This window comes from Lytechinus variegatus, chromosome 16 (assembly GCF_018143015.1).
Source record: "Lytechinus variegatus isolate NC3 chromosome 16, Lvar_3.0, whole genome shotgun sequence".
NCBI lineage: Eukaryota > Metazoa > Echinodermata > Echinoidea > Temnopleuroida > Toxopneustidae > Lytechinus > Lytechinus variegatus.
The window spans coordinates 20,666-92,754 of NC_054755.1; the positions used below are offsets into that span (position 1 = coordinate 20,666).

At 35.4% G+C, this 72,089-nt stretch overlaps 1 protein-coding gene across 2 annotated transcripts; it reads right to left on the minus strand.

Moving 5' to 3' along the window:
* Window positions 1–2,309: 2,309 nt before the first annotated feature.
* Window positions 2,310–27,560, minus strand: LOC121429585 (acetylcholinesterase-like). 2 transcript variants are annotated; one of them, XM_041626689.1, is made up of 4 exons: window positions 27,298–27,560; window positions 5,526–7,080; window positions 4,362–4,549; window positions 2,310–2,542 (listed from the first exon to the last, which is right to left on the minus strand). In XM_041626689.1, exons 2-4 carry the CDS (start codon window positions 7,046–7,048, stop codon window positions 2,412–2,414), a joined length of 1,842 nt encoding a protein of 613 aa, XP_041482623.1. In that variant the 5' UTR covers window positions 7,049–7,080; window positions 27,298–27,560; the 3' UTR covers window positions 2,310–2,411. The 2 variants fall into 2 exon arrangements, with proteins under 2 accessions (XP_041482623.1, XP_041482622.1); XM_041626688.1 differs by having other exon boundaries at window positions 27,269–27,560.
* Between the last annotated feature and the right edge of the window lie 44,529 nt (window positions 27,561–72,089).

The following is a 72,089-nucleotide window of genomic DNA, read 5'->3' on the forward strand; positions in this document are numbered from 1 at the left end:
GAATGAAATAACTTCTTCTTATAAAATTCACCTACACTCAAAGTATTCATCTGCTTTCACTTTAAAAAGAGAAGTCGTTTTCCTTTTATTCTTGACAAATAAAAAGCCATACATCTCAAACCGATCGGAAAGGCATTGTATTCGTGAACATCGATTTATATATAAATATAAATAAAATAGAAAAAAAAACACAAATAGAGCTAGCTGTATGCTGCCGCACAAACGACTTTGATGCTACAGGAAGAGTACTCCATGACTTAATTAACAATATATAGGGCCACACCAACACTAAGAATCAACATGTACGCACAAGAGAAAAAGTGTGCGGTCTTGGCATTTGGAGCATTTTAAAGGAATGTTCGGGGCTAGAAATACTTATATCTCAATAAATAGAGTAAAATGCACAAAACCTAATGCTAAAAATTTGATCAAAATAAGATAAAAAATAATGAAGTAATTGAATTTTGAAAATTTGCATTATTCCGGTGAAAGAGTTCTAAACATGTTTTTATGAATATTCCGTCGGCGGTCATTCGAACCGTCATATCAGTCAATTTTGGAGAAAAAAAATCGATTTTGAGATTTTTCCGAAAAGGAAGGTACAAGTCCTATTCTATTCATAACTAAATTTTTAGGCAGCAATTTATTCTATTTTCTGAGATTTGAGAGGATTTTCACGGCGATGCCATACAAATTTTTGCTAACATGCGCAAATCCCATTGGAAACGTGTACTGAACAGAGCGATACGACGTTTTGACTGACCGATATTTCAATGCGCGCGGTCAACCAGACCGTCGTATCGGCACTGGGCACTGCATTGACTTTGCGCGTGAAAAACGATATGACGTTTTGACTGATAACCCGCATTAAAATCGCGGTCAGTCAAAAAAGTCGTATCGCGTTTTCGCTATGGCGTTTTTGTACGGGGGAAATCTAAACCGCTCAAACCGGAATTACAAGCATGTAGCTCTTTTACGATATTTTCTCTGACCCTTGGTTTTGTGTAAAGATAAGGATAGCATTGTCAAACAATTGTCTTAGTCTTTCCAACCATCTATTTTTCTAGCAATGAATATGTTAAGTGAGAAAATTTTAGTAAACTTTGCAATCGATTTTCTCTGGAAATGGGTTTGCACCGTCGTATCACACATACGACGGTTCGGATGACCGCCGACGATTCATTAGGTGGACTAATGATGTCATATCCCCGCTTAATCTTTTGTATTTTAGAGTATGTAACTATATTTATTCAAAAAAATTACCAAGAACTAAAACAATTGGATTGACAACTGATTAAGTGAATTAGTATTTCATTGCTGCAACTTATTTCATCATAATGAAGACACATCATTTACATATGCATGAAAAATGACACAATTATGATTTCGTGTAATAACATAATAAAAAGGAAAGTGGGGATATGATATCATCAGCTCACCCAATGAATAACCATGACAATGTGGATATAAGCGTTCTCACAAAATATTGATAAACTTTGAAATACAATTACTTCTTTACTTGTTATCCGATTTTGAAGAAATCTTCAGCATTTTGCTTTGTGAATTTCACTTTTTTAGATATGAATATTTTTAGCCTGGGCCAACCCTTTATAAGTGATTCCAGTGGCCTCAATGGACCGTTGTTGCTCTATCCAGCTATTTGACATCGATAACCGTGAAAACAATCCTGATCGATTTTGAGCCAAGATAGTTTCCACCAGGAGTTAATTGTTTTGGTCACGTGATCAACCAATGCCTTGTGTATCGTATGGGTTCCAAGTAGATTATCCTTCTTTATTTATCACGGTCATCCGTTGGGTACACCTTCATTTAAATTCTGAGTTTTATCTCGCTTTTATAGCTATCACATTGGACGATTTACTGTTTAGCGTAATTTTGATAGATTTGAAATGATATATATCAGGTGCCCGTTGCATAAAGCTGTTCGTAAATTAAGAGTGACTTTAAGAAAGACTGATATCCTTCCTTGTGGTAAATAATATTCACCATTAACGCTTATTGGTGATTATTTAGCGCGTAAAAAAGGATCATCAGTCGTTCTTAAAGTTGCTCTTAACTTACGAACAACTTTATGAAACACCCACCAGGGGCGGCACCAGGATATTCTGATAGGTAGGCAAGATGACGTCATAGCAAGGTGACGTCGTAATTGTTTTCCTTGAAATGTAGGGATATTATAGAAATAAACTGCCAAGACCTATTCTCTTACACCCTTTCTTCTTTCTTTAAATTTCTTCCTCATTTTAAATTCTCCTTTCTTGTCTCTTTTTCTTTTCTTTCGTTTTGCATTACTTTTAAAATCTAGGGGGGTGGTCGCCCCTGTCCCCTGTGGCACCGCCCTTGGATAGTGTTCAGGTGATTTTACAGTGTCTCTGATTTAAGATCTCCGTTCATCGCCCATCGCACTGTTCGTTCTTGTTATTGATGTAGCGTGCAAATTCGGCCTTCCAATTAACCATGTGTTTTGTGTACCATTTCGTGAACTCTTCCTTCCACTTTATTTCTGTCTCTCGAATATCTCCTATAGAAAAGCGGAGGAAAACGAACAAAAAAATACCATTAAAGAATTTCTCAGAATTAAACAGTGGTTATAATAAAGTTCATAAAAAACTTAAATAAATAATTAACGAATTAATATGTGTAATGGATTTATGGACAAACGATAAAAAGAAATGCATGGAATGATGTACATTTAATTTGGTCGCTAACATGCCTGAGAAAGTTATTGTTTATGTTGACCAGTTACAAGCAAAAACTTTTTGTTTGGAAAATGTTGGATAAGGTTAGGATGATATTGGCGAAGGAAGACGAACGTATCAAAAGCCTACATTAATGCATTATTAAACGAAATTCATCTAAACTACATGCTACAAGGCTTATTCATGATAGTAGAGAATCAATTTCACATCCGAAAGTTAAATGAAATTATTATCCCTGTGAAACTATACACCCGAAAGTAAATGAAATCATTAGATCAGTGTCCATTGAGTCATCGATTACATTTATGAGCTTAGTTATCATAATGTATCATGCCCATGATCCAGACTCACGATAACTGTCTTTATGGATATGTCATTAATAACAACGTTTCCCAAATAAGTCAAAATCAACCTCAAAGTAAAACTCAGTCAAAAAGAACAGTACCGGTGGATCTAAGATTTTTGTGTGTTGAGGGTGCAAAAGATAAATCATTAGTTCATACTGGCAGAATAATTTGGGACCTCGCGGCCACCTTCTCCACCCCCCCCCCCCCACACACACACACACGTTATTGCATTTACGATAAATAAAAGGGAAAAGCCGAAAAATCAGGGGGAAGATTGTAGTACAATTTTGCGTCATATGGGCCACATATCCACTGGGCAGTCGCATAATGAGCCGAAAATTCTGAGGGGATTAGAAATGACAGATGGAACAAAACTCTTAAAAGATGCAAGCGAACGAAGAGAGCGAGCTGAAATATTGACTTTCTTAAAACTAAAACTCACATTTTTGGATAGCTTTTGGATCAAATTCAGAAAAAAAATGATATATCAATCTTTCCCTTTTCTTTTCCTTTTTGTTGTCGTGAAGGTTGCAGGGGGCAATTACCCCCAAAGCCTCCCACCCCCTATCTGTAAGCCATTACCTCTGTGCATGCAGTCCCTGCCCTGATTCTGCCCTATAAAGACAGTCTTTATGCGTGGTACCCGGGACTTTTAACATAATAAGTTTTGTGTGTATACCGATGTCAATTCTTTCTCCAGTATACACTGCCCTTTATTGGGGGATTTTTTGTGGAGGGGGGTGTAAATGAATTTGCAAGACATGGAAACGGTACAATCATATACTGTATGATTGTGCGCTACTTAGCCTTATCTTCAATGTAAACTGAAATATACACTCGAGAAAACAGCGTGATTTCTAACCACGTTATACTTTTAGTGCATGCTTTGAAACTGAAAGCAATCTTTATAACATTCGGAAAGCAGAGAATAATTTTGAAAAAGACAGATAGTACTCCTCGGCCTCTTGGCAAAGAACTCTTCTCAAAAAGGAAAATATCACCAAATCACTTTCACATTAAGCATTATTGGTGCCTATATCAATCTTAGTTGGGCCAAAATGACATTTATTCTTAAGTCAATAATATGACAATTCATGTAAATATGCTACCTTTAAACGCATTTCAAATTAAGCAGGGTAATCATTTCCCTTTCTATTTATACCATGGATATTGGTTGAAGTTGGGTTGGAATTAGCTATACGACTGGGGGTAAGGGGCGGTAGATTAAGATGTAAGATTATGGGAGGGGGGCAGGAATGGATGTGAAAAGCTGGAAGAAACAGAATATATTTACCTGTTTGCGTTTCTAACGTTGGTAAATAATCTCTCCAGAAAGCACATTTGTCAGCCCTTGGTCCTCTGCCTAGGGAAGGATTGTTATTCGCAAGATCTTCAGTCAGTTCTAAATATCTCTGTTTATTTGTATTATACATAGGCCATTCGTTAGAATCTGGATCACTCTCTGTCATCTTGTTGGGATTTCTATAAGAAGAAAGAGGTGTAAAGAAGTAAGATTTATAGTAACATTTCGACGAAAATTTTACTCCATAAGAATGCAGAACAAAAGGGAGGAGGAGGAAACGTCAAATTATGCAAATTATTTTCTCGGTCGTGGTTTTAATCTGAGGTTAATATGAATAACTATTTCTTCCCAAGCGAAAAAAAGCATCATGTTATATTACCAGCTCTAAAATCATATCCAGAACAAAACTTAATCTGCATAATATAGAATTGTGTTAAAAAATTAGTGAACCCCAGCACAAATTGCACTCATTCATAATGAGTGTTGAATGTCGACAACGACACTGCATTGTTCGGCAAACCAACAGAACCAAACTTTATTGAATGTAATATTTTACCACCTGACTTAAGACCACCGCACGCCTTACGACCCGAACGGTCGCCGACTGGCTTGCGACTGGGTGAGGGGAGATGTGATGTCACAGCGCTTGTCAGCTTCAGAGTCGCAGACCGGTCAGAGACAAGTCGCAAGGAAAATCGGAAGGATTTGATATGTTGAATCCTTATGACTGGATCGCAAGCTCAATCCAACCTCTAGCCAATCAGACAGCAGAGGTGCATAACGCATATTATGATAAACAACGCGCATACGCAGCAGTAAGCACAATTTCTCAGATGCTATGCCAAAAAGCAAAAAGCGCATGCGTGAGTCGCAGATCGGATCGCAAGGCGTGTGGTTTCGAGGCTTATGACTGCCTTGCGATTCATCTCCCCTCATTCAGTCGCAAACCAGTCGCCGACCAGTCGGGTCCTAAGGAGTGCGGTGGCCTTAAAACATGGCAGAACTTTAACACTTTATAACAAAAATACGTTCATTTTCTGGTGCACAGGGATTCACCAGTTTTGAGCACCATTGTATATTTAAAAACAAAATCATACGAACTCCATGTAACTACATGATGCAGACGGAATAATAGCCTTACGGCAAAATACCTACCCAGTTTTCGCGAAGTTGGCCCAGTAGGTCATGATTTTCCGACTAAGTGTCACCTCGATATCAGTATAATTTCGCTGTGCCACTAGAGGCATTCCGAAGACATAGAGAATCTCATCACCGTGAAGAACACCCATCCATTCCGGCCAAGGGTGTGTAGAGTCTCTTTCTAAGAATCTATAGTAATATACCTTATTGCCAGCAGAGGCATAGGCGTAGGCCAGGTCATATGTGGAGCATGTAAAGAGATAATCACCGGCAGCGAAGTCCACACCATCTCGTAGCTTTACGGGATCGTTTGGAGCTAACCAATCAGTGTATTGGAATGCAGTGGCATCAAGACCAAAACTATTAACCCTTGGAAAGACGTACTGCAGAGCATCATAATACTCGTCTCTATTCAGTAAGCTTTCGTGATCTTTGTCGAATCCTGGTACTTCGTATATTAGGAAGAAATTTGCTTCGTTCAAATTGCTCCCCAACAGGATTTCTCCGGGCTTAAAAGAGTGCCTTTCTAGCGATGTCCTTGGTGTTTCTGTTATAAATGTGCCATCTACGACCGGTGGGAATTGAAACTCGCAGAAACCGTTTGTGACTGCATACTGCTTTGCGAGAATTTGTGTGACTTCCCTCGTTCTTATACAGTCTATCATTAAAGGGATGGTTAACTCGGTGCCGTTACTATATTCACTGCATTCTAATTCTTTTGCTAAGAGCTTGCCTCTCCTTAGACCTTCATCATTGGTGACCGTTGCCCAGGGTGCTGTGGCTGCAGAACTTTGCATGATCGCCCGTTGGAACAGAGTGCGACTTACTGGCGATAGCATATGCAGAGCTACGCTGGCAGCACCAGCGCTCTCACCAAAGATTGTTACTTGATTAGGATCTCCTCCAAACTGGTGGATGTTATCCTGAACCCATTGCATGGCCACTTTTTGATCCATCAACCCTTGGTTTCCGGGTGAACTCTCATGGTCCATTGCTAAGAATCCTAAAGCTCCAAGGCGGTAGTTCATGGACACCACCACCACGTTTTGCTCGGCAGCTAGATATTGACCATCGTACAATTCTAGCGAAGAGACTCCAGACAGGAAGCTACCACCATAAATCCAAATCATGACAGTGGCTGCCTGTGGCCTTGGGTAAGGAGTCCAAACATTCAAATTCAAGCAGTCCTCATGTAATCTTACCGGTGAGTTCCACATCTCTGATCCCTGGAAACCAGGGAAAGTCATGTCGGGGATATGATCACACCCGTAGCCATAGTATGTGGCATTAAATGTGTGATTAAAAGCTCGTTTCGGTACTGGAGGTCTAAATCTTAGCTCACGCAATGGGGGTTCAGCATAAGGAATCCCCAAGAAGGCGTCCACCTGTCTATTTGGAGCACCACGAGCAACGACTGTGAGTCTCTTCCCGAGAACCTTGCCAATATTCGTTGTAACCTTGAGATCACTGGGGATGTCTGTTGCCGATGCTAGCCCGATCACTAGTAATATGAAAATGAAAACCGCGTCAGGAATCATGATGGTGTGATGGAATTGTGCGATGCATATACCTGCAGAAGGAAGAGAAAAGAGACATATAAAGAACATGATAGTTTGTTTTCTCTATAAGGTCATACATATGCATTATAAAAGCAGTATCACAGTAGATAGTTCTATTGTGTGAAAACAGAAAAATCAAACAAACAAATCAATAAAATTTTGATAGAAATCAAACAAATAATAAGAAAGTTATGATAATTTGAAGGTTGAGATCCCTAATGATGTGTATACTAAACTAAGTAGGTATCTTCACATTGGAAACGCGATCATGTGCATGATGTGTGATTTCCAACTTCATTCCTTTCCTACATTAGGGGAGACCGGGGTTAGTTGGAATATGGGTTACGTTGAAACATTGTAATTTTCTTTAACGCCTGTAAAATAAATTTATGCAATACTGCCCTCAATCTATTGCAATAATTATTCAACCCTGTTGTATAATTAATAGCAATAAATTGAGGACAGTATTGCATGAATTTATTTTACAGGCTTTAAAGAAAATTACAATGTTTCAACTAACCCCATGTTCCAACTAGACCCGGTCTTCCCTACATTACTTAAATTCGTCAAACGGTCCTAACCAGGCCACTTTCCTAGTTTCAGGTCAGTAAGTTACAAATCTGAACAAGCACTTCGCGCACGTATTGTTTACTTACGGCCAAAGTAAATCAAGGTACTGTTAGATAATTCGTTTATCTGACTTTGAAACGGGAAAATAAAAAAGAAATACTGAGTGAAAATGATTTTATTTTCGATTTCTTTTAACAAAAAAACAGTAGTTTCCTTTCATTGTCAAGACTGCGCTTCTTTTATCCTTGTCCCTTCCTGCTCTATCTACCGTTTCTTTTATCTCCTTTTCGCAGTGCCATGAGCAATTAATCAATGTGGATTTGGCGCTTTAGAAGTACTCTATATTGTTATTATTAAAAACGGTCATTTTTCAACATTCTGATTCAACATGAAATATGTGAAAACAGGAACAGATAAACGGTTCAATTTCTGTTTTACTGTTTTTACATATCTTAACTTTTAATTTTTCCTTTAAAAAACACAAAATCGATTTGAAATTTTCGCTTCCTTTTTCTGTTTCGCATTCACGAAGCAGAAAATTGAATCGAAACTTTGTTTCCTTTTTCTCTTCTACATTCACGATACAGAAAATTTAGCGCGCCTTCTCGTTTCCCTTTTCCGTTTAAAATAGAAAAACACGAATTGTCTGATCGCACAGTGGGCCGGAGCGAAACAAAAGTGCGCCAAAAGTCATTTCGGTCATTTTTATACCTCGCAGTCATCGCAGTGCACTGCGTGGGCTGTACATTGCCGTTCATTTTTGCACGGCGAGGACGATTCCCCTTCTATTTCATTAAAAATTACATGAATTCCGGCCATAATGCAAACAAAAAAGGTTGATAACACATATAAGGGCTACCCGTCAATCTTCCAGAGATAAAAGTTACTTGTAGAATAATTTCAGCCCCAAACCCTCCTCATAGTAAAACAAATATTCGTGGTGTTACATACTCTGCGTTTTACCCAAGTCTACACCGCTTGATAAAGCACCGTCAATATTTTTCAGATTTTTAAGTATGTTTTTTTAATCTAATAATAATTTTGATGCCATAAAATTATTTTCAGGATCTCATCCACACATTAAGGCATGTGAGAAGCACAAACCAACATTCACTCTGGTCAATCTTAAAGTAACATAACACAAAGTTTATATACTGCACATTGTTTAGCGTAATTTGTCTTTTAACACATAGGTTTTAAGTAGCCAATCAAAATTTGGTATCAAAGTGACGTCATATCGGCTTTAAATTATGTTCAGTCGATTCTCCGCACAAAATTACCCTTAATCATCATGTTCATGATGTTCAAGTAAATAATTTAACACAGTATATAATTTTGGCACACTGTCATCTCATTCTGGCCCACTGCGCGCCGTCAAGGTACGAATATATTTCCTTATCCTTTGGCCAAACGGAATATTGAACACTGCTGGAGCTTTTGCAAGAAGGGCGAAGCCAGAACAAAACACCAATGGGTGGTCGGCTTTGTCAAACCTTGATGTTAACAATCATTATAAACTATCCAACTTTTTTACTTTATTCAATTGAAATAAAACATTCATTTTCTTCAATTTCTTCACATATTTTTCTTGTAAACATAAGTTCATACATCAATCAATTTGTGGCGGGACACACCTATAGATATAAATACAATACAATAAACAATACAAAGGAAAGGGCAGAGAAAAGAAGAAATGGAAAAGGAACAAGAGAGGGAGACATGAGCGGGAGGCGGGCATGAATCACTAAATACAATAGAATGCTCAACAAAATATCAGTGGGGGAGCAAAATATAAATGCTGCAACAACACTTGTTCATGGTTCATGTTATCATTTTTAAAGTCAAGAGGAAAAGTAAGATTGGAAATATTTATATACAAAACGACAGAATTTTTTTTTTTCATTTCATACTTAAAGCTGGTTGTCGATAGATAATTTCGTTCCATATTTTGGGGTTAGTATAACGAATGTTGTATTGGAAGATTATATCTCTATGTTTGAGAATGAATATTTGATTATTTGAGCGGGTATCCAAATGATGTATGTTGGAAACATGTGTAAAATAGTCACGAAATTTTTGTGGAATTTGAGAATTTAAACCCCTGTAGAGAAAATGACATTGTAAAAGTTTGTTGATGTCTTCTAATTTCAACAATTTTAGTGAATGAAACAACTTTGTTGTATTTCCTAGTGGTGTCTTGTCGTCTGAAGAAATAATACGTACAATTTTTTTTTGAAGGGAACATATTTTTTTAAGATGGGTTTAATATGTGTTAGCCAAGACCAATTTAAAGTAATAACAATACGGCAAAATTAAAGAGCAATACAGTTTTATGCAAGTAAAAACTTAGGCAATATATTATTTCAATATATTTTTTTCAACTTTGTTCTCAATTTCATTTATGCGATGTATTCATGTTAAATTACTGTCAATGATAACGCCAAGAAACCTCGTATTTTCAACCCTTGGAATAATTTGGTAGTTAAGCTACACCACTACATAATTAAAATCAATACGTCTTTTCGAGTCACGGAATATAATGTAATTGCATTTGTTATGGTTAATGGTAAGCTTGTTTGTGCAAAACCATTTATAAACATTAAATAGTTCAGTATTTACAGTTTCCCATAAGTGATAAAGATTTTTATCAGAATAAACAATATTGGTATCAACGGCGTACATAACAAAGGAAATGAGGTTTGACGAACGATTAATGTCATAGCAAATAAAATAAACAAAAGTGGGCCAAGTAATGACCCTTGTGGTACTCCACATTTAATTGTCCTAAGTTCAGACTGAACGGAGTGATAAATGGTGCATTGTTTACGATATGAAAGGTAACTAAAAAAAAGGTTGAGGGCAGCTCCACGAATACAATAGTCATTTAGTTTTGATAAAAGTATATTATGATTACTTATGTCAAACGCCTTTGACAGGTCAATAAATATCCCTATTTTTACACAGTAGATAGTTCTATTGTGTGAAAAACAGAAAAATCAAACAAACAAATCAACAAAATTTTGATAGAAATTAAACAAATAATAAGAAAGTTATGATAATTTGAAGGTTGAGATCCCTTATGTGTAATCTGAACTATATAGGTATATTCTCATTGGAAATGCAACCATGTGCATGATGTGTGATTTCCAACTTCAATCCTTTCCTACAGTACATTACTTAAAATCGTCAAACGGTCCTAACCATGGCTGTTTTCCTCGTTTCAGGTCAGTTTGTTACAAATTTGAACAAGCACTTCACGCACGAATTGTTTAAAAAAAAATTGCCTAAAAAAAATCAAGGTACTGTTAGATAATTCGTTTTTCCGATTTCGAAACTAGAAAATAAAGAAATACTGAGTGAAATGATTTTATTTTCGATTTTTTTTTAACAAAAAAACAGTAGCTTCCTTTCATTGTCAAGGCTGCGCTTCTTTTATCCTTGTCCCTTCCTGCTCTTTGTACCGTATCTATTATCTCCTTTTCGCAGTGCCTTGAGCAATTAATCAATAAGGATTTGGCGCTTTAAAAGTACTCTATAATTGTTATTATTAAAAACGGTCATTTTTCAACATTCTGATTCAACATGAAATATGTGAAAACAGGAACAGAGAAACGGTTCAATTTCTGTTTTACTGTTTTTACATATCTTAACTTTTAATTTTTCCTTTAAAAAACACAAAATCGATTTGAAATTTTCGCTTCCTTTTTCTGTTTCGCATTCACGAAGCAGAAAATTGAATCGAAACTTGTGTTTCTTTTTTCTGTTTTACGTTCACGATACAGAAAATTTAGCGCGCCTTCTCGTTTCCCTTTTCCGTTTAAAATAAAAAAAACACGAATTGTCTGATCGCACAGTGGGCCGGAGCGAAACAAAAGTGCGCCAAAAGTCATTTCGGTCATTTTTATACCTCGCAGTCATCGCAGTGCACTGCGTGGGCTGTACATTGCCGTTCATTTTTGCACGGCGAGGACGATTCCCCTTCTATTTCAATAAAAATTTACATGAATTCCGGCCATAATGCAAACAAAAAAGGTTGATAACACATATAAGGGCTACCCGTCACTCTTCCAGAGATAAAAGTTACTTGTAGAATAATTTCAGCCCCAAACCCTCCTCATAGTAAAACAAATATTCGTGGTGTTACATACTCTGCGTTTTACCCAAGTCTACACCGCTTGATAAAGCACCGTCAATATTTTTCAGATTTTTAAGTATGTTTTTTTAATTTAATAATAATTTTGATGCCATAAAATTATTTTCAGGATCTCATCCACACATTAAGGCATGTGAGAAGCACAAACCAACATTCACTCTGGTCAATCTTAAAGTAACATAACACAAAGTTTATATACTGCACATTGTTTAGCGTAATTTGTCTTTTCACACATAGGTTTTAAGTAGCCAATCAAAATTTGGTATCAAAGTGACGTCATATCGGCTTTAAATTATGTTCAGTCGATTCTCCGCACAAAATTACCCTTAATCATCATGTTCATGATGTTCAAGTAAATAATTTAACACAGTATATAATTTTGGCACACTGTCATCTCATTCTGGCCCACTGCGCGCCGTCAAGGTACGAATATATTTCCTTATCCTTTGGCCAAACGGAATATTGAACACTGCTGGAGCTTTTGCAAGAAGGGCGAAGCCAGAACAAAACACCAATGGGTGGTCGGCTTTGTCAAACCTTGATGTTAACAATCATTATAAACTATCCAACTTTTTTTTTTACTTTAATTCAATTGAAATAAAACATTCATTTTCTTCAATTTCTTCACATATTTTTCTTGTAAACATAAGTTCATACATCAATCAATTTGTGGCGGGACACACCTATAGATATAAATACAATACAATAAACAATACAAAGGAAAGGGCAGAGAAAAGAAGAAAAGGACAGGGAACAAGAGAGGGAGACATGAGCGGGGAGGCGGGCATGAATCACTAAATACAATAGAATGCTCAACAAAATATCAGTGGGGGAGCAAAATATAATTGCTGCAACAACACTTGTTCATGGTTCATGTTATCATTTTTAAAGTCAAGAGGAAAATTAAGATGGGAAATATTTATATATAAAACGACAGAAGGTTTTTTTTTTCATTTTATACATAAAGCTGGTTGTCGATAGTGAATTTCTTATGTAATTCGGAATTTCGTTCCATATTTTTGGGTTAGTATAACGAATGTTGTATTGGAAGATTATTTCTCTATGATTGAGAATGAATATTTGATTATTTGAGCGGGTATCAAAATGATGTATGTTGGAAACATGTGTAAATCAATTACGAAATTTTTGTGGAATTTGAGAATTTAAACTCCTGTAGAGAAAATGACATTGTAAAAGTTTGTTGATGTCTTCTAATTTCAACAATTTTAGTGAATGAAACAACTTTGTTGTATTTCCTAGTGGTATCTTGTTGTCTGGAGAAATAATACGTACAATTTTTTTTTTTAAGGGAACATATTTTTTTAAGATGGGTTTGATATGTGTTAGCCAAGACCAATTTAAAGTAATAACAATATGGCAAAATTAAAGAACATAACAGTTTTATGCAAGTAAAAAACTTAGGCAATATATTATTTCAATATATTTTTTCCAACTTTGTTCTCAATTTCATTTATGCGATGTATCCATGTTAAATTACTGTCAATGATAACGCCAAGAAACCTCGTATTTTCAACCCTTGGAATAATTTGGTTGTTAAGCTACACCACTACATAATAAAGATCAATACGTCTTTTCGAGTTACGGACTATAATGTAATTGCATTTGTTATAGTTAATGGTAAGCTTGTTTGTGCAAAACCATTTACAAAAACATTTAATAGTTCAGTATTTACAGTTTCCCATAAGTGATAAAGATTTTTATCAGAATAAACAATATTGGTATCAACGGAGTACATAACAAAGGAAATGAGGTTTGACGAACGATAAATGTCATAGCAAATAAAATAAACAAAAGTGGGCCAAGTAATGACCCTTGTGGTACTCCACATTTAATTGTCCTAAGTTCAGACTGAACGGAGTAATAAATGGTGCCTTGTTTACGATATGAGAGGTAACTAGAAAAAAGGTTGAGGGCGCTCCACGAATACAATAGTCATTTAGTTTTGATAAAAGTATATTATGATTACTTATGTCAAACGGCTTTGACAGGTCAATAAATATCCACATTTTCACACAGTAGATAGTTCTATTGTGTGAAAAACAGAAAAATCAAACAAACAAATCAACAAAATTTTGATAGAAAGTAAACAAATAATAAGAAAGTTATGATAATTTGAAGGTTGAGATCCCTAATGTGTATCCTGAACTATATAGGTATCTTCTCATTGGAAATGCGACCATGTGCATGATGAGTGATTTCCAACTTCAATCCTTTCCTACAGTACATTACTTAAAATCGTCAAACGGTCCTAACCATGTCTCTTTTCCTCGTTTCAGGTCAGTATGTTACAAATTTGAACAAGCACTTCACGCACGTATTGTTTACTAACGGCCTAGGTAAATCAAGGTACTGTTAGATAATTCGTTTTTCCGATTTCGAAACGGGAGTAAAATGATTTTATTTTCGATTTTTTGAAAGAAAAAAGCAGTTTCCTTTTCATTGTCAAGACTGCTCTTCTTTAATCCTTGTCCCTTCCTGCTCTATGTAATTTGTCTATTTTCTCCTTTTCTCAGTGCCATGAGCAATTAATCAATGTGGATTTGGCGCTTTAGAAGTAATCTATATTATTATTATTAAAAATGGTCATTTTCCACCATTTTGATTTAACATGAAATATGTAAAAACAGGAACAGAAAAACGGTTCATTTTTCCTTTTTACTCTTTTTACATATCTTAACTTTTAATTTTTCCTTTAAAAAACACAAAATCGATTTGAAATTTTCGCTTCCTTTTTCTTTTTCGCATTCACGAAGCAGAAAAAAAGAATCGAAACTTTTGTTTCTTTTTCTGTTTTACGTTCACGATAAAGAAAATTTAGCGTGCTTTCTCGTTTCCCTTTTCCGTTTAAAATAAAAAAAAAACACGAATTGTCTGATCGCACAGTGGCCGGAGCGAAACAAAAGTGCGCCAAAAGTCATTTCGGTCATTTTTATACCTCGCAGTCATCGCAGTGCACTGAGTGGACTGTACATTGCCGTTCATTTTTGCACGGCGAGGACGATTCCCCTTCCATTTCATTAAAAATTACATGAATTCCGGCCATAATGCAAACAAAAAAGGTTGATAATGCATATAAGGGCTACCCGTCACTCTTCCAGAGACTCTTCCCGTAGAGCGTTGTGGCCCAGTGGATAAGTCTTCGGACTTTGAAGCAGAGGGTCGTGGGTTCGAATCCCAGCCATGGCGTAATTTCCTTCAGCAAGAAATTCGTCCACGTTGTGCTGCACTCGACCCAGGTGAGGTAAGTGGGTACCTGGCAGGAATTTGTTCCTTGAAATGCCACCGCGCTGTAAAAGGCGCGGGGCTAAAGCCAGGGTAATAATATCCAATGAAGTGCATAGGGACGCATTTGGCAGTGATATGCGCTATATAAGCACGTTGGTATTATTATTATTATTTGTAAAATAATTTCAGCCCCAAACCCTCCTCATAGTAAAACAAATATTCGTGGTGTTACATACTCTGCATTTTACCCAAGTCTACACCGCTTGATAAAGCACCGTCAATATTTTTCAGATTTTTAAGTATGTTTTTTTATTTAATAATAATTTTGATGCCATAAAATTATTTTCAGGATCTCATCCACACATTAAGGCATGTGAGAAGCACAAACCAACATTCACTCTGGTCAATCTTAAAGTAACATAACACAAAGTTTATATACTGCACATTGTTTAGCGTAATTTGTCTTTTCACACATAGGTTTTAAGTAGCCAATCAAAATTTGGTATCAAAGTGACGTCATATCGGCTTTAAATTATGTTCAGTCGATTCTCCGCACAAAATTACCCTTAATCATCATGTTCATGATGTTCAAGTAAATAATTTAACACAGTATATAATTTTGGCACACTGTCATCTCATTCTGGCCCACTGCGCGCCGTCAAGGTACGAATATAATTCCTTATCCTTTGGCCAAACGGAATATTGAACACTGCTGGAGCTTTTGCAAGAAGGGCGAAGCCAGAACAAAACACCAATGGGTGGTCGGCTTTGTCAAACCTTGATGTTAACAATCATTATAAACTATCCAACTTTTACTTTAATTCAATTGAAATAAAACATTCATTTTCTTCAATTTCTTCACATATTTTTCTTGTAAACATAAGTTCATACATCAATCAATTTGTGGCGGGACACACCTATAGATATAAATACAATACAATAAACAATACAAAGGAAAGGGCAGAGAAAAGAAGAAAAGGACAGGGAACAAGAGAGGGAGACATGAGCGGGGAGGCGGGCATGAATCACTAAATACAATAGAATGCTCAACAAAATATCAGTGGGGGAGCAAAATATAAATGCTGCAACAACACTTGTTCATGGTTCATGTTATCATTTTTAAAGTCAAGAGGAAAATTAAGATGGGAAATATTTATATATAAAACGACAGAAGCATTTTTTCATTTTATACTTAAAGCTGATTGTCTGTCACGGCCCTATATTTGGGTCCGAAATGAAAAGAGAGAGGTAGATTTGTGAACGGATACTCAGTACAACAAAACCCTGACACTTTGAGCAAATTTATAATTGCATTTAATTAATAAGTTCTTGTTCCAAAATCAGTTTACAACAGTGGAAAGGAGTTATCATTAATTACAAAAGTTTGGAAAACCTAATCGAACACTTGTGTGATCAAAATACATTTGAGAGTTTGAATAATATATCAATTGAAGAGGAAAAATATTCACGGACTAAATGAAACACCCACACCCATTGCAAGCGCACACACGCATTTATTCACACGTATCCTGATTATCAGTTCGCGGTAGGGTGGGGCCCCTGGTTTTGAAACACGGTTCCAACTGTTGCCGGTGATGGCGCTGTAGATATTTCTGCGACAATTCGGTGAACGGACGGTGTTGCGACGTCCCAAAACGACGACCTTGAGCTGTCCTTGATGATCAGCAATGGCTGCATAAACGTACCCGATAGGGTAGCCGACTCCAGTCCCGACGAAGGAACTCTATATTAATTAAAACAATAATCCAATATGTCTTTCGAGAAAAGGATCGTCGAAATGTATAGCTATATTTACCCAAACAAACATTCGCATTTATCCTCAAGCATACGTGCCAATCATGTCCGTTTGGATTACATTTCCTCATTTTACCTAACGCATTAAAGATCGAGGTAAACAAATCTTTATAAATAAATCATTTCAAAAGATTAAATTATCGTTTCATATGCTCTTTGAAACATTTCATAAGAACAATAAATTAACAATCAATGATGGAAATGATCTACAAAAGATGCTTCTATCACATTGGCTATTCATTTCTTCCGTTTTTCCATTTAGTAATTGAGTTTAATTTATAGCAATATTCAATAACTATTAATTTAAAATCATGCAGTACTATGTTTAGCATTCAAATGCTTTCATAAATCGTATTTTGCCTTACAGAGAGATAAATAAATACGATTATTGCTTACCACCACAGTGACTTCTCTACACGTCTCATAAAGTTCATTAAGAACTCGGTAAATAATTACTTAAGACTTCGAAAATAAGATTTATTTGGTGACTATAAACAACTCGAAGATACAACTCAGGAAACATAAAAATGGCGACTGGCAGGAATTAAATTTAAACGACTACATGTCTTCACTCAACGAAAGCAAAAACGTAATGCCTGCTACTAGCTTGTGCACAAACCAATACACCTTACATGACGTATCGGTTACACTTCATAATTCCGAAGGTTCTTTATTCCGAAGGTTCATAATTCCGAAACACGTAAATTGCCTATAACTCGATGTTCGTTAATCCAAAAACGAAAAAGGGTTCGTTAATCTGAACATTTGTGGCGTTATTCCGAAAACGAAATAAGGTTCGTTTTTCCGAAGGTTCGATAATCCGAAAACGAAAGAAGGTTCGTTGTTCCGAATGTTCGTTAATCCGAAAACGAAATAAGGTTCGTTGTTCCGAAAGTTTGATAATCCGAAAACGAAATAAGGTTCGTTGTTCCGAAGGTTCGTTAGACCGAAAACGAAATAAGGTTAGTTAATCATTTAGTTTTCGGACTAACGAACCTTCGGAATTATGAGCCTCCCTTCGTTTTCGGACTAACGAACCTTCAAAATTATGAACCTCATTTCGTTTTCGGACTAACGAACCTTCGGAATAACGAAGCTTCGGAATTACGAATGTATGCGGTTTCAATCAAGGGCGGCGGAACGTTTTTTCCTTTTTTTTGGGGGGGGGCAAAAAAGTGCACTTATAAATTATGCCAAAAAGGACATTTTGGTGCAAACGGATATGTTGACCATGATAATTATCATTTGTGTACAGAAGTTGTGGGTTTTGTAGTAATTAAGTTGAGCAAAGTTTTTTAATTGATTTCTGATTGACAAAATATAAATTTAGGTATCATTTTTGGCGAGAAAGCGTAGCGAGCAAGCGGTTTGGAAAAAAAATCAAATCTGAAGTTATAAAAATCGCTTTTTAGGCAATTATGGACTTAATTACTGTTAAAAGGGCATTATTGTGAGATGTTTCGAGCGAATCACGAGCTCAAACTTTTGGAAATTTCATGTAGGCCTAATAAGACATACTAATAATAACATTGGTATTATTTACCAAGGGAAGCCACCACAGTTCTGAAAAATGTTCTCCGAGCGGGCCCTACAATTATTATTACCCCAACTTTAGCTGGGCTGCCTATAGGCGCCCAAAGGAAGGCATTTAATATATTTCTTTATACTGGGTACCCATTCACCTTACCCGGGTTGAGTACAGCACAGTGTGGATAAATTTCTTGTTGAAGGAATTTACGCAATGGCTGGAATTCGAACCTACGACCCTCTCTTTCATAGTCAGAAGACCAATACACTTGGCCAAAACGCCCCACATATAAAGTTAACAGTCCGAGCATTTTTTGTAATCATGAAAAAACGGATGAACATTGTTAACACTAGGAAAACGATCAATAAAATTTTATTAACATTTATATTCTTTATCACCATTTTTATTAAGATCATCGTTTGCTAATATTATGATCATCATTAGTATTATTTTAATTTTTATTACCAGCAGAAGCTCTTATCAAAAATGACATCCCCTCCAATACAAATCCTATTATCTGGAGGTTACTCACAAACGACCAACACAATCCCCTGCAACCATTTGCTTCGGTAGCATTTGCTCAGATAAAATCGAAATTAAGCGTATGTTTGATATGGGGCCTATTCTTAAATCAATACATGCTTTGGCCACAATACACACATATATCATCGTTCGTTAGTTTATCATTGCATAATATCCTGTTATCTTGCAAGAACAGCACCGTTCTTGTTACCAAAATGAATTAATTTCATTTTCGGAAATACGAACCTTATCTAATTTTCGAATTAACGAACCTTATTTCGTTTTCGGACTACCAAAACTTCGGAATTACGAACCTCATTTCGTTTTCGGATTAACGAACCTTCAAAATTACGAACCTTCGGAATTACTAACCTCATTTCATTTTCGGAAATACGAACCTTATCTAATTTTCGGATTAACGAACCTTATTTCGTTTTCGGACTAACGATCCTTCAAAACTACGAACCTCATTTTGTTTTCGGATTAACGAACCTTCGGAATAACGAAGCGTCGGGATTACGAATGTATGCAGACGTATCAACTTGGGCGTGGCACATAAGTGTACGTACATACATTCGTACAGAAATTACGAGCCACGTACGCTCGGTGAATTAATTTCCATGATTACAATAGCGACGAGAGCTAAAAAGAAATCGGCGGCAATTCGCCACGAAGCTATTTCGCTATACATTTGAATTGGCCCGATCATTGACCAGTATTTTGTTTAAACGTAAATAGTAGGGAATCTTTTCCTCCGTTAAAGTTTGGGAGACAAAAGTAAAAAAATATATATTTAAAAAGTTGACAATTTAGGAACTCGACTTGTTTCTGTTTCTGTTGTGGTAACTCCCGTAGGAACTCAGCAGGACAGCATTTTTTGCTGGTAAACGCCAAGCTGGTATATAACCAATTACCTTGGAAACATTTTACGTCTAGGTTAATCAGCCATAGTGGCTAACATAATAGACGACAGATATCACTCTTGGGCCTTTTTATCAAAGTGGAAACAATGGCAGAGTTGGGATTCGAACTCACAACCTTGCGACTATGAGTCCAATGCTCAAACCACTGGACCACACGACTTGTGACATTGTCGATAGAGAATTTCTTATGTAATCCGGAATTTCATCCATATTTTGGGGACGAATGTTGTGTTGGAAGATTATTTCTCTATGTTTTGGAAGGCATATTTAATTATTTGAGCGGGTGTCAAAATGATGTATGTTGGAAACATGTGTAAATGAATCACGAAATTTAAGTGACCGATGTGGAAAAATAAGGATGACCACCCCCCCCCCCCCCCCTTCCCTCATTCCCATATTAGCGAAGGCTGGATCCGCCTCTGGGAGAAACGGAACTGATCAAAAAAGGTTCACTCTTTATAATACGAATCCCTCTCATAGAAAATCTTGGCTAGGGGCCTGTAAACCTAAGATTACCGAAATCACTCTACGGATATTTTTGCATTGACTGCAAAAGACAAGCAAGGATCGCATACGAATCGAATGGACGGATCCAGTTATTTTCTTGGATCTATTTTTGTCCTCAGAATTTGAATACATTCCGTCTCAATTTCAATTTACGATATTATGTTATTTTTTGTAATAATTATACATGTTTCAATATTTATTTTTAGAGAGAAAATTTAAGTATGAATTACATTTGACTTACAACAACATTATGTTAATCATTGAGTTTAATATGCAAAGTAATAACACTTGTTCATACTTTTTGTTTTGAAATGTGGAAATCAAGGTTCATTGTAACTTTACACTGTTGTGACTAAGGTATTAACTTACATTCTTTTTATGCTATCAATCTTTAAAAAAAAACATTGCAATATTGCAATATATACAAACGTTCTTTTGCAATAAAAGGGTAATAATAAATTCTCATAGGTTTCCAGTGATATTATATCATCCAAGATTGCTTGACATATTAATTGTCGAATTTGTAAACAATTCTAATTGATCATGGTGGATTATGAATTCATATTTATTTGATTAGCAATTAAGTGATTTCAGTATAATTATGTTACCATTGTGAAATTCAACTTGTGCAATACGTGATGCCTATTCTCTGGGTGCATGGATGGAATAGACTAAAATTCAAATGTTTAACAGTTCCCTTCAGATATCAAGGGACTAAATTTGTAAGAGAAGTACTTAGAGGTCCCTTTTGAAGAAATAGACAACCATCACCGAGAGGGGGCGCTAGATATTAAACACATCAATGAAGCATGATACGACTTGCGGTTGAAAAGGACTCATTTAAACTTTTGCAAGATTTTGCATGTGAGATATGTCCTCAGTCATAGTGACATAATTGAACCTACATTATACCTGTAGTCACGCCAAGGAAACCAACCCTAAACAGATGTAGTAAATGTGATTGGAATAAAGTAAACAGATCTGATTAGGCTGGAGTCGGTTTTCTTAATGTGTCCTTGACAATACATAATAAACCTTTAATTAAACAGGCTGATGTAATTTTGACATTAAACAATTAAAGGCAGGAAATAATGGTGCGCTTTAAGCTTCTTAAGTCTTCATAATTCATTTATTTCTTTAATAGAAACTTGCAATAAGAATAAATACTTAAACACGTCCTTTAATGAAATATTGACAAGCTTCATCCGCGCACTTCTGTATCCATTTCGGTGCCACTGATTCGATCAGGAGTGTAGACCAGTTGTTGCTTTCGGCAGAAAGAGGGTTAACCCGGTAGGTAATGCTTTAAGAAGCGGACTAAAGGACCAGAAAGTGGGTTTTGAGCAATGCAAATTGTACCTCTTGGTTTGATAATAGACTGGAGGCAGGATTAGATTCGGACACAATTGCGGTAGTTATAAGTTGTCCAACTGTCCGCGGATTCAAATATAAGATGAAGGGAAAATGGCGCGATTTCAGGCCGTCCGAAATTCTAAATTCTGATGTTGTACGGGGAACAATGAGCTCTAGATAATAATGTTTATAATGAGATATGAAGTAAACAGTGCCTCTAAATGCATTGCAAGGTGACATCTTGCCCAACGTGCCCAATACGGTGGCTGTGTATAAGGCACTGTAACATTACATATATTTTATTGCAGTAAGGAACAACCCAAATGACAATGAAATTTCTATGTCTAATCGATTAATAGATTTACGCAGTTTGAATCTGGGGCCGAAAAACATAACTGATTTCGTAAGATTTTCTTAACATTTATTTTCACCTTTTGAAGTTTTACTTCCTGTGTGCATCTGTGAATTCATCGTTCCATTATTCACTGGCCATACTTTTAACTGTTATCAAAACTCTAAGTTACGACACTTGGAGCGAAAATTCATTTAAACTGATAAATATTTTATACATGTATATTAATTTATGCTGTCTTGACATCAATTAACTTTCTAGAGGTACATCTGTCACAGCAGCAATGCCAAGTTCTGAATGCATGAAATGGTCTTTGCAGTGGCTGTCGTTTTTGTAGTCAATTTAATATGGTGCATCAGGTGAGGCGCATTTTGTCAAACAGCTGTTTAAGCGCACTATAAATCAATTTTTACACTAAAAAAATTGTGCTTTTATAGGTAGATCTTTGCATTCACTTTAATAGATGCAGAGTTGTAAATAATTTGATGAAAATGGTTTCATACAAGTATCATAATAAATTGACGACAATCTAAATGGTCAGTGAAAGGCGTGCAATCATGACAATAGGCCTCTCGGGTCATCAGTTATGATCTCGACATAATATGACTTCCTAATATACATGTTATACAATATACTTGTATTGTAGATCTACTGGAAGATCTTCTTAATAAAATCTGAAATGCGGGTTATGATATTTTCGTCTCATTTTAAAGTGTCCAAAGGCAGGTCAGGAAAACGAAGTTATTTTAGAAATAACTACGTAGTTTGTGTAGGTCCTTGCTATTACCTACCTGTGAAGTATGTGCTAGACAAAAAGGAAACCGGAATTCTTATATCTTTTTTATCTTCAAGTAAGACTGAGTTATGATATTCTATTTACATCATCATACCTTTTGATTATTATTCTATATTATGATACCTAATATGAGATAAACATTTCACGCGTTAATGACCAAGACGATTTTGAAATTTAAGGTCAAAATCAGGTTACGCAGAAAATTGGACAAGATAGGTTCGTGATACGACGACTATGCTTGTTCGATGATTCGCTCATTATCATTTCTTTTGTATTAAGATAAGTTTCTCGTACTGATCCCTGGAATGAGAGTGGATTCTCGCGTTTCTCATTTGCTTCCATATTTTCCAATCTGCTATGCGTGAACGATTTGATAAACTGTTGATCTCAAATTAAAGATGAGATTCGAATGTTTTTCCATTCTTACCATACGTATAAAATTTATGATAAAAGTTATAAAAACATATTTCATTATTGTGAAATCTATCACTGAAAACCGGTTTGATATTTTTTTGTGGGACGCACTGTATGTAAAAATGGAGCATGCTCTCTCGAATATCAGAGAGCTAAAATAAACTGAATGAATAAATGAATAAACGAATAAATGAATATTTATACACCCCTCTCTCACGACAAAGAGATTAATAATATTTGACACTGAAAAAATTGTGCCCCTTCCCATAACACCAACATCGGTAGCTTCTCTATTTGGTCCTTTAAAAAATAGATTGAACATTAACATGATACGGCTGAGATATAAACGTTACCATGATTTTAATACTTATTTTGTTTGAAAACAAAATTTGTGTATAAAGACTGTAAGGTCATTTCATGAAACTAGATGTTTATTGGAATATCCATATTAGGCCTAATCCATATGTAAGAACTAACGTCAGGATAGAAATTGTCCTAACACAATTATTAGTGAAAGAATATAACCCCGCAGGATCTCTTTTTTAAATAAAAACACCAATAAGAAGTTTACGGTTCTCACTAGGATACAATAGCTAAGATCGATTTTATTTTAAAGCTCCATGAATAATAGAAAGACGTACAGTAAGAATATTATTGAATGAAGTCTTCCACTTCGCATTTTCATTAACAGCATGTCATTGATTGGTTTCCTAATACTTAGGTATTGTGCGTTCGTACCCCCATTGTTCAAATCATAAATATAGAAGCACGACTGTGGGAAAATATCACTTTTTAAAAGATATTAGCGCTGTATATTGGTAGCCAGATCGATCATTACATTTTTGCCATTTTGAAATACGCGACAATGATTGGTGTCTAATTGGTTTGGTAGTGTATCTAAACCAATATGTCAAGAAATACATGAGAATGATTGGTGTCAAATCGTTTTGGTAGTGTGACTTAACCGATATGTCCTGAAATACATGAGAATGACTTTTGTCTAGTTGGTTTGGTACATAAGACTAAAACACAACCTGGTTGGTAAGTGGGCGGTGCTTAACGATCATACACCAGAAACCTGGATTATATGAATTAGTGATTGATCATAAAGCGCAGGTGTATAACTGATTGCATTTTTTATTTATTTTTTTTTCAATTTTTTCAATTTTGTTTTATTTCATTTTCATTCAAAACATGATAATACAAAGTAATATAAAGTAATACAAATCAAGTACTATTTTACAGAAGGGCATTCTTAATTCGTAAAACAAAAAAAAAACAGCATTATAGAGAATAAATGGAAATGAGGGGGATCCACTAAAAGGCAAAGCTTGTAAAGTTTGGATACCCCTTGGAAATGAGGGAAATATAGTCGATTTTTCTTATATGCGTATACATGTATATATTACAGGAGAGAAAAAGAGAAAGAAATTCATTTATTTCACTCGATAAATATAATATACATACAAGTAAAAATGAATACATAATGGCAAGAACAGAACAAAGTAACAAAAATGATAATACAGTAAATAGTGTACAGAGCAGGCTTCGAGTGTACACTGGCATTAAAGATCTGTTAGATCTTAGAAGTTCCAGCCCAGAAAAGAAAGAAAAAGAAGGGATACAAAATAGAACATACCAAGACAAAAGAATACAAGGGAAAAGAAACATTAACAAAGCTAAAATAAAGTGTTTGCCTTTCTAGGAAAATAATAGAAAAAGGGTAAAGGACTAGCATATGTGGAGGGTCACAGAAAATCGACAGGTGAAGTTAGAGAGAATAAGTGTAGGAGAAGGGCAAACACAAAAATTATAATAATGTTGCAATTACTTAGTTGTTATTGGATGTGAACGTTGTTAACAGAATTTCTTTATACTGACGTTGAAAACTACTAAGGGATAAATGAACAATGCAATTAATAGTATCATTATTACCATCTTTATTACTTATACTGCACTTTTCCCAGAAGGCTGAAAGCGCTTACAAGGAAATAATTAAAATGGAATTATATCATGTAAAAGTTACAAACGATTAATTAGTATAATTTCTACATATGTAATGCGACAATCGCACATCACTTGTCAAAAGCAATATAAACTCAAAAAAAGTTTGGAAATATGACTTTGATCGATAATCCCTCCGCGATTTTAGTAAATGTCAATGTGCAATAAATATTAATGAATAGAGCATTTTAATTTTCTTTAAGATTGATTATACCCTACATGATGTGATTATCGTTCACATGGAGGTGCAGTGCCTTGAAATGTGGGACAAGGTCAAAATTCAAAAGCTGCAAAATGACACAATATTGGAAGTCACTCTTCTTTTTTCCGTGGTGATGAGTGGGTCTCCCAGCGGTTTCTTTTGACTTTGATCGATAATTTCACCTTAGTTTTAGTAAATATCAATGTGTAATCAATATCAATAAACAGATCATTTTATTTTCTTTACAATTATACCCTACATGATGTGATTATGGTTCCAAATGGAGGTGCAGTGCCTTGAAATGAGGGGCAAGGTCAAAATTTAAAAGTTGCAAAATTACACAATATTGAATGTCACTGTTCTTTTTTCAGTGGTGATGAGTGAGTTTCTCAGTGGTTTCTTTTAATTATTCTCATGCACCTTAACATCAACATTAGCATGGAATCAAACACACCTCCGCACAAGCAAACATATGACAAGCAAATAAACATGTATTTCAAACCACGACTCAAACCATGTTGTCTCACAGAACCATCACTACAACAGCAGGGGCTTGATTTGAATGGATTTTCATCTGTATTGACACAGACAAAAGAATCATGTTCTGTACTGACCATTCATGACAATTTCTGCTCGTTTGGCAGCTTTTCAGTTCTGACCTCATCCTACACTTTCCAATCTTGCTCTATTTGTGATGGCATGATCATAACAAGCATGGTATCATTTTAAAGAGAATTAAATGATCTTATGAATGATATAAAATATGCATTGTGTAAAATTGGGGGTTGGAAAAATTAACGGCCAAAGTTAGATTTCTATACCCTTTTTTTTGCTCGTTTTGCAGCTTTTGAATTCAGACCTCATCCAACACTTTTGAATCCTACTCTTTTTGTGATGGCATGATCATAACAAGCATGGTATCATTTTAAAGACAAGTGATCTTTTGAATGATGTCAAACATCCATTCTGTAAAATTGGGAGTTGGGAGAAATTAATGCCAAAGTCAAATTTCCAAACTGTTTTGACAGGTTTATTAAGGCACTGGTAAATAATCATCTGTGCATCAAATTTTGTTATTTTATTATTTTTCTTCCTTAAATTAATTTTAGATTTAAAGGTATTTACAACTACTTGTCTTCCCCCCATTCCTACTTGTATCCTATCTCTCATATTTTGACATCTCTCTTCCATCCACTCTTCGATGGCATCATCACATAATAATACCTTTTGCTAGATAAGTGTGAATGTATGTACTATACATTTAAGGTACAGGTCCTCAGCGCAAGTGCTGCTTCATTCTGCATTTCACGTTATCTGAATAACCCATTCTATGAACTTATTATTTCCATGAAGAACAATTTTAATAGGGAAATAATGAAGAGCTATTCTTCATTACCATCTATTTCAACGTCGTGATTTCTAATTTCAGCTGAGGATCAACTTTGATCTAACTGGTTCTGTCAATTCTAAAAATATTATAGAGCAAACAAAAATCGAGAGCAAATATGGAACTCATTGACACAAAAACTCACCTCTAGTCATCAAGTATGCTTTACATTCGAGGATTACAATACCTCAGATTGTTTGACTTTATTCTATTGATTCTTGAGACTAGATCTAGACTATATTCAATGATACACACAATCCCTCATTATTGCACTCAGTCGACATGAAAGCACATAGACTCTGAAATAACACGAACACATAGTTTTAAATTTATGCGCACTTCTTTTTGGATGTTAAAGCGTGGCATATAAAGTCATATTTTAGTGAGAAGGCACAGCTTGATATGTTACCTCTTTTTAACCTCTTACCTCCTGTGGCACTGCGACGTCTGACTCACCCGAAACTGCGGGATAATGACAACTTCCAGAGGTAACCAAAGTTTACAGCAAGTAAGTATAGTGTTCCAGTAACATTCAATGAAGTAAACTCAACGAGTTTTTAAATGGTTAATAGTTAAAAGGCAATAATGAAGTTTATAAACACCCACTCTCCGTTCAGTCTTCACTGGATGTGAAGAGAGGCGCAGCACATAACGGTTTATTTAACCGTTCAGCGTGTTTAGAGTGAGGATTGTGAAACGCTCGATCGCACCGTTTGAGGATTAACATCGCTTTGTCAAACGATCGAAGTACCCGCTTCAAGGACTTTTCAAAGAGAAATGAATAGAAGGAGGAGCCTCTGGCTCCGCACAATCCATAAAGTGACACATACTTAGCACAAGGTATATAGGCGAAGGATTAGTTCTGGCCTTTCGGTTCCTATGGTCAAACGGTAAAGAGGATTGAATTTCAGAAAGAAGGAAAATACAGTTGGTCAAATAAAAGCCATGATTTCTCCTAATATCTCTCTTTACAAATCCAAAACACCATAATTTGTTGATATGATGATATCAGTTTGTTATTTGCATGGTTTTCATATCTGTTAAAATTTAAATGAAGCTCAACGTATTACCCAGGTCTTACATGTAATTATTCCATTATAACAAAAAACTATTCCTGTAATATATAGGGTTCCTATTTTCTTTTCGAAATAACTTACGGCAGCACACAATTTTACTGATAGCCACCGGTAAAACTGATAATGAAAAATTATGTATGACAACTATATTCTAGGCATTTTTTACAGTCTTAGCACACACCCACGCTGAAATAATTCTGATATCCTTTGTAATGTCGCAATTTGCTGTGGTAAACCTGACAAACACTATGCATTTTTCTTGTAATAGAGACAATGCAAAAGACTAGTTCGAAAAACTTCGAAAAACCCAAATGGCGAGAGGGCTAGATTCCGAATTTGAATGATGTCCTTTGCGTAACTTTAAGCAGTTTTCCCAAATTGACAAATAAAGCTCATAAACTCCCTAGAAATTATTGATCATGATTCATAATATCCTTTTCTTTGAATAACTTTCTAAACTATCATGACTATTGTTGGGTATGTTGCCTACTTTTGTCTGCAGCTATAAAGGTCTTCAAAACATCAAATGTGATGTATTCTTTACGAATTCAATAATTGACTTTTACGGGTGTGTCTCGTCTACCCATTTTGGTGTGATCCGGGGGGGGGGGGCCACTTACATTGACGAGTGGATACCATGCGCGACCAAAAAAAGCACGTAAAAAGGATGTCTTTTTCATGATAGGGCACGTTACGTACGTAACGTGATAAGGGTGTCAAAAACACAAAAATAATGAAATAATGAAAAAAGGGTATCTATTTCGCTAAGGAAATTACGTGCTTAGGGTCGAATTTGCGGGGATGATAAAACAAAATTAAAATGTTTCATGAAGGATGTGTTTTTTTGCCCCAACACTTCGTGTTTACAGTCCGATTTGCGCGAGGTGTAGAAGTTGGGGTCGTTACTAAACCAAATAGGGTAAAGCCGACGACCGAAGGACCCGTAACAACAAAACATTCCTGTACTTGTTTAAGGGTTCATTTCAGGAAATATTTGCCAAGAGTATCGTTTTGTTCCCAATACTTGTTAAGGGTAGGATTTCACATGCCAATACTTGTTAAGGGGTGCATTTTCAGAATATGGAAATTACGTGTTTAGGGTGCTTTTCGAGACCCCATGGTCGCGCATGGTATCCACTGGAAGTGGCCACCCCCCCCCCCCCCGCGGTGTGATATGCGTTCATATTACTATCTGTCATGATATCTGATGGGTAAGTAACACAATATACTGAACATAAATGAAATAGAAGTTATATTTTTCTGAACAAAAACATGCGAATGTGATCATCCTTCCGACGTTAACGGACCTTGATATTCTATCATTTTGACTTACCGACAAAACATTATCACAGATTAAGTTTTTTTCTTGTTTCCTTAAAAACAAAAAGGATTGGGCCTGAGGTGACGACAGCAATTTTCGTTTTGCAGAAATCTCGTTTCTTATTTTATCATACACGGCGGGTGAAATGAATAATGAATAAAAACGAAACAAAACCGATAGAACGATAGTATAGCTTCATTTACGCGTATTATTACTTTGTATTGTGTTGTGTATGGAAATGAAAAAAAGAATCTACATGCCTTGAATTGAATTGGCCAGTAACATCATTTTGGGACAAAATTACCACCAGTAACTGATGACTACAAGCAATAACAAGCAACGACCAAATTGTCGACTGCAAGCCAAAATGTTTGATAAGGGCTATTTTACCAGACGTTTTGACTCACTTACGATTTGCACAAGGTCCATTTGGCTTAATTCCGTACACACTGCTACAGTTGAAACGTATTTAGGAAATAATCACATAAAATACGAATAATCTTATGTGCATACCACGTCACAGTTGGCTGTTAAATCTAGGATGATCCTAAAAAATCTGATTATTTAAATGAAATGGGGAAAATTAATACGGTCTGATAGTATAAGAAATCATCTCCTTTATATTTCGTATGAGGACAGTCTGATCAAACATGTCAAAGGACCACGCATAAAAGAAAGCATCTTCATATCAAGGCCCTGAAGTCTAGTTCCCCAAATTTATGGAAAGAGTACAAAAAAGTGAGAAACAATGTAACGTGTTTGATTAAGAAAGCTTAACAGTTGTATGTACAAGACTTACTGATAGAGAAGTCTGGAGACCCAGGTGCATTATGGTCAATCCTAAAACAACTGTCCTCTAGTTCTGGACAACTTGCTATAAAATCGCTGATTAATGACAAGGAAGTCACTCAGCCTGAAATAGTAGCTGAAAAACTTAATGATTACTTTATTGGTAGTGTTTCGAAATTGCTGGGTGACGTGGAAGAAAGTGATTTTGTGCCCACGTATACAAATATAGTAACTGACAATTTATCATCAGAACTAAATTCTGATAATCAAAACGAAACTTTTGATATTCCTCTTATATCATACGATTTTGTGTCAAAAGAAATCGATGGCTCTTCTGTAAAAAAGGCCACGGGGCCTGATGAAATCTCGGTTAAAATTTTGAAAATGATGAAATGTTCCACATCTGTAATAGATAGTCTTATTTATGTCTTTAATCTTTCATTATCTAAAGGGTACTACCCGTAAGCCTGGTGTCTTGCCAAAATTCGTCCAATCCATATAAGGCTGGAGATCGATCATGTGTAGAAAACTATTGTCCAATAACCTTGTTATCAATTTTTTCCAAGATTTTGGAGAAGTGGGTACAAAAGCATTTGCAGGCACATTTATTAGATATACATTTTTTTTGTGATAAATAATTTGGCTTTAGACCAATGCATTCATGTGAAAGTGCTTTATTGTATATGGACGACGATTGGGCAACTGAAGTTGACAAGAGTAAGTTTTGTGGAATAGCTTTTATTGATATGCGAAAGGCTTTTGATTCTGTAAACTATGATGTTCTACTACAAAAACTGGTTGCGATAGGATGTTCTGATAATGCTATCGCATGGTTTAAATCTTATTTTTGTTTTAGGAAACAATACACAGAAATAGGAGGGATAAAATCGAGTATAAAATCAACCTCTTCTGGGGTCCCACAAGGCTCAGTTTTAGGGCCCTTACTATTTACAATTTATATTAATGATCTGGCTTCTTTTATCAAATCAGGGAAGATTGTTATGTTTGCTGATGATGCAACGTTGTATGTTAGTGGTAGTACCATAGAATCTGTAGAAAACCAGCTAAACTCCGCAATGAAAGAAGTATATGAGTGGAAATGTAAAAACAGATTGATATTAAATGATAAAAAAAACCAAAGTAATGCTTCTTGGTTCTCGACAGCGGTTATCAACCTTGCGGGCCAAAGCACTATCTGTAATAATCAATAACACTATTTTAGATTTTTTATCACAGCACAAATGTTTGGGCGTGATAATTGATGATACTTTGACATTCAAAAACCATGTTGATTCAATTGTAAAAGTAATGAAACAAAAGCTTGGGTTAATTAGAAGAAACAAACATATATTTAATGTGGAACAACTTAAACGATTATACATAGGGTTCGTTCTCCCTCATGCAATGTATTGTTCAAATGTGTGGTCGTATAGATCTGAATCTAATTATAATACTGTGCAAAAACTACATAAACGTGCAGCTTACATCGTTAGCGGTTATACATGGGAAACCCCATTAGAGCGTATTTTTCAAATTCTCTCCTGGTCTTCTTTAAAAGAATTGTACAGAAAATCTACATTATGTATGGTATACAAGTGTGTAAACATGGTAAATGGATTAGCTCCCCATTTATTAAGTACCAAATTTATTTTTAATGATGATGTATCAGTGCGTATAACACGAAGAACTAATAAATTAATGCTACGAGCCCCGAAATTCAAAACGCAGTATTACAAAAATACATTTATACCGGTAGGCATAAGTGAATGGAACTGTTTATCCCAAGACACTCGATCTGCTCAATCATTAGCAATATTCAAACGTCTTCTGAATTCTTGAAAATAATCCCACACCATTTATAACTTAATTGTATCTTATTTGTAAAATTTGTTTTCGCTTATGTCAATATGTAATCATAATGTTGAATTCATGTTACAAGCAAGTCTGCAGAGTGTAATGGGGTGTGTGTGTGTGTAGGTTTGGGTGCTTCTGTGTGTTTTGTGTGTTTCTGATGAGGATTGGGACTTTTAAAGGTTTATTTCTTGTATATTTTGCATATTATGTATTTTTTTATAATTTGTATGTATTTTGATTAACAGGGCCCAATTGCAAACCAGCTTTTTATCTTTGTTAATGTTTTTTTATCGTGTATAGCTGAATTGGTTACCCTGTATAAAGATGTGAAATAAATAAATAAAAATAAATAAAGGATGAATTCCTGGTGATACATGTTCATCTAGCAATTTGAACCCCATAACCATGATAATGCACCAAATGACCTTAATGGGCACCCATACAACTTCCACTGAATCGTGTACTACAACGGTACCTAGTGGGTGTTTCATAAAGCTGTTCATAAGTTAAGAGCCTTTTTAAGAACGACTGGTGATCACGCCTTGTGGTAAATGGTATATACCGAAATGTTCATAGGCGATGGCTTAGCGTGTATCTTAACCAAAATAGTTTATTGTCGGAACGTCAATCTGGATTCAAACCACTCCATTCCACAGCCACGTGCCTTACAGAAATTACTGACTACCTGTTTGAAAATATGAATCATGGTCAGATTATGGGAGCTATATCTTATGATCTAAAAAAAGTATTTGACGTAATTCCACACGAAATAATACTTGATAAACTAATTTTCTATATGAATAATAAGGGACGTGAATGGTTTAAATCGTACTTGGTCGGAATACAACAATGTGTTAATATAGATGATTATTGTAGTGAGCTTTCAACTGTGAAATCAGGGGTGCCCCAGGGGTCAATCCTTGGCCCCTTGATCTTTTGTCTATATATTAACGATATTAACAACTTAAGAATTCATAAAAATTCCAAAATTTCACTCTATGCAGATGATACCGTTATTTTTAACAATTCTCATAACTTTTCTGAAGTTCAATTGAATTTACAAAATGACTTTGATTTAATATGCAAGTGGTTTGATATTAATAAGATGTATATTCATCCACAGAAAACCATGGTCATGCCTTTTGGCACTAAAAGAAAGCTAGATAATCACCAATTCAAGATCAAATTGTACGATTACTACTTGCAATGTGTTGATAAAATTAAATATCTTGGTATTATACTTGACTCGCAACTGACCTGGTCTGACCATGTAAGATATATATGTAATAAAATATCACGTACAATTGGATGTATTCGCCGCATAAAGCAATTAATACCCCATAAAACTCTTGTATACTTATATTTTGCTTTAATTTTACCACATATTGATTATTGTTGCACTGCATGGGGAAGTTGTTCAAAAACAAATCTTTCCAAACTACAAAAATTACAAAATAGATATGCAAGATTAATATCAAATAAGGATTATAATACACCGCAGTGTACACTTCTTACAACCCTAAATTGGCAATCCGTTGAACAAAGACTAAAATATCTTTATGAAATATGTTTATTTCATAGATTATAACTTTTTATGTTAATTTTCACTTGTATTTATTTATATATATTATCATGTTTATGTTCTATATTATGTTTGTAAAGGCGGGGGGCTTCGTTGTAAAGCAGTTTTATAACTGAACCGAACTACCCTCCACCTTATTTTATCATTTGTTATAAATAAAACATGAATAAATAAATAAATAAATAAGAAAGGATCATCCGTCTTTCGTAAAGTCGCTCTTGATTTATGATCAACTTTATGAAACGGCCCTCAGTTGGTGATAAGGTTCGGTGTTGACCTTTTGGTCTTGGTGTTGAACTGACTGTAACACCGAACCTGAAATTAAACTGATACTGTGACGAATATCATTAGATTATGAGCTCTCAATAATGTTATTTTGAATATCATTAATGATTCGGATACGTTGTGGGAGCAGAGGGGGGGGGCTAGCATGGCTAGGGGAAGCAATTCTATACTGGGCTTCCAAAACCAGCACTTTATCACTGAGATTGAAATCCCAATGTGTCACTTGTTCTTCGGTTTGTAATAACATTGAAAGGAGTTGATTTACAGAATAATTATTATAGATAAAACGAATGCAAAATATATTTTGTATTGGTGCTGTTTGTAACTGAAGTAGTATCCATCATTTTAAATTTCTTGAGGGTATTCTGCAATGATTAAATGAATCGGCAAATTTTTCTCGGTACTTAAGCCCAACACCCATTTCCTTACACAAGCATTATCAACAATTCTTATCTCTTATTTTTATAATTATACAAATTTTCTTGCCAATATTATGATGATGCTAGTTCGATCATCGCATAGTATTGAGACTATATCGAGAGTATGAATAAATTCGAATCCTCTCCATGACTGCCGTGCACTCTGCACTTCAGTCTCCCAAATAAATTGCTAGAATATTAGGGTAATTGCACACATTAGCGTAATGAGCAAAAGATAGGGGGCGGACATGGCATATGACACAAAATTCATTTTAAAAAATGCGAAAGAACGTAGCGATTGAGTCAAATTATTGACTCTTTTCATTCAAAAGTATAATTTTTGACATATTTAGGCAATATACAGATGCAGATCACGCAAGTAATTTTAAATATTTCTTTTATGTAATTTCTTTGTTTTTTCTCCCTTTTCTCTCGGTCGTCAAATAATATTCATTACTTTTTTGGGGGGAGGGGTTTGCACCCCCAGTTTTTTTCATCTGTTTTATTGAATTCAAAATAGTGAAGTTCATATAGAAATAACATGGGGACGTTTAACCAATTCACGGGTTATTACCTGTTTACATTCGACATTAATGATGCAAAAAACTGAGATATCAAACAAATATTAGTATGCCAACGTGTTCTTAAAAATATATCAATATGTAGATTTAACAGTATACAAAAAATACTACAAATCCACTGAATCATGAAGTTAGATATTATGAAATTATAGAAAACAAAGCTGATTTTAAAAAAAGTAAAAAAAATGAGATGTCGTGAAATATATTGAGGATCTTAGTAAAAAATGTAAGGAACATTTAAATAATCGAAAAAATATAGTTAATAAAGCAGGATTTATTTGAAAATGTAATATCATTATCGTATAAATCACAGAACAATAGTTAAATCAAATTCACGACTAGAATTAGTGAGGCTTTCGTTACATGTTGAAGAATAATATAGCAAACTAAACCTAGATTGCAAATCACAATGCCGAGCCCCTTACAAAATAAAGCACAATATCACACACAGCAGTAGTACCATATGTTCTGCATTGCTGCTAAACTGGTGTAGAAGTCAAGTTTGTTTATACGTTTCAAATAAGAAATCAAAAATATAAGCATACATCCCAAAGTTGAAGTTTGCGTGCAGACGTGCAGAGGGTGTGTGAGGGCAGTTTGGGTGGGTGTGAGTCGATAAAAAATAGCTCCTCAAAGAGAAATTACTAATATTTCCTATGCTGATGTGTGTGTGTGGATGTTGGGCATGCAGGGACGGATTCCGGATAAAGTTTTACTTTTTTGAGAATCCCCCACAATTCACTAGCAAGCAATAAAATGAAGAAAAAAAATATGCCCATTTACAAAGCATAACATGAATAATAATAATAACAACAACAATAATAATTGAAATCTATATAGCGCATGATAGTCGAAATACTCTCAATGCGCTTTACAAAATATATTTAATTACAAAACTATATATCATGTATATTAAACCTTATTCAAATTATACAATGAACCTAAACTTTAAACCTAAAATACTTATCACAAATTAGAACAAATTAAATGAATACATGAAAGTTACAAACTAATGAAATCAAAACTTACAATATTTAACAACATAATACATTGAACATTATGAATATTATTTTGAAAATAAGTGAGTTTTCAGCATTGATTTAAATATGGGAAAGGATGGTGCAGTTCTTATATTTAACGGTAGCGAATTCTAGAGCACAGAGACAGATTAAGAAAGGGCTCTTTGACAACATGCATTTGTATTTGTGGAGGGAATAGTGAGAAGATGTTGTGATGAAGGTTACCTCTAGGTTTATATGGTTCAATGAGTTCTGATATGTACTGTGGGGAGAGGTAATTCTGGGCTTGAGGATGAGCATCTTATTAAACATTACCGACCTTTCGTTGGAAGAACGCGAACGCATATTTACGACGGTACTTGATTTTGGAAGAGACTTTTAGGCCCGTCGTCCTGAAAATCCATATTTCATTATTCGAAATAGACATGAAATGAAATACTCTAAAAATTTGCTTAGCCCTATTGATCGTAGGCCCGGCAGCCGCTGTGCAGCACTAGATCAACGAGGCTCTATCCCTAGGGTAGCAGCGACTCCCATCAACGTCTTTTTGGTCTGACACAGCCAGGGTTTGGAGCCCCGACCTTCTGCTTGTGAGACGTACGCTCTACCAACTGAGCCAACACAATGGCCCAAGTTCAAAAGATTCTAAAAACGACTCAAGTCAACCAGACCAAAAGTCCCCACCCAAAAGTAACGTGTATATTAATTTTCATTGAAAATGTACGCTTTAATTTGTTTTATGATGTTCTCTGATGTTTTTTTTTGACAAATGCACCACCCAATTTAAAAAATATCATTTTTTTTCGATTTTTCTAAATTACCTCCTATAGACTTGGGCCTTTTTTATATTTCTTTTTTTTTCAATTACTTGCTGAAATAACAAACACATGTGACATACATCATTAGAATAATAAGCATATAAAACTACGCATGAATATTTCTAGAAACAAAGAAGCCTGCCATCTTGCGCAGTTAGCATTATGTCCAGTGTAATATAAATACGAGGATTTAATAATCTGTCGTAAGAGAATATTAATCTTGCAACTGCAATTCTGTGAATATCATTTTTTACCTAATCAAATGTTACAAGGGAGGCGTTGACAAATTGCCAATATACCACCTTTATATACTTACAAAATGTCTTGTTTAATGCAAAAAAAGTTGAACAAAATCCCGCGATCCGTTAAACCCAAATTTATTTTGATCTACAAAGTGGTTTATTTGAAGTCAATCTACCTCATCGGTAAACAATTAAGCAAGGACAAATGACTAACTTGGGTTCTTTGGGACTAATCTGACACTATATTGAACCTTTACTTCTTTCTGGCGTGAATCAAACCGATAGGATTGTTATAATTTTGAAGACATTCATGATATTATGCGCAATATTATTCTAATAACAAGTAAACATTCCATGAAAAAAACATAGTTACCGTATACGAATACACATATTTCATCTTGAAATTATTGTTAATTGAACAGCTACCTAAAATATGAAATCGAGCAGAAATAGACTATTGTCATTCAAGCATTAAATCAAATCATAATAGAGCACCATACTCACGTTGTCGAAGTATTGTGCAGAGAGGAGAAAGGACGGGTTGACACTGAATTTGGCATGGGTGGCACTGAACAATAATATTGTAGCCTTAATCAATTATGAACACTTTGATATCTATTTTCATGAACCCTTTCTGCAATGTTTTGATCCGTTGATACCGAAATAAAGTGATCCCATTAATACAGGGACCATATTCAAGAAATCAACAGGTGGACATGGACATTATGTTAAGAAATGATTGCCAATGGTGAAGGACCAACTAGCTCTCTTCGTTTTTGTGTCTCTCTCAATCTTTCTCTCCATACTCACTTTGCTTCTCTACGCCATGACCCCCGATTTACACATATCTAAACTCTTCTCCCATCTATCTTTCTTCCTTCCTTATATTCTCTCTCTCCATACTCACTTTGCTCGTGTATCTCCTGTCCCCCGATTTATCCATATCTAAACTCCCCCCCCCCCCCTTTCTTGTTTTCTCTATCCAGACTCACTTCTACACCATAACCCCCGATTTACACATATCTAAACTCTTCACCCTCTCTCTCTCTCTTTCTTCCTTATGCTCTCTCTCTCCATACTCACTTTGCTCCTATATTGTCTGTCCCCCAATTTCCATATATCTATATTCTCCCCCTCTCTATTTCTTTCTTATTTTCTCTCTCGATTATTATTTGTGAAGATCACCTTTTTCATAACCGTGACATAATATAGAAGCCACTCCAAGGTCGCAAAATCAAAATGGAAATACATTCACCCATTGATGGACACAATTCCCTGTTTGCATGTCAAATAGAATTAGACTGAGATATTTTGCATTAAAGACTCATAAATGCACACTAGTATTGTACATATCCAGGTATACACTTACATGAAATGTCATAGTCCTTTGTAGCCGGATATAATGTATCAGCAAAACAATTATCCTAAGTAGTCCTTTTAGCCATACTAATTTGAAATCGATAATACTTGAATACATCATCTATCATTCATTTTCTTTCATAATTCTATTACAATGATTTGTTTTGTGAATAATTTCTACATGAGCTACTGGTATTTAGGTCTTAACCCTATCTAGGCGGGGGGGCCTCGGAGGCCCCCCCCCCCCTCAACGAATCGCGCGATATTTTCGCCGTGCGAATTTTTTGACCGCGCCGCTCGCTGACTTTTTACTTTCAAGTCTTGCGCAACTTGCGAAATCGGGTTCTCGCTTGAACCTCCCTTACATGATACGTCATTTTCATTTACCATTATTTTGCTCTCTACTGCCCTCTACAGGTGCCTTCGTGGGCTCAAGCAACGGACAATACACATGCTCAAAACTGCGGCTTGTTCACCCTTCAATACACAATAAGCGGACTTCCTTTGCCTCTTCTCTCATCATGCTCAAAGGTTCCCTGAACCGCCTTTCTGTATCGTGCTTTGTATGTTGTAAGTTCCCTTTCTTTTCGTTTCTGCTTCAGTACCTCTTCTCATTCATGCACGTGACTATTGTATATCTGTTCCTGACCGGGACTTGTATTTCAGATTTCACTCTTCCTGTTATAGACATTCTAATGTCAACTAAAAAAATTGTGTTTTCTGATTTTTCTTTAATATGGCAAATTCGGTAGATACACCATTCAATTCAGTTAACGATGATGACTTTCTTGACTTGTTTAGGCCATCCTTAGTAGAAAGTGAATCAGACATAAATCCTCATATTACTTCCTTTGAAAACCATGTTACAGACAAATTTAATTCTTCGTCACAAGAGTTGAATTATGATTTTGACACTGATAACCAATTTCAAAGTCCATATTCTGAATACATCACCCATAACCAATTTAATAAGGTTGTTAAGGATTATGATAACTCCTCTTTTTCTCTTATACACCTTAATATAAGGAGCATTAACAAACACTTTGATGAATTACGGTTACTTTTAAATAATCCCACCATGCAAACATTCTCAGTAGTAGGTTTAACCGAAACATGGCTTTCTCATGATACAAGCCTTCCATTAGCTCTCGATGGATATGATCTTTTAGTTAACAACAGACAAAATAGGGTGGGTGGGGGCGTTGCGTTATATGTTTCACAATCATATGATTATGTAGTTCGAGACGAGCTTAACAGCATGACTGATACAATTGAATCTCTTTTTATTGAAATTACTATCCCCAACAGCAAAAACATTATCATAGGTGTTATATACAGGCCTCCGAGTTCGAACATCAAATCATTTCTAGATCATCTCTCTGACTTGGTTAAAAATCCAATTTTTGATAGTAAAAATTGCTTTATAATGGGCGATTTTAATATTGATTTATTAAAACAAAATAATGTTACACAAGATTTTCTGGAAATATTTCTATCCGCTTCTTACTTACCTTTAATATCTAAACCAACACGCATAGTCAATGAATCCGCTTCTCTTATTGATAATATTTTCTGTAATGTTCTTCCCCCACCCGATTCCTTCATATTACTCTCTGATATCACAGATCACTTCCCTGTTTCGACTAATTTCTCTTTAAAAGACAGATTCAATAACAATAGCCGTCCACTAAAACGAAGAATAACACACGAAAATATAGCTCGTCTGGGTGCTAGTTTTGACGATGCTGATTGGTCATGTGTTTTTGATAGTAATGACGTTAACTTGTCCTTTGAAAATTTTATGAATATTTTTAATCTACACTTTGACACTTATATTCCGAAACTTAGAGATAAGCCATCTAACTATAAAAAATCACCGAAGCTTCCATGGATTTCTAAATCGCTCTTGCGTTCGATAAATAGAAAAAATAACTTATATTATAGATACAAAATGAAACGGTCTGAGCAATCCAAACTTAAATATACTTGTTATAAAAATACACTGACAAAGATTATACGTTTAGAAAAGAAAAGATATTTTACTAATCAGTTACAACTTTACAAGCGTGATATGCAAAATACATGGAAAATTTTAAAACAAGCAATGAATATATCAAATAATAAATCCAATATTACAAAAATTAGATCTGGCGATGTCATTTTTGAAGATTCTCTCCAAATTTGTAATATCCTGAATAATCACTTTTCTTCAATTGGGGAAAATCTTGCAAGTAATATTCCTCCCGCAGCAAAACACTTTTCTGAATTTTTAGGCCCACCAAATTCTAGTTCAATGTTTCTCGCTCCAACTTATAATCAGGAGATAATTAATATTGTTTCTGATTTCAGTTCTAAAAAAAGTACAGGACATGATGACATCAATAATTTTCTTCTTAAGGGGGTAATATCGTCAATTGCGGATCCCCTAACTCATATATTCAATCTGTCACTTCTTAACGGCATTGTTCCCGAGAGCATGAAAATAGCAAAAGTCATTCCTTTGCTTAAAAAGGGTGACAAATTAGATGTTAATAATTACCGCCCAATTTCTTTGTTATCTACATTGTCGAAAATACTAGAAAAGATTATTTATAAAAGAACTATTAATTTTCTCAAATCAAATAATATACTTTCAGATTCCCAATTTGGATTTAGGGAAAAGCATAGCACTACACATGCATTATTGAGTTTCATTGAAAAAGCGGCACATTCAATCGATAAATCTTCTCATTTAATTGGTTTGTTCCTGGACTTCTCCAAGGCCTTCGACACCATTAATCATGATATTTTACTAAACAAATTACATCATTATGGAGTGCGTGGGAAGGCCTTGGAGTGGTTCAGGAGCTATACCTCTTGAATAGGAAGCAATATGTCTTTTTAAACGGATGCAATTCTCAAATGAAAAAAAAAATAATTGTGGAGTTCCACAGGGTAGTCTTTTAGGCCCGATTTTGTTTATAGTTTATATTAATGATTTTTGTAGATCATCAGATGTTCTTTCTTTCATTCTCTTTGCGGACGACTCTAACTTATTTTTTTCACATAAAAATCCTCTTCACCTTGCTAATACAATCAACTCTGAACTAAAAAATGTCACCCAATGGATAAGAGCAAATAAATTGTCAATAAATTTACAAAAAACAAAATATATGTTGTTTAGCAACTCTATTAATACACTTCCTGTTGATATTATTTTGGATGGAACTCCCTTGGAAAAAGTATCCCATATTAAGTTTCTTGGAATAACAGTCGATAATAAGCTCTCATGGAAATTCCACATAGATAACATATGTAAAACTATTTCACGCAACATTGGTATAATTAACAAGCTTAAATTTTGTTTACCATTATCGTCCCTGCTTACATTATATTCATCCCTTATATTACCGTATTTAAATTATGGAATTTTAGCGTGGGGCAACACACATCAAACACTCTTAGACAAATTACTCCTATTACAAAAGAAGTCTCTTAGTGTCATATGTCACAAAGCATATTTGTCTCATACTGACCCATTATTTTTGGAACATAAAATATTGAAAATTAAAGACTTGTATTTGTTCAATCTCGGTCAGTTTATGTACAATTATAACAATAACAACCTCCCAAATGTATTTCATTCAATGTTTCCAAAAAATCAATCCATTCATAACTATCCAACAAGGCGATTGGGCGAATTCCATTTACCACTTCTAAGAACTTTGCTGGCTCAGAACACATTTATATATGAGGGACCGAAGTTATGGAACTCACTTCATAATGATATAAGAACTGCAATATCTTTGAACTCTTTTAAGACTAAATTCAAATTATCTCTATTAAAATCTTATAATGTATCCTCAAATTAAATCTTATTCATCATCTCTTTTAAGAGGTTAGTCATCATTTTTACTATAAAGACTATAATTAAAACATAAATCATCCCTTTTTTTTAATTGAAAAAAAAAATCTGACACAAGTCCTTCCCAATTGTGCTCGGTTTTTAACCTCATATATTATTTGTGTCTATCCTCTCATCTTTTTTCTCTTTCCTGTCCGCTTATCCGCCTTCCTACCGCTTATTTATTTACGGCATCAATCACATTTTTCGCGCATTTTATTCTTTCCAGGTCATTTTATATATTTTTTTCTCCTTTATACACATTGAATCCAGTTTGCTTGAGTCCACGATGGCATGTGTTCTACCTACGTTTAGCAGCACCCATCCATCTTCTCAGGGCATTCTCCCCTTTCTCTTTTCTTTTTTTTTTCTTTTTTTTGGGGGGGGTGGGAAGGGTGGATATATTTTTGGATATATTTTAGGACGGTTTGTTTTGTCCTATACAAACTATATTTTTTGATATCTTCGTATTTTATATTTTGTGAGTATTTCTCTCTCATTTATTTTTTTTCTCATTTGATTACATATGTCTGTATTTGTACTCTGTTAATGGTTTTGTTATCTATTTTTGAGGGGCCCACATTGTACAAGCATTGCTTTTTAGTGGGTCCCTCCATTTCCATCTTAATCTAATTTCTATTGAAAAATAGTATACTTATTTAAAACCTCCAATGTGTTGCCCAAATCGTGTAAGTTTTTTTCACAACATGTGTATTATTATTTTTGTTTCTTTGCAATGGATACAAATACTTATTTTTTATATATATGGTATACAATTTGTTTTTGTTTGATGGAAGTGAAATAAATAAAATTGAATTGAATTGAATTGAACTTTTGAGACCAATTTTGCGTCACCCGGGATCGTGGTTCCGAAATTACGCAACATTATGTAAGTGCATGTCAGACCGAAATTGCTCAAAAACGTGATTTCGTGTACAAAGTCAATGCAAATTGTGCTTTCAACCAAAATTCATAAATGTATGATTATTTTTAGTTTTTCTAGTCTAAATGTATTCATTTTATGCTTATGATCACAGAAGAGTCCCCAACAAATTTCATTGAAAAAACAATGAAAAACAAAAAGGTCAAAAAACATGGAAATACATAAGAAATTGCAAAAAACAATATAATACATAAGAAAATAATTTGATATCACAATTTTTTTCATGTACACTTGCTAAGGACACCACAAAGAGTTTCTATACCAAAAATTAGTACATTTAGAGCTTTATTCAGGGAGTTGGAGGGAAAAGTATGATTTTGCATACTAATTACGCATAAATTAGCATAATCACCGAATAGCGATTCGCATGAAATAAATTACTATACAATCTTGTAGATTATGCCCCAGGCATCCCGCATGCCAATTTTTGGCGCGATCGCGCTGTCGACGGCCGAGATCTTAGGGGGGCCTGGGAGGCCCCCCCCCCCCCGGCCATAGGAACTCCCAAAATACCCCGGCCTAGATAGAGTTAAAGACATTATAATTGCTCAAGTTATTACATTTATTGAATTTTCAGCCCATTATTGAATCATATGTTTAACTGAAATACTGTTAAAACCCTCCTTCATAATTTTGGAGTGTAAGGCATACATCACACAAAACACATCACAACTTCAAATTTTGCCCTTTTTAATTTAATTCCAATATGGACCCGTCATTTTATATAGCGCAGCTACTTAATGCATATACTTAACTGCACTTGGTACTTGGAATCATACATGTATTTTAACCCCAGCTGTAGCCCAGCCGATATGTAGGCATTCGAGGAATTTCTTCGTTTTCGGTCACGGTATCCATTCATCTCACCTGGATTGAGTGCAGAACAACGTGTGTAAATTTCTTGCTGAAGTTAAACACGCCATGGCTGAAAATCGAACCCACGTCCCTCAGAATGAAAGACGAGACTCGTAACCACTATACCACTATACAGAAAGCATTAAAGACGCACTCCTTCAACAATCGGGGATCGTTTAATGAAAGTTATCGGTTTTAAAAATTGCCATTATCCTAAAGTTACTAAAGTAACAATAAGACATTTAGTTTCTCAGCCACTCAAAATTGAGGGTAGTTATCATGTCTGATTGCTAGTGAGACAACAGATGTTGACGAAACGCCCTCTATTGACGGGACACTAACGGGCTCACATGAGTATTAGAGACCCCAATTCACTTATGTGTTTAGCTCATCAAAAATGAATCCCACAATAAATTTTGGTTTCATTAACTGACATTAATCACAATTAGCAGTACATTAAAACTTGATTGTTAATCGGGTACTTGTCAAGCTCAATCAAAAGTTAAATGGCATGAAATAAGACTAACCATATTTTTGGCCAGTTTATTGCGAGAAAAAAACGAACTGCATTGTGAGTAATAATAATTAAATGAAAAACAAATATGCAGTCTAGCCTCCCCAAAGGCCTTAAATATAAAAGAGTTTGAACACGACACTGTTTCTATCATTTATATTTTGATATACGAACATTTGTCTATTTTAATGAATTATTTTAATCAATAAAGTCATGTGACCTTTATTTACGCCTGTTCGACATGCTTTGCGCATGGATGAATTACTCTCATGTGCCCTAACGCTGAAATCTTGCCCAGAGCTAGTGATTCTTGATTTATTTAGAGTAACTTTTTGACCTTTCATGGTTTCCTTCGTACTATGAGACTTAGTATAATGTATGATACGTATGCGCCGCGGTCGATACCCCCATTTTCAATCTAAATTTCCGTTCCATGTCGCACCAATTAACGCCAAATAAATTTGCATTTTTCCCGTTCCAAAGGCCCTCAATTTCGCTTCTTCTGTTTTTTTCTTATTCCATTATCCGCTTATACTCAGCAGTGGCAAATTGACACTCCCGACCTTTCGTTGGAAGAACACGAACGCTTATTTACGATGGTACTTGATTTTGGAAGAAAATTTTGGGCCCGTCGTCATGGTCGTAAAATTCTTTCCTGCAATGCAAATTGTTTGACATGAGTTTTTTTTTACGTTTCATATCTGGAACGGAAACATTCAATTTGCGTTTCGTGTGCAAAATCTAGTTGCTACTATGGTAACACCGATATATCCGATTTAGGACGACTTTCCCAAGCCAGATTCGGGTTCCTTCTAGAGCTCGAGAGGCCGGTTATAACGGTGTCAAAAAACGATGTTTGAAATACTGAAAAAAGGGGATATATATCCAATACTTGTAGGGTTTCACAAGCCAAATACTTGTTAAGAGATGCATTTTCACAATCTGGAAAAAACTTGCTTCCCTTGTTTAGGGTATATTTCGAAACCCCATGGTCGTGCCTGGTATCCACTCATTAACGGAAGTGGTCCCCCGGAATTTGAATCTAATCCCCTATTTTGGGGGAAAGTAAAACATAATGCCCATTACATCGTGTGCTAGAGGCATATCGTTTGTGTAGAAGGAGTAAAAAAAAAAAGACACCCGCAAGTTCAAACGTATTGCATATGCTGTGTACATATCAACGCATGCGAAATGGTTTCGGCTGGACAGGTAATCTGACCCCAGGAACCAATTGCCAGTCATCCACCTATAACCACATTAAACGCAATATCGATTCGATGGACTGTAATGATCTATAAGCCTCAAGTCAGTAAGTTTTTCCTCACACAATAATTATGTACTCGATTTGTTTTAAAAATCACTTTCTTATCCGTGTCATATTCTATTTTAGGTCCTGCATTTCGAATATCTCCCGCCATCAGACGTAATGTACCAGCATGTTAGGTGCTGGTGTCGCGGGAAAGGATTTTGCACACGGAAAACAGATCTGTAGGGCCTGTAACCCCCTGTAACACAAAGCTTAGCATTGATTGTAGAGCAGTTTTCTACGTTTGATTCTATTGACTATAATGTACAATCAATCTTAAAAATCAAGTGTATGATTAAGCGTTAACTTTTGTGTTAGGGGACCCTAATATTAGCGCCCATGAGGATTGCAAAAGGTGGCAACTGATTGCGTTCAACGGACAGCCAAAGCTCTGCACAGCGATTAGGAGACCGCTGATTGATCCTTTGCGCACAAACCATTATGAGTAATTTTATGCACATACATGCTGCGCCCCGAATAATTAGGGCTGTTTCAGAGCATTTCATTTTTATTTTTGATCCTAGAGCTGTATCGGACACCCCCATTTTAAGACCAACTTTTATTCCAGAGCCCCCTATTTATGGGACATAGGAACCATGATATAAATCTGGTGCCCCCCCCCCGGTGGGCTCGGTGTAAAAATGGCAGAGGTAAAGATGGCAGAGGTAAAATTGGCAGAGGTAAAATTGGCAGAGGTAATAATGGCAGAGGTAAAAATGGCAGAGGTAAAAATGGCAGATGTAAAAATGGCAGAGGTAATAATGGGAGAGGTAAAAATGACAGCTCTAGGTAAAATATGGCAAGCCTTAAACCCCATACAATGAATTGTCAAAAAGCCCCCGCATGTACATAGATTAAATTAGAAGTGCATGTCACGGTTAAGCATTTCATCACACATGTCTTTATCGGCCTAACAATGCTATTTACGAATTCCTTGGAGGTATATCGTGAACGCTTTTTAAAAAGAAATCAAACGACAGATATTTTTTATTTCAATTTATCAGGAGCAAAGTAAAACTGCACTATTCTCATTCATCATTTTATAACATTCCTTTTTGTCTGGCTGTTTTTTTTATATCTAAAGTTTTGCCAGGTTTACCGATGCAAAAAGGGGGAAGAGTAGACTTAAGAGAGGTGGAGAGACAGAGAGGGTTAGGGGCGGGGAAAACATAACGGGGAAAGCTTAGACGTTGAAATTGTCACGAATGATCGTGGTTAAATATTATGTCCTTATTTGTAATGTCGTCTGTACTATTCTTTTTAAATATTTGAATTTCAATAAGCATGCGTTCCCAGGCTTGGCACTGAATATGTAACTGATTATGAAAATCAATAATAATCTTGTTTTGACTGGTAAACCAATTTAGGGTCGATCGAGGGCGACCGTCTGGTTCAGATTCTTTGCATAAAAGAAGACCCTGAACCTTTACCACTGCATCCAATATGATATAAACGCCTTGATGGTCATAACCCTTGGAAGCGGGAATGCTGTTGGGGATTTTGTACACCATAAGCAGACCCTCATGGTAATTAATTTGGTACATGTATGCTAAAATGTAGAGATTTGATAAGAATCTCTGTTATTTTTTTAAGACAAGAAAAAACATTGTTTATTATCTAATCGTTATTATTTTTGTTGTAATTCTTTTTCTGACCCAAAATAACTTTATTTAGTTGAAATATTTTTTGCGTCATTTTCCCCCTTAACCTAATCCCCTTTGATTTTGGAGTGAAAATTGTTTTCTCGGCTTTTCAACAAACCAGCTCCCCATATCTCTTTCATTTTTGCCTATGCCATCTTTACCTTTGCCATTTTCAACTCCGCCATTTTTTACACTGTTAGAAAATTTGTACTTTGAAAATTCCTGCAACATAGTCTGGAGAACACCTGTAATCTTACTGCACTGTGTAATCTGACATGCATTTGTGTAAAATTACAGAAAATTGGTATTTTGTGCCTGTACACTTACAAATTTATTGTAATAAAACTGTTTTCCCCTTTTTTTAAAACAAAAACATTTTTTATCTGTTTTGTAAAATTGTAGAAAAATGGTGGAAAATCTTCCTGTTATAATTTACAAAATTATTTTTTTTTTTCTGCAAAACCTGTTTTCTTTTTTTTTCTTCTTTAGAATCTACTGTTTTTTCTAATAGTGTACCTCTGCCATTTTTACCTCTGCCATTTTTACCTCTGCCATTACCTCTGCCATATTTACCTCTGCCATTTTTACCTCTGCCATTATTACCTCTGCCTTTTTTACCTCTGCCTTTTTTACCTGGCACCCCCCGGTGCGCCCCTAAAAGTGGGAATCTGGACACCTGCCTCCTTGCCCCTGACTCAATCTTGAAGATAGCTGTGTATTCATGAATTCATGCGGCTCTCTACTACCGCGCTATACGATATCAACCAGACACTACTTCAAATTCACGATGGCGTCAACTTCCAATGTTTACATAAATACTGAGCTGACTGACTTAGTTTGAGACACCAAGTACACCTTTTATTTTCGTTTTTGTAGTCAAGTTATTTTTTCTGGTAGAAAGGGTGTACGGGCAAAGGGCGGACGAATTGCCCCCGACCAACCGATAGAGTTTTGAACCCACAACCCTCCAGAGTTTGATTCTCTAACAAGACAAAAAAGAAAACATTCTTTTACACAAGGAACATTTCATTCACACCAAAAGGGGAAGATAAAAGTAGTCATACAGAGAAATATGACAAGGTTTAACGAAACTTTATCAAAGGATACCAGGATTCTTTGATGTCTTTCCAAAATTCTGATTTATTGACGCAACATTTTTACACAAGGAACATTTCATTCACACCAAAAGGGGAAGATAAAAGTAGTCATACAGAGAAATATGACAAGGTTTAACGAAACTTTATCAAAGGATACCAGGATTCTTTGATGTCTTTCCAAAATTCTGATTTATTGACGCAACATTAATAACTCTGCCTTATGTAATGTAGAAAGTATCAAAATTCTTGGAGTTATTATACAATGTGATTTGAAATGGAATTTACATGTCGATGACTTGGTTAAGAGGTGCAATAGAAAATTGTATATGTTAAGGAAACTGAAAAAGTTCAATTTACCTTTGAAGGATTTAGTGACAATATATATGGGTTATATACGACCAATTTTAGAGTATTGTGCTCCAGTTTTCCACAGCAGTCTTACAGCAAAACAAAATAATACTATTGAAAGAATACAACGGAGAGTATGTAAAATTATCTTAGGACATAATTACATTACATACTCAAATGCATGCCAGGTATGTAATTTACCAACACTTGAGGAGAGAAGACTGACACTAAGTAAAATATTTGCAAAATCTCTTTCAACTCATCCATTGTGTAAGACATGGCTACCTCGAAAAAAACATACAAACATATCTCTTCGTCGTACAAACAACTATCAACAGTTTCCAATAAGAACAACAAGATTTAAAAACAGTCCATTGCCTTTTTTGGTAGACATACTCAACAAAAGATGAGTGTGTAGACTAGGAAATGCAATGCAAATGGTCATCCTCACCCCATTATAAAATTATTTTTGTCATTTAAATAAGTGTCAGTCTCCTCTCCTTCAAGTCTGCCATTATCATATTACATTCACTCGTTCATCATGTTCATTGTCTTTTATGCCTTATTTAAAATGTATTTACTTTTAAATGTATAACCGTTTTTAATGCATTTTACTATGTATTTAATAATGTGCCAAAACCAACTTGTAAGCATGATCTTTCCAGCTTTTGCTGTTTTTTCATGTATGATTGTTAACATGTTTGATTATCAATAAAGACCATTTTTGAAATTGAAATTGAAATTGAACACCGCGTGTTCTGCTATATGATTCCATACATTGTCATTTTATCCCATACTACATGTACTAACAATTTGATTATTTATAATGCAATTAAGACAGAAGTCTCTTCAGCCTAACCTAGTCGGATTAAAATTCTATTATGAAGGGATTAAGATTCAAAAGATATTTATCTCATCATGACCCAGATGTAGACTGTTTTCGTCGGAGGAAGTCCATTCGGAGTAGTGCCCGTCTAGACAGAATTACTCCGATCTTCCTGCGCCTAAGATACTCCAGGAAACCACGTCTGAGGGAGGTCGTCCAGACGGGAACTACTCCAAGCTTTCCTCCGACCCTTCCACCGACCAACACAGCCTACGTGTGGGTAGTGATAAGATGAATATCTTTGGAATTTTATTCCATTCATAACACATTTTCCTCCGACTAGGATCCCACGTCTGTTATACATAGTGCCTATAGTGTATTAATACCCCGTTCATCAGATTCAAGCTAGCTGCACACAATTATTGATACACTGCGATCTCCCACTCCATGGGGAGTATTTCAGTCAGTCGCTTGAGGCGCACAAATCGCTGGACAAGCCACAATGACTTTCACATTTTATAGATTACCTCCCATTTAGCACCTGGGTGAAGAGTTGCAAAGTGTGGATTAACGCCTTGCAAAAGGACTCTTAGCCGGGTTTGAACACACCACCCTCTGATCACGAGGCGAGAGTCACAACGTACACAGGTTCCTTATTCCAGAACAAATTTTCATTAACACCATAGTTGAGCAAACATAACTCTTATCTTTTTTAATCATCTTTTTTTATGTGGAGCGTTGTGGCCCAGTGGATCAGTCTTCGGACTTTGAAACAGAGGGTCGTGGGTTCGAATCCCAGACATGGCGTAATTTCCTTCGGCAAGAAATTTATCAACATTGTGCTGCATTCGACCCAGGTGAGGTGAATGAGTACCCGGTAGGATTTATTCCTTGAATGCTTTAGCGCCATTATGGCCGCTCAGCTACAGCCCGGGTAATAATAATATACCAAGTATATTTCATCGCCTTGAGCACATATTGAATGTGGATTTGGCGCTTTAGAAATACTCTATATTATTATTATTATTATCACATTCAAGTTTTATTCCCTATTTTATTTTTTGAAGTTTGCTAAAATCAATCCGTAATATTTCACACTTCTCCAAACCATCTATACATTTCTGAATGAGTTAATCTACATTGCAAAGAAATATAGTGTCAGTGCATCTTTTATGAATCCGGTACAACTTATATTTGTAAGTGACGACTCAACAGTGTTAAAAATTTTCCTCTGTACATACTGGTTATATGTTTGGAAACTCCCAACCTCCCAAATACTGGGACGGCATAGTTCTAACTGAATAATTGGAAAGTCCGTCCGCCATTCCTCGCACCTCATGTCGTAGAGGGTGAAGTATTGGATATAAGGTTCGTATTTGTACCGGTAATTTCACCCATGGGATGGTTCTGCTTGTACTCATAACCGTTTAAACATCGATATATACCCCGAAGCACGAAGACACACCATCGAATAAATGCACTTCACATTAGCGTCAAATACAGCTCGTGTGTCGCTTTCCTTCGCATTCACCTAGAAGACACGAGTTTGAAAGCATCATTTTAACCATATGAAATGCTTTTTTTTTCAGAAAATATAATTTCCTTACTATCAATACGTATTGATAGTAATAATAATTGAACCATAGGATGTTTCACAAGATTTACTTCTGAAAGTTTTTTTTTTTAATTCGTCATTTCCACAAAGGAAACAAAAGTGGATTCCTATTTAGCAATGCAAGATTTGTTTTTCTTTCCATTCTATCTTTGATTTGTTTGGTTCATCATGTTCATAGCTGACATAATAAAAAGCAAAATTCTTCTTATTTCATCCTATCTCTTTACCTCTCCACTTTCTTTCTTCTTTTAGTCTTCTACTTCTTTGTATTTATCCTTTCTCCTAATTCATTTTTTCCTGCCTCAACATCAAAACCGTCGCCGTAATCTTTTCGTCAAAATTGCGTTCATGTTCCACTGCATTTTATTTTTTTTTATAATAAAATAATAAATTACCGAAACGGACGTAACTGTGTACACTGACCCTCGCGCAAATAACCATCCAATCCTTTCTCTACTCAACGAAAAATGCTCTTTTTTGGGTTCTTGAGTGATCATAAATAGCCCCATCACTCGATCAGAAACATTTTACCAACGGACAGAATCTTTTTTTTTAACAAGTGCACACCTAACAACCAATAATGCATATAGCATTTTCATTTATTTGAAAGCAGGATAAAAGAGCATTGTAGATTAAATGCCTTGCTCATGGGCATAGGTGCCGTGGCCGGGGATCGAACCCCGGAGTATCCATGTATAGCCAGGCGCCTTAGACCACTCGGCCACTGCACCTCTAGGGCAACATACCGATCTTAAATCATTATTCTCATCGTTGTTTTTTGTTGATGAAGCGTAAATAACGTATCGTGGATATTCTCCCGTTAATATGAACTTACTGCGTTGCAATGCAGAACCCTAAAATTAATATGAAATATATTCAAATTTAATTGAATTAAAAAAGTGAATTAAATGCAAATTAATTAAGTGATGAAATACAATCAATTCCGAGTACCATAGAAACTTATATTTGAATAGATAAGAGACATTAGAATGGTAACTCATCAATTCTGTTATGTGTACAGGCAAAAATTGACTGTAAGGTAGTCTGAATACTTTCAATTTTAGCTTTGATTTTCCCTACCCTTATTAATTGCTAAATGTCATGCCATTGTATTCTCTTTTGGGGGACCTTGCTTTGACAAGCTCAGCTTCTTGATGGTCTCCTCCTCTTTCATGACATACATATACATGTATATATGCTCTTTCTTTTTAATATGATCTTTGTAGATTTTAAGTGTGCGTGACAATCAAAGTACTTAAGATGTAAAAAGTATTTTGTATGATGTTGTTAACTAATGTTATGTACAAATGTTGTGAAAGAAGAAATATATGAACCATGAACCAAACCAACCAAAATGAACCATTATGATGATTATAGTTGGGCTGGAATTCAGTGCTATACGAGATGCGGCAAATTGAAGTCCCGTCTCTCAATTTGCAAAGTATGAATACATATAGTCAAGTGACCTAGGAGGTTGTCATTGTTTGATTATCTCTAAAATTATTTGTTCAACGTGGACAAATTTAAACATGAGCCTTGTACACGTTGTCTCAAGAAAAGGTAAATCAATAAGGTGAATCCCGTTTTATACCTGATGAAATGGACGTTACGAACAACACGTATATGAAGACTATTCTTATTTTTTACCCGCTTTGAAATCATTATTTGGTCTCCATTATTTTCATAGTTGATAAGTGGTCATTATTAATAATCATCACTATTCTCATCATAATTTACATGAGAACATATTAGAGTTCGTGTCTACATGATAGGAACATTGAAAACATTATCATTCTTAGAAAACCATTACAAAAATTCCGTGTACTTTCGTTTCAATTTACTGAGAGGGAGAAAATCAATTTACCTTTGTCATAATTACGCGGTTATCTTTTTTTTCGTTTTTTTTTTTCATCTTCAGCTTTTTAACGATTGCTTTTCATTCTCTTTAATATCAGAAGAAGGTGTAAAGAACAAATAAGAACTAAAGGTGAAAGAATAAATAAACCCACACACTTAAAAATATCGGCAGATGTGCAACACCAGAAAGCAGATCGTAGTGTATCATCCAGACAAGCCATGAAAATATACAGATATAGGTTTATGTACATCAATTAAAAGAGAGGGCACCAGTATTTCCTAATTCATGGAAAATGTTAAGTAACCAAGACAGTAAAAATGGTGGTCGATTGAATTGTAATGCTGTCACACCTCCCACATTCTCTCTTCTCTCTCCTCCTCAAAAAACTCTCTCTCCCTTTATCTTTCTTTATACATATCTATCTCATTTGTATCTTTTCTTCTAATTTCTGGTATATCATCTCCTGTTCCCACTCCATCCCTTTTCGCTTTCTTCTTTCTCTTCTTCTTCATCATCTTATTCTACGTCATCTCCCCTTTCTTCCTCCATCGTCATTGTCATCTTCTATTTCTTCTTTTCTCTCTTCACAATCGTCTTCTTCATCTTCTTTTTCCTCTTTTTTTAATCTTTCTTTTTTTTCTTCAGGTGTCCTCTATCTTTAAACAGCATTATAAAAATGGGTATATTTCCCTTGTCCACCGTCCCTACAACGAACGGTGACAATCTCCTAGCATGCCTAGTCTTTATCAACACGCCTGCCTTTACTGTTAATTTCAACTTTTTTTGTGACGTCATCTTTCTAATAGCACGAAGTATTTCTCGAAAGTAGCTCCGTTTATAAATCGTATCACATTTAACTGAAAAATTGCATGTTTAAAAGGTATTCATGTTGTTGTGCTAACGTTACTTCACTTTAATAATGTATATTGTAATGAAATTAATGTTTGGGGTAATGATTGAAATGCCAAACAAAATTAATTATAATGAAAGGATGACGATGATATCAATAAAAATTATTATATGTATATTATATATATATATATATATATATATATATATATATATATATATATATATATATATATATATATATATATATATATATATATACATATATATATATAAGAGACAAAGAGGTGATGGAAATGCACTGTAGTTCCAACAAAGTTTATTTCCTTTGTTGGAACTACAATGTATTACCTCTTTTGTCTTCTTTTACCTCATATGTGTCCAAACCGCGGAATGTAATAATGACAGGATAACCTATGGGGTAATACTTATTATACTTATAGACTTTATTGAGCATTATTCAAATTTATCTATAAGCGAGGGTGATACAACCCTTGCCCTTTCATGATACACTTTCTTCGTAGTTAAAATTCTCCAAGAGGCATGGCTTAAGAAATGAAAACGAAGGGTGCATACCCGTGATAGTTTAGAAGACAAGGAGAGATGATAAGGTGATAAAAGAAGAGAGCAAGCAACAGAGTAAGAAACATATGATGGAAACAGGGAACATTATTTAAACGTGTAAATAAAGCTGCATTTTAAACTAACTCTGAAACAGAGGGTCGTGGGTTCGAATCCCAACCATGGCGTAATTTCCTTCAGCAAGAAATTGATCCACAATGTGCTGCACTCAACCCAGGTGAGGTAAATGGGTACGTGGCAGGAATTTATTCCTTGAAACGCAGCGCGCGTAACAGCTGCACTGCTAAAGCCAGGGTAATTATGCTGCATATACTGTAGAGCGCTTAGAGACTTCTGACAAAGTAAGTGTTAAGCGCTATATAAGCAAGTATAATTGTTAAACTAATGTCATTCTTATTCTTTCATCATTTGTTTTGCTTGCCTTTTAAATACGTTTTTAGTGAATACTTGAAATATACTTTGTTTTAATTTGTAATATATGTAGAGTAGTATGTTGTTTGTTTGTCTGTTTTTGTAACTTTCTATTATTAAATACCTCTTGCCATTTTGTTATCTAAAATGTAATATTTGATAATTCTTTCTTATATTCATTATTTAATTTCTTGTATTTGGAACATGAGCTTGTTGCTGCAGTTGATTACCGAGACGTTCATTTTACCTTCATCTGGATTCAAGGATTAAGGAAAAGAAAAGGTTTGATATGACATAATGATAATAATATTTATAATTTAATGATAATACATCACTTATATAGCGCATCATAAACCAACTTTTTCTCTATGCGCTTTACAGAGGAAAAAAAATTACTTATCATAAAATAAACAAAAAAAATAATCTATAAATTACAGCCTTACTCAATATTTGAATTTACAATTGTTACCAATAAAATAATTACCAATACTATACTACGCCTAGTTATTACTTACGGAAAAGATGGTTTTATGTAAAGGATTTGAATGTTGAATAAGTGGATTCCCTTCTGATATTTAGGGGTAATTTGTTCCAAAGTGTTGGTCCAGTTACAGCAAATGATCTACCACCATTAAAGCATGTGTGGGTTTTGGGAATTTGAAGAGGTGCTTGTTTGCTTGATCGAAGGTTACGTGATGGGTTATAATCATACAGTAAATTGGATAAATAAAATGAAGATAAGCCATGCTGAGCTTTAAAAACTAAGCTAAGAAATTCAAATGTAATTCGCTTTTCAACAGAAAGCCAATGTAATTTCTTCAGCGTACTAGTAATGCTTTAGGAGTACGAGTTACTAGCCTAGTTGCAATATTCTGCAGCATTTGTATGCTGAAATGGCAGATACTCTGGATACTACTCACCGAGTCATTCTGGTATACCCAAATCGTTGCTGACAGGGAAAATTGATTTTCCTTTGCCAGAATTCGGTTACATGCAGACACTGTTATTGGAATGCCCGAGAAATTTAACTAAGTTTAGGAAAAACTGCAAACAAGTCCTACAAGCAACACGAATTTCAATAAACACTACAGAATCCTGCTTAACTAGAATTCAAGTAGCGTCCTGTTTCACAATCAAAATGACAATTTAGGGCTCAGTGATAGCATAATGAGCACAAAATTTGAAACGAAATATCTGTCATTAAACAGATTTGTATCACTGTTAGTATGAAATATTGTTAATCGAACTTCACTTTGTATTTTCTTAATCATGTTAATATTTACTGGTTGTATTGCAAACAGGTCAGTATTTTTTTTGGGGGGGAGCTCATTCACACAAAACTTGCCTGACCAATCAGACGAAGGTACATTCATGCAAATATTTTGCAAGAGCTCATTTCATAGGAGAAAAAAAAAGGGGGAAAAGATGAAGAAGAGAAGGAGGAGGAGGAAGAAGAAAAGGACAAAGAAAAGAGTGACTTTTTCATTTGGTTTTATATGTCTTGAACCTGGTTTACATTGTGAGAGTTGTACAAGATTCTATAAACATGATAAAGGGGGTCTAAATCATAGCATGACACCTGGTGATATTGAAGGGGTAAGACAGGGGAGACTACACTTTGTAGAAATCTCAAAATCAGTAACATAGTTTGTTTGCAATTATCATAGTGACTTCTGAAGTTATGTTCTTGCAGGGATTGAAACGGGCTTTCTAAAACAAAGCATCGTTTTTATTTTGTTTTGATGTGTTTTTTTAATAAGAAGATTTTTAATGAGGTGGTGGTTTTCCTTAGTTTATTGTTACTTTACTTTCGGTATTCGGCATAAAACTATAATGAACTTCTTTATTATCTTTAATATCTTATTGTCAATATCAGTCATTTGAATTTCATTTCCATATCATACAGGTATCTAATACTTGATAGATTAATTATATTGAGAAAAAAAATATTTCGCCATTAAGTCAAAATTAAGGGTAAAAATATGGGTGTCCTTGTATATGTCCTTGAATAGACTTTTCAAGTAAATTTGAACCTAGTCTTCTTTGCCAAGACATGTTCTACATGCATATAATATAAAGTTCAATATAAAAAATACAGGCATCAATAACAAGTTTATCCTGAATGATTTTTTTTACTCATCACTCTTTATCTTTAGTGAAATAAACCGCATAGATTTCCCAAACATACTGATGACTACCAAGATTAGCAAAAAGTTTGAGCTTGAACTAGATTTGCTGCCCAGATCTAAATTTATCGTTCACGTTTTCTCGCCAAAATTGATTTCATCTACTCGATACAATGTCACAGATTTATAGTTTATTTATTCAATTTAAATAAACAAGGTATTTCCTCTCTGTTTCTTTTCTCCGTCGACTGTGATATATGAACAAAATTGATTACATGCGTTGGAATTGGCTACCATTGCTTAAATTTATCAGCTTTCTAAAACTTTATAATGTGATAACTCTTGGATCTATGTGTGTTAGAGGATAGGTGTATGTGTGTTATGTTGGGAGCGTTGGCGTGGTTTGTGTGTCCGTGAGGGTGTGTGTGTGTTTCGGTTGATATGTTTGTGCGTGCAATGACATAAATGTGTAGTTTAGTTTATAGGATGTTTGTTGTGCGTATGAGATGGTATTGTAACAGAATGTCAGGGTGTGTGTGTGCGTTTGAGATGCGTAATGAATAAGAAAATAACAGAGATAATTGCATCGGGGAAAATGAATCCATCGTTTCACTATTTTTTATTGTTGCTACTTTATTTTGATGTTGTTTTAAACACGTGTTATTAGGTAATATATTACAATGTACAGGAAACACAGCTCACAAATAAAATGCTGTTGCCTAATTGATGCAATCGCTGCTCTCAGCGGTGATGAAATAGCTACTCAATAGAATACATTCCTGAGATCTTGCAAGCAGCTTTCAACATAATTTTTTGTATCCATTTGAAGGTGATAAATTTATCTTTCGACACGGATCTACCATCACTGGAGGGATAGATACATTGTTCATCATGACTCGAGTTATTTAAGGTCATTTTATTTCCTGGGATTATTTGATGGAGATAGTCGTATCAAGATCTTGGGCACTCCCAGGCAAGAAAGAAATCATTTCCCATGAAAAGGAAATGATTTTTTCCACATAAAATTACAAAATAACTTAGCGTTACATGGGAACTCTTTTTTTCAGGGGGGGAGGCAATGATTATTTCAAGCAAAAATGATAGTATGTCGTATCGCACACACTAAGACAATAAGGGTTACACCGTATAAATATAAACCTATTGTGAACAATCTTGTACCTCAAAACGAAAACAACGTGTCAAAATTCCACTTTCTGTTTCTGTTTGCACCTCGAATGCCTGTTTGTACCATACAAGATACAGCTTTAACACTTTAGGGTACATAGATTAAGGTGCAAATAAGGGTATAAGTAAAATTTAGCTAACCGTATCCCGTTAAAGGTGTCAAACACCACTTCAGATGCAACGTGTAGTTGATAACAGAGCTCAAAGTTGTATATGAAGGATACAGAATTTACTCTTTGTTTAATAGTATGTAAGTCAAAACGTCGCCAGGCAGTGAATGGCTTTTTACGTCTAACACAAACAACTCGAAAGTGCTTGTGTTGTCCTTACGCTCTTCTATAATTTAAGAGGAAATTACTCCCTTAGCAGATCCGGGCTGCGATATATTGTCTTGTTAACCAACAAAACAAGTTTTCGAAAAGTCGGATTTAAATCCCTGCCATTTTTGTAGACATCATCATTGCGAAATAGCCCGAGGCCAAGGGAAACGAGAAACGTAGTAAACACCATTATGACAGCACATGGTATATGATAATGGTTGTATGATACTATGTATGAATCAGCTACAGTACAAGCAACCCCTTGCAGATACAGACGGTATGACGTCAAAGTATCAAATTGAGAACTTCGAATTAGCCATTCAAGTATTAAAACAATATCAAAAATATTGTATTTGATTATGAATATGATGTACAAAATATTGGGAAACGATAAGAGTGCTTTTGACTTAGATGAACGTCCGCACCATGTTCATGACATTCGTCTGTGAATAATGTAATCAATATAATATATACTATTCAAATCCAAGAACTAGATATGGAAAAGGTACATTTTGTTGATTCATCCATTCTCTCTATCAGTTCATCCTACAATAAAATGTATAGAAGTAACAATAGCGTAACCCCCAAACCGCAAAGGGACGTACGTCATTACTCAGCTTCTTGATGACACCAAGAACCGTAATGTCAACGGAACACATTTAAAAGATTAAAAATCTTACCTGAAGACGGATATAACTGAGTTCACATCAGGTCTAGATCCACCAATCTATAAGTTACCATATGTGATTGGACCTCTTAAAGAGCACGTCCGTAATGATTAGGACATATATTATAAGGGTTGAATGTTTCGCTTTGCTTGATTCCAACACCGAGGCCGCATAGGGTAGGTGATAATCCTTAAAAATGTCTCAGTTTAGTCCCCTGTAAACTGTAAATGAAAAGGGAAACGAAAGTGATATGTAGATAATACATGCATTCATGTAGTAGATTGATTCCTACAATACATAATTTTCATGGGGATACTGCTGCTATTCAATGCACATTGGTGTCTTCATGCGCAAAGAAATACACATGCACAACTTCGCTATACTTGTACATTATTACGGTTTCTATGTGTGAAAGCGTAAGGTAATTATATTTAGAAACTGAATAAAATTGCAAATTAATGATTTATATGCCTTATCATTAAAAAATACTTCTAAAGTACTATGGGCATCCCAGAATAATTCCCCTCATAATAACAATAATAATTAATTCTTATTAAGCGCTTTTTCAAAAGTATAACAAAGCGCTGTACAAATGACAAAACAAATACAATCGGTGAAAACTTCAAACAAACCTACACAAAGTGAAACACTACTTGCAATATATTAAACATGTTTAAAAAAATGAGATTTAAGCATCTTCTTAAAGGGGAATGAAACCTTTGGAACAAATAGGCTTGTCTAGAAACAGAAAAATCAAAGAATAAGAATAAAGAAAGTTTGAGAAAAATCGGACAAATAATGAGAAAGTTATGAGCATTTGAATATTGCAATCACTAATGCTATGGAGATCCTCCTATTGGCAATGCGACAAGGATGTGTGATGTCACTGATGAACAACTTTCCCTTTGGTGGACTATTAAATACCCTCAAAATGTCTCTTTTTGCTTTTTCTTATGATGATACAAACTCTTTATCCATATGTTTTCTTAAAAATATGTATTACATGCCCTCATGTAGAAAGAACACATGATCTATGGATAGATGTCATAAAGGAGGCAATTCAAGTGAAATATATACTAAAGTAATGGGAGAGTTGTTCACAAGTGACATCATACATCTTTGTCGCATTGCCAATTTGCTATCTCCATAGCATTAGTGATTGCAATATTCAGATGCTCATAACTTTCTCATTATTTTTTTGTCCGATTTTTCTCAAACTTTCGTTGATCTGTTTCTTGGATTTTTCTGTTTTCACACAAGCTGTCTTGTTCCAATGGTTTTATTCTCCTTTAAACACATCAATAGAAGAACATTGTGTAAGTTCATGGGGTAATCTATTCCAATATATTGGGGCAAACACAGAAAATGACCTATCACCTACTAATTTAAAAGTTCGGGGATGTGAAGAGGGATATGTGATGATGACCGAGTGTTGTACATTGATTGGCGAACTGTTACGAGGTCTGACAGGTATGGTGGAGCTTGATCATTAAGACATTTGAATGTGATAGTCTTTTTGAATGTGATAGACATTTGCTTAATTTGATTTTTTCTTTCAGCCAATGTACCGTAATTCTCTTATCAAGGGGGTTGTCTGTGTAAATTTATGATGGTTGACAGTAAATGACCCTTGCTGCTTTATTCTGTAATTTCTGTAGACGATCTAAGTTCTGAGAGGAGACGCCATTATACAGAGAATCATACGACATCTGTATTAGATTTTTAAAGTCCCCTATAATAGTAATGCAGTACGAACGGTATAAAACTGTATGAAAGAAACTAATCTAACTTTAGGTAGCTTGTCAAAAGTCCATGCACCGTTCTTCATCGTTCTTCCCGCATCCGGGTTTTCGCTTCGGCTTTCCCGCCCAACGTTCCCTTGTCTTCAAAGGAACGGCCGCCATCAAAGGCCCTTTAATGCCACCGTTCTTTTGTTCGTCTTTCCTGCAAGTCTTAATTTCTGTCGAAAGGCCGAAGAATCTATTCTAAATAGCTCCCTCTACGACCAAAACAAATGTGTGCCTTCATCATGTTCATATCGACTGTCGGATCGAGAGTTCGGGTCACTGTTCTGAACTGTGGCTATCGGGTGCATTCATGAAGCCACGGTAGCTTAAAAAAAATCACGCATGTGTCAAAAATCGTTACTGATCTTTCGAATTTGCTCCAATAACCATGAAAACCTCTTTTCTTGCAATTGGAAGACAGTCAATTTATGTTTTAGGTGGGAAAATAAGATTCCACTTATTTTCGTTTCGTAGGCCCAGCCATTCGTAGAATTCACGTCGACTTGGAATATTAATTATTACTCGCATCTCAAACAGGTGTCGAGAACGCCCCCCCCCCCCAAAAAAAAAACAGAAGGAAATAGAATGATAAAATAAATATGACCGGAACAGCTTAGCGCTAATAGTATTAGGCATAGAAAGATAAAAGATTTACAAAGATTTATTAGAAATTGTTTCAAATAGTTTTTTCATATTTTTGACGGGCAACCATTTCCCCAGGATAACATATTGTCTCTTAATTTTCTTTATCTCCATGTTTTAAAGAAACGGGACCAAAAGGGATTGTGAAAAGAGGAAAAAGAAACTAAGAGGTCAAAGGGAGAGAAAAGGAAGGGGAAACAGAGAGAAATAAGAAAATGATATTTGGATGGAATAAGAGGAAGGGTGAAAAAATGGACGAAATACAGTTGAAAGATTGGAAAAAACTCGGAAATTTGAGAGGGGTTCTCCCGATTTCTGCCTCTGCATCGAAATCAATATTCATGAGAAAGCAGAGTTGTGTCCTCGCAGAAACCGTGATCAGGTGGGGGTGAAATTATTTTATGACTTGCGTCTTCGGAATGAGAGTACGCATGCGCGTGGACTGGATATTTACGAAATTGTGGTCGTCTATTTCGAAAATTGTATGCCATGAATGAATCAGCATCCTCAAACTTCCTGTACCCTTCTATCACTGGGGGATTTAGGGGGGGGGGGAAGCCGCCCTTGCCCCCTTCCATTATGAGAGGCACAATTAGAATTTGTAATGCAAAATGCAGCCAAAACAGAAGAGTGCCCCCCCCCCTAAAAGCGGAACCTTTTTCCCCCTGTCATGGATCCTCCCCTGACCTTTAGACATTATGTTGTATAGATCCGATTCTTGGTTGGATTTACATTTACAAAGGGCCCCCCCCCCCTATTGGCGGAGCAAAAAAAAGGGAAAGAAAGAAAAAAGAGAGTAGAAAAAAGAAGAGGAAAACATAAGAAGAGGAAGGCGAGTGAATAAGATGATGCGAAGACTTATTAAATAACTTTAATAATCATTACGCCACTGGGACAACCAATTCAAAGAAATAATTAAATATCAACCTTGGGCGGCCGATCGGGGAAAATATGGGTGAAAAAAATCACCCCCCCCCCCCCCCTATTGGCGGAGGCTGGATCCGCCCCTGATTTAGATTTACATTTTATTCACCCTATCGATCCCCTCTCGGGGTATGAGAGTACAACATAAAAACAACATATAACAGACTAAAGTATAACTTCATTTAATTGGTTTAACGTATTAAACGTAATGTTCGGAATTGAAGATAAATACCAACTGTGGTAACGATCTGAAAATTTGTTCGATCAGAATCCAATGAAATTTACCAACGAAGTGTTTGTATAAATGAAAAATATTTGCCAAATAGCCCTGTGAAAGAAAGTCGTAAAAGTGCTGAGAAATGAGCGATATATAAGCACTGAATTCCATCAAATGTCAGGTATTTTTCGAGGCAATGTTATAATACACTGCCCACGTATGCTTTTCTGTTTTAGTGATCATCAGAATTATCGATATTGAGCGGCGATTTCATTATTCTACAAAGATAAGTGTATATTAATGTACTAGGTCTAGATTTATGATGAATATTTCGTATCGAAATCGTCATGTAATCATATTTGAAATTGCGCCTGATACGTTGTGCTGTACATGGTCTATATCCTCCCATAGTTATCGATATCGTCATCACCGCTGTTACTATCGCAATCATCTTCATTTCTCTATTATAAGTATTATCTTCGTTAACATTTCTATTATTTCATTATAATTTTATCATCATAAATCGATGGGGTGGGAGAAGGAGGAGAAGAAGAATTACCAAGGAGAAGCAGACGTACATGTAGAATGGAGGAGCAGTAAAAAGGGATGAGATTAATAATGAGAGATGAGGAAGGATACGGAGAGGAAAAGGAAGATAGAGAAAAAAGGAGACGCAAGAAGAAAAAGAAGAAGGACGAAGGAAAAGCAGTAGGAGACGTATAAGAAGGGCAGGTGGGCAGAAGAACAACAAGAAGAGAGGAGACGTAGAAAAAGGGGAGGAAGGAAAAGAAAGAAGCTGCAGGAAAGGATGAGGTGGAGAAAAAAGAATAATGAAAGACGACAAAGGATATGAAGAAGAAGAAAAAAAGATTAAAAAAAGGAGGAGTAAGAAGAGTAGATGAAGAAGGGAGTGAAGGATGAGAACAAGAAGAATGATAAGGTGGAAAAGAAGAATAACGACGGAGAAACAGAAGAAATAGAAGAGGGGGGTGAATTTGTTCTAAAGTAAAATCAGTGTGAGTAGAATTAAATTAATGTTTTTATTTATATTGCACTTGCAGTGATTACATCATTACAAAACTAGGATGCCATTATGTTCAATAATTTAAGCTTCAAAATTCGGTAATTCACGGGTGAAGATAAATTATGGGGCCGTAAGCTGCAGGGAGATATGTAGAGTGATATTAGCATTAGGTCAGTGCTCTAAAATAGATGGAATGTGATTATTTATTATTAATATTAGTTAGTACACTTACTGGCCTAAAAGCAAAAGCAAATAGGGCCATGATATAAGCTTCTCCATCAAGAGAATTGAACATTATTGACCTTTCAGGATTGCTTGGCATTGATACTCATCGAACTGTTCTTAGTCATTGCCCTGGCCTATCATGAAAAAGCAAGATCAGTCACCCGTATAGTAGAGAATCATTGACAATAGCATGCTCAGCGGGTTCGCCACAGAAAACAATGGGAGAGCTAGAAGCTCACAGTCTTGAATTCCCCATATCCGCTGCCGTGATTATTGTCGTAATTTCAATAGATAAACCTACTTCAAAAGACCGTTGGCCCGACCGATGGGGAATCTTTTGTAATAATGTAGTGTATTAAAGTATGTGTATGCAGTAACTACCGCCCCGACTTCTGTTGTGCTATTTAAAAGATTTCTTTCACCATCATCGAGTAGCGATTAGCGTGTAAAATCGCATAAATTATCTCACAAAACGGATCTAATGTTCATGATTACCAACATCACCATAATCATTACCATTATCTTTCATTTTTTTAATAATAATAATAATAATAATAGCGGCATATTTACCCAGGGTAGCCACTTCAGTTCCGAAAACTGTTCTCCCAGAGGGCCCTGCTATTATTACCCCGGCTTTAGCACGGCTACCTTGATCGGGCGCTCGAGCATTCGAGGAATTTCTTCCTACCGGGTACCCATTCACCTCACCTGGGATTATATAAACTATAAAATTGATACTGGAGAACGATTGGAAATAGATAATGAATGAATGATGATGATAACAGTGATGATGATGGTGGTAATTAGAACTTTAAAGTGATATTAATGGACATGATAATACGAATAATAATATCAGTGATAATGTTGATGATTAAACATTAACAAACGAAGATGATTGGTATATTTGCGGCAATGAACCATGTATAACTTGAGACGCGTTTTTCATTTATCATGTTTGTTATAAAAGGGTTTTCATATCATGATCCTGAAAGACATAGATTATATTTAGATTAAAAAGAAAGAGAATGGATGGTCATCTAATTATGGAAAAGATTTTGCGGAATGTCAAGTCCGATGCAGTATAAAAATGGTAAATAAAAAAGAGGTAGATGCGATTTTTTATCAACGATATCATCCCCCAGAGTCTATCAGGTTATGAGTTTGTGTGCATTTTAGCAAAATTGACATTTGTAATACGAGATTATTCTAATTTAGAGTGCTGTAACATCCGAACTGCATGCCATTCCTGCTACGTACGTTTTGAATTCATGAGATATTTCGATTTCTGGATGCATGTTATATCAGTAAAAGCGGTGTACGCCTGAATCATATTGATTGTCATTTGTCATTAACTTTATAATAACGTCGATATACCAAAACAGAATTCATCAGGTTCTTCAATGATATGAACTTATGCACATATAGGCCTACATGTACGTCTTTTGCTTGATAGACCACTGACCCCCCCCCCCCCCCCTCCATTAGAGCGAGAACAATATTGTGCTCTCTCATTAATATTGATTTCGATAAGGAGATCGGGAAACGCACGCCATTAATAGTAATTTACATTATTTGTATACCACTTACAAGTGAAGCACAAAATATGTATCTAAACGCTACGGAACAAATAGAAAGAGAGAATGAATTTCACCAAAATTTAAAGTATTTGCACAATTCACAGTAGGCTGTAAACGATAGGGGGCTTCGCATGCGGAGGGAAAGGCTATTTAACCCCCCCCCCAACAAAAAAAAAAAAAAGTTTTAACATTGACTTGAATTTCTCTCTTGAATCTGCTTGTTTAATACTTTCTGTTAGATTGTTCCAGAGTTGGATCTAGGGAGGGGCGGGCCCCATGCCCCCCCCCTCCTCCCTCTATTTGCGGAGCAAAAACAAAACGGGGAAAGAAAGACAAAAAGAGGAAAAGAGTGGAGAAAAAAACATAGAAGGAAAACGATTGAATAAATAAGATGAGGGGAAAACAATTAAAAAAAATTATGTCATGTCATTATATAGAATTTTCGCTCCTGCTTCACGCTCGCATTGCCTTTTAGGTGATTTACACATATGGAACTCAAAATATCAAATTTTGAAGTCAATATACATAACATATTTCAACTCGGAAATCGAACTTTCATTTTCAAAAAGTGTTGTGTAAAAAATTATGTTTTTATTGTCTGAATATCAACATTTTCTGCTCCCGCTGCACGCTCACAAAATTTGATTTGTCAGGTACCTATTATTTTCCTGTATTCCATTTTAGTTATCAGAATATCCCTATTCATGTCAGATTGTAAAACATATTAGCTAGCGCTGCACGCTCGCATATTGATTGGTGAGTTATGAAAATTTCAATATTAATTATATTACAAACTAATTTAATATCTCCATTTTATGACAGTTTATCAACAATTTTCGGCTGGCGATTTGTGCGCACATTGATTGTTAAAAATATATCAACTCAGGCATCTTATTCATAGTTACAAAAGTGCTTTAAATATATAATATTGACAGATTTCGCGCTCTGATTAGGCTTATTAGATTAGTGAATTAATTTATTGATAAATTGTCCCTTTTTCAGAATGGAATATCAAAAAGTTTCATCTCGCGATTTGATAAGAAGAGAAATAGGAAGACAGTCATAATTTTCACATGATGGAATATTGTTCTTAGAATATCCGGCCCTATGTCAAAACTCAAAGTAATAATAATGAATCATATATGTTCCTTTTTAACTGTGATCCATATCCACTCACAATTCTACAAATCTCAAATTTTCCTCGCGCTCGCTTCGCTTGCTTAGTTATGTATTTACCTTTTTCATGATTACAAAGATTGCTTAGAACTTCTATTCTTCAGGTAGAAAAGTAAATATTTTCAGCTCACGCTTCGCGCTCGCATTATTTGATTGTTGAAATATGTAACGTTTTCATTTACAGATAATTAAAAGTAGCCGTTAACAGATTCTTTTTTATCAGAACGATCAATGCGTACTAAATTAATTCATCTCGTTTAGGATCACAAGCATTGCCAGAATGCTATTTTAGGACAAAATACATGAAATAAAAAATTAAAAATTAGCGCGCGCTTCGTGCTCGCACTATTTAGATTAGGCTTGTGAGATTATTTTACATATATTTTTACATTTGATTTAAAAGAATAAAGCTTAAAAGTGACACTATTTGGTTTACATATTATGAAGCGCCTTCTCATATTCCAATTTACCTTAAACGTAAGTATTTTATTTTCAAACGAAATCTATAAAAAGGGTGCAGTTAGGCTCTCATTTTGATTCCAAATAGTCTCATAATTGGGATTAGTTGCAAACACGGTTTTCGAATAGAAGGCACATCGGGGAACATCAAAGTATCAAGACAGTCACCTGCGCTGACAAAGTGATAATCTCCCCTTGACATACCCCTACCAATCAAGAGGTCATCTTTCTATTGAAATCCGCAACCCGTCAGACCACCTCTTTGTTCAAGAATATACGTTAATCTCCCCAATCAAGAATGGGGTAATTTAAATCTACCTTGTCAATGGGGTAAGCCGTTAAATACAGCTTGCAATGCGCTGGCCCATGTCATTTTCAACGTCCGGCTTTCGGGGAATTAAATTGAGCATCAAATGGGTAGTTTTCTTGTTCTCGTTTTGTCCCCATACTAGAACTTTGATTTTGTTTCTTTTCGTAATGTGCATTTTGATATGGTTTCCATTATATTAACATTTCGACATTAAATGTAGTTTAATGCTTGCCTTTATAAAGAGCAATATTACATTAAACCTATTTGGCGAAGCAGATTATAGCATAACGTTCGACTGATATTTTATCAACACATTTTTGATTAACCATGTAACTTCCCTCTTTATAGGTCTACTCTTAATGTGAACATTTGAGTTATATTTATTGCCTACCAACTCTCTGTTTACCAGGCTAAAGTGAAGGTCCTCATTTGTGTATGAACGACATGTTCTCATTAAAATACATGTTGTGAGTTTCAAATAAAGGGGGCACACTTGTGTAAAAAAAATGGCATATTTACATTAACAAATTTGATAAAGGCTCTCAAAGGGGGGGGGAGGGGCACACTAACCGGATGATCCCCCCCGGGATTCACTACATAACTGTACCCTCTGATGTGCAGAATATAGACCCCCGTATAGACCCACTGACTTCTTTTAGTAGAGATCACAAAATAGACCACAATACTTTTGAGAGCCCAACTATTGTTCAAAATAAATACGGCGCTGATTGGATTGTATTGTGTCACTCCGGCAGGATCCTCACCAGCATGCACTATATTCTTGTTGATCTAGTATGCTAAATACTAGTACCTCGGTCACATTTGTTCTAAGGCGAGTCGAAAACAGTCATTTTAACAGTTTTTGGACCTGCTAAATATAGGTTTCAATAAAATGAACAAATCGGCTGTTTTCGACTCGCTGTATGACCGCCGTAGAGCAAATGTGACCGAGGTATTACCATTTTCTGTACGTTAATTTATTTTTTGGTGCATATTTAAATATGCAAGCTATACAGAATGCAGCTATACGATTAATAGGTGAAGTACAAAGTTGGAAGGGAAACTAGGCCAAAGAGGCTTTCGTATTACTAACTTTACGACGGTAAATTATGTTTACCTTAGACACTGGGAATCTAATTTGCAATAATTTGACATACACACATTGCAGATTAATTTAAATATTTGATAGGAAGAAGAAATCAACGGCAATATACACGTATTGTTCAAGTCAAACGTGAAGGTTAAAAAAGAATAGGTATAGAAAACTTTTAGAAAAATTCAAAGGAAGAAATAAAGTTGGATGAAAAAAGGAACCATCAGAATTAAGTTGACAAAATTGAATATTATAAGTAGAACAGGAAAATTGAAAGAAATTTGAAAGTCCCCTCCCCCCAGCGGACTGGTGTGAAGGGGTGGGGTCACCATGCATAAAATCATGGTACTTGTTGAGGCCTCAGCCCCAGACCCCCCTTCGGTTATGTGGCTCCAGGATGGTAATCAAGAACACTAGGTCACAGAGCACTCTAGATCACAGGGGAAATTTATATAAGAGAATAAAGACGGATCCCAGGTAAAAAGATTTTATAGATTTTCCTGTCCAATATCATGTCGGAGTCACTTAAATGTGTTAACTTGCATTTTCATTCACGCGATATTTTTCATCGGTCATTAAAGTGAAGAATGTGATTAATAGAAGACGCTATAATTCCTTTATAAACACTCAACTCTGATTTCGTTCGAAGGTAAAGATGTTTGTAATGGTCTTAAAAAGTAACGAAAGTACTTCTTGTTCTGAATTTCGGGCAATGAAATTCAAGAATTGTGCATTTAAGCTACAATGACCGATATGACAGCTTGAGCATCCAATTTATTTTTTAAAGTTCAAATAAATTATATTTTATTCGTTTGTTTTGCACGGCATCTGTATTATGTGTGAATATATAAGTTTCTAGAATTCAAATGTTTAAACAAATGCAGTGGCGTACCTAGGATTTTCCACAAGGGGGGGGGGCAAAATCGCCCCAAAAGAGTCCTCAAAAAAGGACATTTCACAGCAAAAACAAATTGACAAGAGGGCTAAATTAAACATAGATCTATGTTAAGCTCAAATTTGAATTTCAACGCTGCCCTTAGTTTTCAGCCTTTTTTCCACCAAAAAACGTTTGCATTTTATGTTTTTAGTGTTTTTTTTTCACAGTAGCGTTTCAGTGTATTGCTTTAAACGCCATCATTTTTGGACCCAGGTATGATTTATATTGCATCTTTTGCGTGGGGTTTTGCATTTCGTTTACAAAGATGTTAAGGTCAATTCCATATCTTTCCTTTTCACCCGACAATGCTGACTGTGCGGGCTCAGTGTGATGAAAAAAAATCTTACCCTCGCCTGAACACTTACTTTCAGAAATTCAATTTCTTAACGGTATGTTCTTCAAAATAAAACAACATGCTCGTGCTAAAGGGCTAAAGCTTAATTGTTCTATTAAAGAAATGAAATCTAAATCTTATTGAATGTTGTCATATACTGAAACCCGAAACGAAAAATTATCAAAAAAATGTGAAAGCGTAACTTTTGAAAATATATACCCCACTGAACTACGCACACCGATACAAGGACACAACGATATCCAGATCAGAGACTAGAGATCGCTCGTTTAATAGTTTGCCTAAGACGTCGATATCGTGGACATAGAGGGCGCTCATGCAGAAACATCTTATCGAAGAGCCAACCGGGGGGTGTCAAAAGAAAAGATAAAAGCGCACGCTTCCGTTTTCGCTGCAAAAGGGAACGCTGTCGTCTTAAATGGCAAGAGCACTGACCCGTAGGAAAGAAAAATGGACAATGGCACGCTGAGCGGGTTCGCCGCAGAATATAAAGGTAAAAACGCACGCACACCTTTGACAAGCCGCCTTACAGAGGCTCTGCAAAAACAAATTTTACTCTGTCATTTTTTTTCAAGAGGCTATAGCTTTACTATGCACATGTCAATAATTAAGAAATTTGTTTAATCACAGCACGACTATCCCCTCACAACAATTGGTTTAAATCACAAAATGGCAAACGAAAGGCCAATAAATATAAGATGGGATTAAATAAACTTCCCAGTTTAGTACACATGTCTAGGCAGGCATGGTTTAGTGATTGGCTCAATTACAAATAAGCTACGAGGAAATTTGCATAAATTTGTTAAAGAATTACACAAATATACAGCCACACACAATATTCCCGGTAGGCTGAGGATAATCTGAACACGGTGTGTATCTATCCTATACGTAGCATCAGAGTTGAGTTTGTGCAGAGCACAAAAGTTTAATCAGTTTGATTTATGCTTAATTGATAATATTGACCTACTATACCTTTCCCACCCCCTTCGACCACTTGCCCCTTCTTCCCAACCCTATCTTTCCCCCTATACCATGTTTTCGCATCCTCCCTCCTATACTCCTTACAGATGCATTCTCTCTCAATACAGAGCTCCCGAGCCTCTTGATAATTCTCTAGTAGTAAGAGTACCCGCAGACGCCGTGATGTTAGATCATGAGTGAGTTTTGTCGTAAACTGTGTTAATTAAGTCATGAAGCAGTAACTAACATCAAGCTCCGGAAGGCGTTCTCGATTGCACCCAGCGGTCTTTGAGATACACACGGCGGGTTGGCATGGGTGCAGTGCACAGATGAGGAAGAAGATAGGGGTCGAATGGAAGAGTGGTGGAAGATCGTGATAATGAATTCTTTCGTATCTGAACTTTAAATAAACAATAAATAAACAATATTGCTACGTCTTGCAGCCTGTCTCTTCTGTCAAAGTCACACTTATATTCATATTACGATGCTGCACCTCGATCATACGAGACCAAGGCATATTCTCGATATATATATATATATATACATATATATATATATATATATATATATATATATATATACCTATATATATATATACACACATATATATATATACATACATAATATATATCATATTATGTATATACGTTCTTGCTTTTATCAATACAGCCGAGATACTGTGTTTCTATAGTCAAACTTGGTTGCTGCAGGTTTTTCTGTGTTATGCTTATTGGTTACCTTTATTTATCTTCCATCCGGGTTACTTCTTTTCACGTCATTTTCTCTTTGTGATTTGTTTCTTGTTTATTTATTCATTAATATTAATTTTGATAGAGTTTGTCCCGGTGATCCTCATACATTTGTATGCTTTCATGGATAAATATAGTATTTCTAGGATATGTCACGCATTGTACAAAGTTAAATTTAACACTTTTTTTCTCATACCTGTACCAAATTCCACCAACCACTAAATATCAACGTCGAAAATTTTTATTGTGGATTTGAATTACGTCAGCACTAATAAAATGTCTCCCTGTGGAACCCTTTCCGGGATCCTCGTCTTTGACCCGCGGCAAAACAGAATACCTGATGGCAGAGAGCAACAGGAAGACACAACCCCAGAATTTCCAAGAATTCTGACGCGAATTGCTTGTCTGCAGTCTTCTACTAACGCCCAAAGTGCTAGAAGGA

Coding starts and splice junctions, on each gene's coding strand:
- LOC121429585 (XM_041626689.1), bottom strand. CDS start 7,048: ATGATTCCTGACGCGGTTTTCATTTTCATATTACTAGTGATCGGGCTA. Junction 4,550..5,525: donor GCCAACTTCGCGAAAACTGG/GTAGGTATTTTG, acceptor TTCTTCTTATAG/AAATCCCAACAAGATGACAG. Junction 2,543..4,361: donor AACGTTAGAAACGCAAACAG/GTAAATATATTC, acceptor GCTTTTCTATAG/GAGATATTCGAGAGACAGAA.